A 72089-nucleotide genomic window follows, 5' to 3' on the forward strand; every position below is an offset into this window, starting at 1 on the left:
AGGGTATTTCTGCCCGGGGGAAGTTGTACAATGAAGTTGGACAGCTAGGCTAGGCTAGGCTAGGCTAGGCTAAGCTAGGCTGCGCAGCGTCCCGGACCGCCGCCGCCGATATTATTATCCTAAAGTATCGCCACACTTTATTTCTGTCTACAGTAATGTGACTTCTCACACCCTGTGTGTGTGTGAGAGAGAGAGAGGGAGAGCGCTGCACAGAAGCACACAGGTTGACTGTGAGCGAATTGTTTCCTAGTTTGAGGGGGAGCTCAATACGGGAACGCCAGCAACAGGAAATGGAGGTGAAGGGTTGTTAGCCGACGCCAGTGCCAATAGACGCCGGCGGAAATGGTTCAGCCAGACTACTGAGTGACTTAACATCTGCCTAGAAGTGGACTACTTTCAAAAATATCCTCAATATAATAAAATATCCTTATATTGCATTGTGAGGAGCTTTTTTGTCTTGATATCAGTGGCCTCTATCTCTTCCTTTAGCCCGGTCATTATACCAGCGGAGTATCTGATGACCGGTGGCAGTGCGTATGTGTTGATAGGTCTGACTTTGTTCTTCCCATTCAGCTGACTCTTCAGGACCTCTTCATGGTTTCCATTTCCCTGATGCAAATACAGCTTTACCAAATATGCTGATAGCCAATGGTAATTACTTATGCTTTTGCCTCTCCTAAAATTTGTGTTATTGTATGCTATTTGGTTAGCGCAGAGAGCACATCTTTACACATTTTTTCTACCCATATCTTTTTGGTTATTAGTTCCAACTGCGCAATAAAGGGGAAAAGCAGCACGAACATCATGTCATTAAAAATAATTCTTCCCCAGATTAAAATAAGATCTTTAAGGGTTTGAGCTCCTTAATACTCCTTAAATCTCCTGGGATGCAGTTGTAGCACTGTGATGCCCAGGTCACGCCAAGTTGATCCGTTTGCTCTAATGAGGCGTGCTGCAAAACTTTGAGATCAAACACAGATCACGTGGAGAGTGCAGCGGGGAAGGGGCGCGGCAGACGAAGGCGGAGGAGAGCCAGTCTCAGCTGTTTGCCTGGAGACTCCAAAAGGCCAGGGAGATGTTGATCTGTCTGTGCTGAGAAAAAAAGCATGTGTCACCTCAAAAACACCCCTCCCCCCCCTTCATCACACTGCGACCACATGGGGACCAGGCAGACAGGATCTTCTTCACTGACGTCCTCTGAATTACATAACATGACCCACTTTGTTTCTGCCGCCGCTTATCTTGTATAAGGTCATATTTGCAACAGGTGCTGGAAGCTACTTTCTAAAGGCACAACATCAAACGACAGATAACTTCAACTAACCCTAAGTCTCTTTCAAAAGCAAAATAATCGATTATCTTGAAGAAATTTTTAGCGGATTAAGTGAAGAATAAACATGAATCGGACTAAATTTTTCAAAGCTGATACTTTTGTGAGTTAACCTTTGAAAGATATCTTGCAGACACTGACTTTTACCTCTACTAGTGTTCATTTTAACAATACCGTTTGTATACTTTTCTATAGTATGGATTATTTTACTAATTATGTTTCATAAAGCTGGAGGACATACAGGAGATATAAGATCTCGGTCCTTAATATCAGTCAATCTCCAGCAATGGATCCTATGTTTTCCAAATTGCAATTCCTTGGCATCTTTTCCTATACGTCCACTATGGATGTATTAAAGACACTAGAAACCACATTGAAAGATGGCCCCTTATTCATCCCACTAGGTTGGTTGCTGGGTGCATATGCCATATGCCATGTTTTTGGATCCATGGAGCATGTCTATAGAGTTCTTATTGAGAGGATGCACATCAAAATCTTCCACAGATGTTTGTATGCAGGAATTATTACACTGGGTCATACATATATTTATTTATAAAGATACCTTATGAGTGAAGTTTTGATTTTCCAGTAACCATTTGTGTAGATGTTCGGTAAATGACATTGAGGTTAGCGAACCTGTACGACACTTGGTATTGTGTTCCAGGTCTGCAACACTGAAAACACTGACTGCCCAAGAACAATGTTGGTTTACTAAATATGATTCCTTTGATTCATGTTGGCGCACAAAACCACACACCCCGCAGAAGAATATTAGATAATTTCCCACAAGTCTATGTCCAGAAAATGACATTATCCACTAAGCCACTAGGACACGTGAGGTAGTTCTTAGGAAAAATGTTTTGGCCTATATTCAGTCTACTGCAAAACCACTGCCGGGTAACACAGATACGTCAGCAGCAACAGATTGGTAGGGTGGGGGAGTGTCCAAGTTAGGGGCTGAAGAGAACAGCTTGAAGGCTAATGTGCCAGTCAAGTGGATATCCTCTTGAAAAATATGTCAGGAGCTGCTCTCATCTGGGTGATGTGCTCAGCTGAATTCCTCTTTGGACACACGGACTCTCCTCGGAATCTTTAGACTAACGAAGTGGAATAAAGCTATTATCCTGTTGGACAACTTGGGGAAAATCCCTTCAAAAAGATTGGTCAGCGGTGGAAAAGAAATAAGTACGATTTATACAATCATTTGCTTGTCATAGATATTATTTGGAATTTGGGCCTATTGCTTTGTAAGCCATTTGCATCAATCCAGTTTTAAAGGTTCAGTAAGCGAAATGGTACTTTTAGCTAACTTCCTGTCAGTGACTGCAGTTTGCATGTTTGTTATTAAGCGTGCACACTATATAAATGATCACTGTATGAATATAGAGCGATTTAACATGTATAATAACATAAATCACCTGAAATATAAAACAATTTTACTTATTTTTTTAAGGAACTCTAGGTGATGTATCACAGAATTGCAGTTGCACTTAACCTCTTTTGCTGAATAAAATAACAGTAAAAGGATGCTGTTGGCCTTTGTCTTGCAGATAAATGAACAGATCAGATGTAAACTACCCATAGTTCCTTGTCTGTCCGTCATCTGTGCTCAGCAGAGGTTATAACCTGCTCTGGAGATGACAACAGGAAGTCTACCAATTAGACTGGCAGGCAGCCCTTCACTTGAAACCATTGATGCAGTGCTGGGCTTCTCTTAAGTGTATTGACGTTGCACATTCATATCTAAATGTATATGTTCAAATGCATGAAAATCTACCCGGTAAAGCAGTTTTTCGTTGCTAGAGGCTCTAAATCAGGGGTGGCCAACCCGCGGCTCGCGAGCCGCATGCGGCTCTTTGCCCAGCTTCGTGCGGCTCTTCAGTTCATATCAAATTATGTGATTATAATTTTTTTTTTTTTTTTTTATATACTTTTTTTTTGTGTGGGCCTATGTTTGTGCATGTTCGCAAACGTTTCATGCGGCTCTTACGTTCGTTTTACATGTTGTCTATTATTTTATTTTTTATTTTATTAATGTGTAGGCCCTATGTGTATGCCTGTTCGCAAATGTTTAATTGAGGATGCAACATAACGTTCGCAAACGTTTGGTGCGGACGCAACATAAAACTGCCCGCTCAGCTTGGAGGGAGGTTTTCCGTGAGTAAACTATTTGTGTCAAGTTCGCTCCGAAACAGAGTGGGAGAGTTCATATTTTTTGTTGAACGTTATGGCAGGCCATTCTGCCTTATATGTCAAGTGTCATTTGCGCACTTCAAGGCTTCAAATAATTCGGCGCCACTTCAGCTCTCTCCATGCTAAAAGTAAGTCCCACAAAGCAACATGCATAGTAAGAGAAACACGCTATTTTAAATTGTTATATTTTTGTTTGTGGACTTGGTTGAACTGAGAGTTTGTGTGTGAGGCAGTGCACACAATGTTCATTGTTGAAAATGACTGCCCTGTCGTCTTTAGTACTGTAGGAGTCCAGTCCTGTCATTATCACAGGGGCGGCCTTAACGATCTGGGGGCCCGTTTCAAAATTGATTTCTTTAAATTGGTTGTACAGCATATCACATGCTATTCATTCAGGGGTGCGATGGCCACCCCACTCTAACTCTGTGGCCCACCTTGGCCACCCCCAGTCAAAATTTCCTGGAATCGCCACTGTGTGTACCCGTGTGTACGATGTGGCTCTTTGCAGTAACACAGTAAAACATGTGGCTCTTTGTCTCTGACTGGTTGGCCACCCCTGCTCTAAATCGATGCAGTACTGAGTTAAAAAGAGGTGGTCAGTGTGCAAAGCCCATTGTTTTAGCAACAAAATCACTCGACTTTCTGTTTTAAACAAGACCAGGATATTTCCAGGATGGTACCATAAGAAAACCATAAGGTGTGGACTGGAGCATTTGCATTCATATACCTTATGCATGAATCAGTTCTTAATTTAAGCCACCCTAATTAAGAAAGACTGCAGGGCACTGGCAATGTCTCCTCATTCCGTTGATGAAAAGTCATCAGGGTGGCATTTTTGTTGTTGGTAGAATATAAAAGTAGGTACCACTTTATATTAATGGTACATGAATCATCATGAATTCATCCCTACATTTATCTAGTACTGCATGAACTATCAGTAATTCACTAGGATTTATGGTATCTCATGGTATTATAATCATCATGATCTTTGAGTTATTCCTTGAAATCATGAGGAACTAAGCATTAACTTTCCATGACTTCATTATGTTTGTGGCCCTTCAAATAAAATGGTGACCTGGGCCCTCTTAATCAAACCCTTTAAGATCATTCAAATCAATTTAAGTTCACCACTATCTCAAGATCAACACTTTATTTGAGGGGCCACAAAAATGATGAAGTCATTAAAAACTAATGCTTAGTTTATCATGATTTCAACACTTAGTATTTAACAAAACACATGTGTACTGGTCAGTTTCTAGGCCTGTCACTTTAACAGCAGAATTACCCATGAAGAAGACATGATCATCAGTAATAACTCAAAGATCATGATGATTAACATACATTAGTTGATGCATTAGTTAATGTATTGCTCCTGCATTACATCATGCATGAGATACCATTCATTGTAGTGAATGACTGATAGTTCATGAAATACTACATGGATGACTTAATGCATTTTCATACACAAATTCAGAAATTAATTCATGGTGATTCATAGAGACAGTACCGAACACGTCATAATTGGAGGCCACGCCCATCGTGGGGGAAAACAATACACAGCGCTCCATTCACTTTATATTGAATGACACCCGAATTCGGCAAACAAACTTAATAAAAACTTAATACGACATGCCTTTCACAAATACACGTTACTTTCTTTAAAGCCACGACTCTTGTCTGTCTATACGAGCTGTTTTTGTGAACATTTTTGTTATTTTCAATATCGAGACAAAACTCTTAACTATTGGCGCTTTTCCACCGCAAATGTAGCTCGACTCGACTCAACTCGACTCGACTCAACTTGGTTTGGTAGCAGCACGGGTCGTTTTCCACCGCAAATAGTACCTGCTGAACGTGGGCGGGGTCGTCGTAAGGGGCTGGAAGCCTACTCCGGAGCAAAGTAGCAGAGCAGAAATTGCGAGCAGTGTTGCACTATTAACTGAACCAACCGCCAAGAACACGGATGAAAAATGTTTAAGAAATACCCCCCTTGTATCTGTTTGCTAAAAGAAGTAGAAGAATATTGCTACGGGCCATTAAAAGGGATGGTTGTTGTCCCGATGTGTGACTGCCACACAGTCAGCTGTAGGGATGCGTCACGTACATCCCTATGCACGTAAGCACGGGCATGATAAAGTTGACTGTTTAGTGCTTGTTTCAGGATACGTGTTTTCAAATGCAAGCCGTGTCTCAGCCTGAATATTTTATTGAGGTAATCAGTTCAGTCCGAGGCTTGTAATGTAATCGCTCGCTATCATGTCTGTCCCAGCTGGCTACTATTAGCCTAGCTGCTAGCTGCCCTACATGTCTCCTCTCGTATGATAAGTAACTTCCCCAACAACCAACACTGGGTGAGCTTAGCGAATATATGGAAAATAAATTCAGATCTGTGATGCAAATCAAATGAAAGAGAGCCAGAGAAGGCTGCACGCGGCGTAAATACACTCAAAAGTCCCGGAGAGTTGGGGAGAATAAACAACAGAATGAAGCCGGTAGTCTCTGGCCACTGATTGGCCAGACAATAGTCTCTGGCCAATCAGTGGCCGGCCGTCTGCCGACGTCACCTTTTAGCATCGGCTCAGCTCGCTTGGAACCTAGAGCGAGGCGATACCAAAAAAGCAGCCGCTACGTGGTACCAGGTACCATGAAATTGCGGTGGAAAAGCCAAAAATGCGAGTTGAGTCGAGTCGAGTCGAGCTGATACCATGCGGTGGAAAAGCGCCATAATGTATGCTAATGTAGCCTTCTGCTGTAGGTCGGACGGGAAAAAACACCTCAATATTGAAAATTACTCAAACATTTTTCACAAAAACAGCTCGTATTGACAGACAAGAGTCGTGGCTTTAAAGAAAGTAATGTTTTTTTGTTAAATGGATGTTTTAATAAGTTTTAATTAAGTTTGTTTGCAGAAGACAGGTCTCCTTCAATACAAAGTGAATGGAACGGTGTTCAACGGTTTCCCCCACTATGGGTCCGACCGGACAAAAACAACTCAATATTGAAAATTACACAATAATTTTTCACAAAAACAGCTTGTATAGACAGAGAAGAGTCGTGGATTTCAAGAAAGTTACGTTATTTTGTTAAATGGATGTTTGATTAAGTTTTAATTAAGTTTGTTTGCAGAAGACAGGTCTCCTTCAATACAAAGTGAATGGAACGCTGTTCAATGTTTTTCCCCACGATGGGCGTGGCCTATTTCATGCGAAATGTACCATTAATATAAAGTGTTACCGAAATGTAATTAGGAGACTGCGTTGTTTGATATCACTGTGCCTGAGGATATCCCTTTCTGACAGGATTTCAGTGTAAGTAAATGCCTCTTTCTGTGCAGAGTGATTCCAAAGTTCAGTTAAAGTTCAAATGAAATGTCTGCCAAATAGATAAATAGATCAATCATTTGGGTATCTCCCAGTCTTTTCAGTGTCAAAGTTCCTGTTTGTGTTCCCACTGACTGTGTTTCCTCATTACTTACACTAACACAAAGAAGAAATGTCATTCCAGAAGAACTGTCACTTTTGAAGACACCCACTTGATTTGAATAACTCTGAATACTAGCCTCTTATTACCTTTAGCTGAATTTGATTGTTTTTTTTATTGCGCAGAACAAGGGCTGTAGACTTTTTACCCGCATAACTTAGATTAGATTGCTTTAAAAAGTAGTCTCAGGTTCCAATAGCATACCAACAGCAATTTAGCATTATTGGATTCATATTGAAAATAGTATTATTACCTAGCAGTGACTAAAATTGCGTTATTCCAGACATGCGTCATTGTGTCAGTTTATTACCAGTCTGTTGAATAAGGGATTCCGTCCTTTGCCGAGTGAGATTTGCACGGGGTTGGAGCCCGCTGTTGAGGCAAGCTCCTCGTATTTCTCTATGTCTTCTGAATATGTAGGCAGCATTCCTTAAGCAGACTCAGGCATACCGGCTTCATGCCCATAGATGAGTCCACAGTATAGTGGGAGTGACAGCACTCAATGCGCTGTGAGCTCCATGGGTAGAGTGCTCGTGCAAAACACATCCACAGCTCTCAACAAAGGCTCACCTGGATAAGAAATTAATTCTAAATCCTGACATTGTTTCATAGTAAAGCAGGGATATCATGCAGTATAACTCTGCCTTTTAGTGTCAGAGGGGGCCATGGGGAGAGGGATTTCTTCAATGAAATGAAACCTTGAGCCTATAAAAAAAAATCACCAAAGCTGAGGGGAAAGACAAGGCTAGAGAAACATGTCACCTCCTAATGCATAATTGTGTTAGTGGTTACATGATCAACGTGACAAATCAGATCACAGGCTGGTGGAGTTGTGGCATTCTCTGCACACCACCAAGGGCTGCCGAGGTGACAGTTCTGTGCCGCATCTAAAGCTGCATTAATTAACATTTTGGAGGGAAGCAGAAAGAAGAAAAAGAGCAAAATTAGCATTCATGTGGAGTCACATTTCAGGCCACTTAATGAATGCAAGTCCATTATTAATGTGTCTTTCAGCTGTGTTTGGGTCCCCGCAAACTCCTCAGAAAAAAATATTTAGTTTAGCTTTTTTATAAGCTTTAGCTGCTTAATGCTTCGCTATAATCACATGTGCTAACTTCGTCTGGGTACACTTTACAATAAGGTACACAAAATTGTAGGTTTCAATGGATGAGTAACTGATATATAGTTATTCAGTAACTACTATTTAATAATATAGTAACTTCAACATAGTTATGCGGTACAGTAGGCTAAACTGTAATTTGCTGCTGGTAATACTGCAGTTATCCAGGGAGTGTGCTTATCACAGGTGGAGGTGGTGCTAAGTTGGTAGGTGTGTGGGGGGGGGTGTGTCATAAGTGGCGTCTTCTCTTATGATGTCATTAGGGTAGAGAAATCTGACTGGGGTTTTTGCACACAATTTTTCAGAAAAGTAGAGTCGGAGAAAAAGAGAGAGTGTTGGGTTTGGGACACACTGGGGACCCATAGAAATGTTACAAACATACATGAAGGAGTGTAGTTTGAATAAAAGGAAAATCCTTTTATAATCATCATGTGTTTTTCCTATATTGTTATTACACATTTGTCAGTAACACAGTAAAGTTGTGAAACTCAAAAACAGACAGCTTGTTATAAGATATGTTGTTCTAGAGTGAAGGTCGAGGCCTCCCTCGCCTCGTGTCAGTGTGTTCTGTGGAGCTTACAGCATATCCAGATAAAAGTTTAAGGAGTTGCCGAAACCAAGAATATGAGAAAAACAAGACAGTTTCTTGGAAAGTCAAGGTTAAATTTAGAATTAAATCATGTTCTTCGTGCTGCTGGCTAATTCTTCAACCTGAGCATGACTCTTGGTTACAAGCAAAAAACTATCTACTGAGAGCCAGAATATTGTGTCATTTGGTATTTATTTATTTCCTTGCTCATGGGCACATGACAAACTGATATCGCAGTTTCAGAGGTTATTTTTAGAATGGTTCACTCCAACCACCTTACACTTTTGCTTGCTGCTCCCTCACTGTGAGGGTACACCTAGTCAGTCGACAAAATCCTGACTGTTTGCTGTCTTGGCTCCTATGGTGGAACGAGCTCCCCATTCACATCAAGACAGATGAAAGTCCACACATCTTCCACCGCAGGCTAAAAACACATCTTAAAAAATGCACTTACATGTTGCGCTTACATGTTGCACTTACATAGCACTTATATGTGGCACTTTGTAGTTTGGCTTATTTGAAGATAATGTACTTACGTGATTCTTGCTGTTCTGAGTTTGTACTTTCATGGTTGAATGCACTTATTGGAAGTCGCTTTGGATAAAAGTGTCAGCTATATGAAATGTAATGTAACAACAAAAACATCTGATTTAGATTTGCCCTGCATATTTTTCCACAGTTTTTTTCTCAGCAGAGTGTACTGTAGTTTGCTCTTTATGAAGGGAAGTGTATAAACTTCTAACAGAAGCGGCAACACATTTAGTTTACACAATCCATTCAATCCAAGCAGAAACATGCTTAGTGTTAAGCTTAAGTGTTCCAACATATTCCCATTTTCTTTGTTTTGTAATAATCGTGGTTGTCTTTACACCTCAAAAGCATTACGCCTGACTTGAGATTATACCAACACTTAGCTTTAAAATCACATTTGAAAAAAATGTGGTTTTGTGAGTCAGTGTTTTAATTCTGTGAAAGACTGTGGTGCTCACATGTGCTGCGGTCACATTAAGGCTGACTGTAAAGTCAATGTGTACATTTCCTGAAAATAAAGTGTATACATGTTCTCCACAGCTGCACAAACCACATCCATCTGTTTTTGTCAGGTAATGTTGTCAACAGTATATCATATACAGTATCTTGTTGCATCTCACTTCCTAAGTCATGCTATACTTAGTATATGTAATAATTGAGACACAATGTCCACAGTGTAGACTTAAACACTTCTCATTGCCTTTGTTAACAACGTCACATTATTCCAGTCACCAAGCATTACTCTCTGTCTCCCTCTTTGTTGCATTGATTTATACAATTTGAACTATGGGTGAGCATAGAAGAAACGTCATAATAGTGAGTCATGTTTTGTAATAATCTCTGTTCTAACACCTCACTTTGTATGATTGCACTGTACCTGTACCACTTGACTAAGGCATATTGTAAATTCCACCTTATTACAAGGATAAACTGAGACAAAATAAGTTACTGATTGTCACGGTGCTTACCCCTTGGCCTATACAGTACGTTGCCCACTGGCTTAATTCTAGTTGTTGCAGTCTTCTGGAAACAGGGCCACTGTACCAAAGTCCTTGTCCTTTTACTGCATGTCCTCCCCCCTCTCTCCTCTCTCATTTCACCTCTGTGTGTGATACTATCCAATAAAGTTGAAATAAATATCTACGAAAAAATAATTACAGGATGTTGCGGTAAGTGGCTTTATTAACTCTATGCTGTTGATGTTTGGGTCATGTTTCACAGCTGTGGTTGAGAGTGATCCCTTCTCCTCCAGGGGCCTCTCAATCTGTGAGGAGCAAACTCATTTACTACTGTAGTAGCCGAATGTTCCCCATGGCTTGACCAAGACACAAGATAAGGGACTTCAGACTGGACTCTTTAAATCAGTGTTCCAAGTTTATTGCAGGAGTTTCCATCAGACAATACAGAGGACTTGGTAGTAGCATCGAAGCAGCAGGCTGAGAGCCGCATGGCACCTCTCGATTAGTTACAGAACAGTGTCTAATGCCTCGTTTCCACCGAGTAGAGCGGGTCGGATCAGAGCGGCTCAGAGCGGGACAGCTCACTTTTAAGAATCTCGGTGTTGTTTCCACCGCCGACCCTACCCTTACTGGTAGGGCGGGGTTTAGGCTGGACTGCGATAGCCGCCGCCAGAATGTGGGTTAAACTATCGCGCTGTGGAACAACTGTGGTCAAGCCAGCGGTCTCTCGTTTTTGCTGGGTCAAACCAGCCGCTTCTTTATTTATTCCCCCGGTGTTGTTGTGAGCACACAGGCGGCTCGGTGCAAGTTTCAACTGATAGAGACAGTGAGAGAACAGCGCTGGCTGCGGCAGCTACGCGACATCGTTGCAGTAGGACACAGTGTAGCCAACTGATTCATTTAATGACGAGGAAAAACACCACACAATAAACAGTGCCGTGCTCACAAGCCAGCGGTCTCTCGTTTTTGCTTGGTCAAACCAGCCGTTTCTTTATTTATTCCCCCCGTGTTGTTGTGAGCGTGTAGGCTATTTACTACTATCTATGGCGAAAACACACAGAGACGGCTCGGTGCAAGTTGCAACTATAAAATACAGTGAGCGAACAGTGCTGGCTGCGGCAGCTATGCGACTAGTGGGACACAGTGTAACCAACTGATTAATTTATTGACGAGGAAAAACACCACACAATAAACATTGCTGTGCTCACATTTTCGCCAATACACAAGACTCTCTTCACTCTTGCCGAGATGACTACACATGGCGGAAATGATTATTTCGACCAATCAAATGACGGCTCCGCCGTTTCGGCCCGCTTTCAGGCGGCTAGTACCCCTACGGAGGAGTACTGAGATTGGGAGCGGCTCAGAGCGGTTAGGTGCGCTTAAACCGTACCCTACCCAACTTTTGGCAAATGAAAAGCCAAACTACCCGGACTGAACCGCTCCGATCCGACCCGCTCTACTCGGTGGAAACGAGGCATTATATCTCATGTGTGGGGGGTATCAAGTGTATGATTATCTACAAATAGACAGATGGTCTCAAACACAAATCCTTCTATGGGTGCTCGTTCTCCCCCAGTGACCCCAACCTTTAAGACATACACGGTCAGCAAACTCTTGATGAATAGAGGCTATTCAAATCCACCACACTACCTAAAGCTAAAGGCCTCGCTGTTCATTAGGAAATTGACCTCGCAGGGAATGAAGCCAACAGAGCAGCAGGGAGCAAAGGCAATATTATGGATCAGTTGGCATTGGTGTCACACACACCCTTCTGTGGCTGTTTCACTGATTATTACTTAACAAAGCCACGGGAGTAACAGGAAAAAAACAAGGAAGCAGTTCATGGAGAGGTCTGTCTAGTGGATTATTCTGCATGGATAATAGTTTCTGGAAAGAGATGTAAAAAGTTAAACTCTATTCTCAATGCTGTGAGTGCCTCCAACGAAATGCACAAAAGTCTTGCGCTTACTTGAACTTAAAGCATTTTGCATTAATTATGTGAATGGAGTTCATTCAGTTTTCCTAGTCAACTCCCCAACAACTGAGTTAGGGAGTGACAACAAGCAAACCGCTTTTGAATACAAGTCATCCTTTAGTATATGACCAACATTTCTAATTGGGAATTTTCTTCAAGATTTTGATAAACTGACACTTTGCAGAGAGAGTGGCGTGGACTGTGATTACCGCAATGGGGTGTTGAGTGTGTAAGTGTGTGTGTGTGTCGGGGGCGGGGGGGGGGCTACCTTGCCACTAAAAGCTTCCTACCTTGCCACTAAAAGTATGATAGTTATGCAAATCCAATACCTGTGTTGTATGGTTGCGCCCTCGTGTCAGATATCCTTGAATTTAAATGCTGACAGGCATATTTCAAAAGGTGTTTCTTTTCTGTTTTCTTGTCAATCACAGTAAAATGATAAGCATACCTTTGAAAGCTGATGACATGGTCTGGATCTGTGAAGGAAGCCCAGCACCTCTCTTTGCTGTCACCTACACTTTTTCATCATTACATTAGCCTCTTTGTGTTCTGAATGCATAATATAAGCAGCAGCGTTTCCATTGGAAACCTCAAGCAGGATCTTACTTTAAAAGAATACTGCAGCTAAAGGGATTATTATGTCAGTCAGTGCACATTGTAACTCAGGTCTGGATGCTTTTCAAGTAGGCACATACACATGATCATTTTAGTCATTCACAGCCAAACTCAATGAAAATTAATAGTCGCCCGGCTGCACCAGGGTTAGCGAAGAAGTCAGGTCACTGTGTGGTTACAATCAAATCCTGGTTTACCAAAATCAGGTCTGAATCTGTGAGCTGAGGCTATTATGTGGCTCTGAATGGCAGTGCAGGCCATGTCTGTGAACAATACCTTCATTAGTTCCTAGCCTTGTGCGGTTGGATGTTTACTCGTCCGATATGACCGGCGCAGTTGCGGTCTAATTACAGTCACAATTTAACGCACAATCAAGCCATCTTCTGCTTCTCTGTTCTTTTGCAGTGTGATTGTACAATGAGGTATCCGCCTGAGCTCCATGGAAAAAGAGCCTCCCTTCTGACAGGTCACTCATCATCTCTCTCAGCCTTTATTCTGGACCACACAGACCCCGTTTAGGCCTGTTTCTATAATCTACTATCACGTGTATGGACGGTGGTCAAATTACCAAGGAAAACCATCTGCACTATGATTTGACGATGGTGATCTGGGACACTCAATCAATCAATCAATCAATCAATCAAAATGTATGTATAAAGCACTTTTCATACAAATAAATGTAACATAAAGTGCTTAACCCCCCCCCCCCCCCCCCCCACGACACACCCCAATATTTTTACACACGCAAAAATAATCCCCCCCTCCCACCCATCCAAACCCAAAGCATATCATTGTGACACATTTTATTAAACAGGAAGAAAAGACTGACACTGACATGATATTGATTTGAAAAAATTAATTTTGCAAGGGGACCTTTAAATCCCAGAGTCTGGACGTGGATGGAGATACCAAGGATCAGAAAGCTTTTTTTTTTTGTATCCCTGCCATCTAATGTGTCTTTTCTTAAGGCTAACTTTGGCACACTAGCCAAGCAGCCGTTTTATCCAGCACTGTAAGGTGTTCAGGCACGCTGTGATGAAGGTAATCAATTACAATGGTGATGGTTGGCAACCTGTAGCCATATCCCCCCTCCTCTGTCCTCCCTCCTGCCTGGAGATAGCAGCATCTCCCTTTCCCTTGGACTATCCCCTCTAATTCATCTCTATTAGGGAGCAAATGAGCTGCCGAGAGCTCAGACAAACGAGAAATTTGACTCCAGTCACCCCAGTTTGGGCATCTCCCTTCCACTCCCCACACAGCGGCTACTGATGGATCAATAACACAGACACTAATTGTGTCTTTAAAAAGAAAAAGTAAGCCTTTAGAAGCCACTTAGAAAACATTGATTTAAAATCTAGTTGGGCAAACTTGCTCATTAGGGATGACTTTGGAAATAGCAGTGGGCATTGCTCACGAAATATCCCTGTTGCTCGGCTACAGAGAACCGACAATGCTGCCATGCGGGGCCACTCATTTGTCTTAATCGGACTGAATCCCTTATCGTTCATCTGCCTTTTAATTCTCTCACTTCTCATTTGCTGTGTCATCATGTAACATCCAAAGTGGGCCAGCCGGCTGCCAAGGAGAGGAGGCATGAATACTGCGTCCCTGACAAATGTCCTCAACAGTTACAGAGAAAAAAAGAAAATTTATTTAAAATAGCTACATATTTTGAGGAAAGTGGAGAAAATCCAAACAGCGGTGGCCAGCCGAGGCCTTCGGGCTGCGTCAGAGCGGCTGACCTTTGGTTGTCTGTGCCATCAATCAGCCTGACACTGTGTGTGCTCCACCTCTCCTATGTCTGTACCCTTGATATCTGCCTAACAGAAGGCATTACATTAATCTCAGCGCTGACACTGGTTACAGGAACGGCAGACAGAGCGTGGAACTTTCCAGGGTGCTCCATCTCCGCCTTCTCACTTCTTACCTCAAATCACTCTGCTCCTCATCTTCATAAACAAATACCCTCCTATACATATACATGTACTGCTGTAAGAGTAGAACTTATTCAAGGGGCTTTTTATAGGGATCTTTTGGATCAGTAATGAAATATTTTTCTTGCTAGTGTGATTTTTTTGCAACACTGTGACTCGCCAAAAGGACACAGACATCATTTATTGGAAATCACTGACAAATGAACTTTACCGAACACTCCAAACCATGTTGGTTTTTTCAAGGCATTCGTGGAAAAGGTTAATGTTTCATGATTGACATATATTTTATTTCAATGCTCAGTACCCAAAATAATAGAAGCTATAGAAAAACACCATGAATCCAGACACTTGGAGGGAGCCTGTGTTTTGATCATTTGACTTTTCTGACTTTATCATGGCTGCCTCATAGCTGTATAAAGGCTGTTGTGAAACACAGTTACTCAAATACTGGTTGTCAGACAAGATGTTCCAGACAGCATTAATGTCAATACTTATCCCACCTGAACCACTTTCATAACGGTGATCTCTTGCTGGTTCGTCTGGTGCACAGCTTTTTTCAGTACGGAAAAAAACAACAAGTTGGTACATCTTACAAAGCGTTAATGTAACTAAAAACACTTTTCTGACGCAAAAGAAAAAATGTCACTGTCTTCCAAGACATTCCTTATGTATTGCATTGCAAAAACAAAAAAAAAGTACTGTCATTAAAGCTGCGAACACACCGCACTGGCCGCGCGGCGAGATTACATACAAAGTCAATGTGCTAGCGCGTGGCCGCGCGTCCACCCAATAATCGGCGTCCAGCGGCCGGCGGCGGGCGCTTGCGCGGCGCGTGGCCGCGCCTCATGAGAGGCGCATGAATCGGGAGCGCAGCCATTTGCGGCGCGTAGAAATTGTGTCATCGAGGAGCGTGAATCGAAGGCTTGTGCGGCGAACACGGCCAATCAGCGTTGAGATTGCGGTCTGCAAGACGAGGTGGGCGTGTGGAGTAAGGACATTGGGCTTCCAATACATTCTGCAAATATGTGTATTTTGCATCTGTTTAGTTGTTGGTTGTACTTTAGCCAAGGCAGCGCCGGTTAGCATAGTGAAACTCACCCAGCTGTGTGCTGTTCCTGAGGATAATATGAACCCAAAGTTGACGGCAGTGTCCGTGTGGAATTCCAATATAGTAGCTACAGCGAAGCACCGGTGTTGTCCTCCGTCAGCCGGCACACTTTCACTTTCAGGTAGGCTGATGTCTGCCTTTATTTGTGCTGCTGAGCACACACTGCTGTTGTTAATGTGTTTAGTATGTTGCTGAATTGCTGTTAATGTGTGTGTATTTGCGATCGGGGTGCGTGTTCAGGCTGTTTTAATGATATCTGTGACAAGACTGCCGCTGGTTACACAGTGACTGCCGCTGGTTACACAGTGAACCTACATCTGTATTTTTTAGCACAGCTGGACCATGTTATTGTTGTTGTTGCACCGTAAGTGTGACGGGTCTGATCTCAGCGTCGGCGTCAGGAATATATGGCCCAATATGATCAAGCGGCGAGCCTCCTGCGGTCACGCGGCCAACCGCGTGTGTTCCCGTCTTAAGGCGCCCTCATTATATGGATACTGTCTCCGTGTAGTTCTTGATACTGCCCCAAGGTGGCATAAAAGTTTAGAAAAAAAGCTGCACATTTCAATATTACTGTACTTCTAAAAAAATGTTGTGCCGGTGGCTCGTGACAAACTTTAACTTTTTTTAGTCAGGAAAGTCAGCAACTAGCTAAAAAAAAGGGCAGGTTTAGATATCTAAGGAGCCACATATCTTTGTCAGGAGTTCTACTTAGAATGGAACTGAAAGAAGATTGAATGCCAACCTTGCATTCATCAAGTGGACACTCACACGTCTCCAAAGGAATAATGATGTTTCTCAGTGTCTATTGAATGTTTAAACAGCCATTATAATGAGAAAATGACTAAATTGTGTTTTCAATTTGATTTGATGCCAGGTGGCCAAAATAAAATCTATTACTGCCACTTTAATGTCACTATTCCTATGCACTATTCCCATTTCAGTTATTTCTGTAATGTTATTCAAGCCTGATAGACAATATCCATATCTTTATCTCTGCTTTGGACACAATACTGTCTCCACTAGTTTAATCTGTCCTCAGGTCTCTCCAAAATTGCTCTCACCACCTATTGTCAAACTGCCATCACAGAGTCTGTAAAGGACTTCCTCTTTGCCTTAAAGTACTCCTCCAACTTAGACGTCATTCCATCTTTACTGCCAGGCTCGATACAATTGATCCCTATGTAGTCCTAAACCAAGTAGAAAAACCGGCTGTACATTGTGGCCCAGCACTTTTCCCCGTCTCCCCATATTTTCAAAATCATTTCATGTTTCGGCAAAATCCTAAATGGTGACTACATTAGTTTCTACAGCAAAACATAACTGTGCTTTGCCATATGCAACTTGGCCAACATTCAGTTAGGGTGTGTTAGGAAAAATAACTCTAATTTTTATGATATTATGCCCCCCCTCATTAATTTGCATTTACCCATTGTATAATCATTTAAACAATTTATATATTCTTCACATTTGACTTTAATAAATGTTCTCACCTCATTCTTGGTGCTTTGGAGACGAGGAGGTAGAACAGCAATACATCTTGTTGTAAAACTTTACGATGTTTTTCCCATAAGATAAGCCTAGAGGGCAAGGCGATGTATCTGTTTAATAACAAAGGCCTTCTCCAGTCAAGCTTTGGATACATTCAAGGCTGGGAAGCTTGACCCTACTTTCGCATAGGTTCATGAAGAGGACGGCCAGGATGTACAAGGGGATGATCCCTGAAACCAGATGACAGCAATAAAAACCAATCATTGTCCTTTGTTTAGGGAGGTTAAAAAGCCTTGCTGTCGATAAGGACTTCACTTTTTCACTTTTTGCTGTCTCTGAAACCTGCATAAGCCGTCCTGTGATATCACTTCATTAAAACATCCTCTGAGAACTTGGAAACTTTTCTCCAGTCATTCTTTATTTTTGCCTTCCATATTTCCGAATAAACAAACACGTAATTTAACTTGCTGTTAGGTGCAGTACAATCCGTTATCATGCATAAAGCACTGATACAGTGTGAGTAAGAGCTGGTGGGACCATTGTGACTGTGTCCTAGGTAGTACTGTGTGTGTGTGTGTGTGTGTGTGTGTGTGTGTGTGTGTGTGTGTGTGTGTGTGTGTGTGTGTGTGTGTGTGTGTGTGTGTGTGTGTGTGTGTGTGTGTGTGTGTGTGTGTGTGTGTGTGTGTGTGTGAGAAAAAAATAAAGTGACACCACTGCAACAGGATGTAAGATCTTTGTTGCAGTGGCTCCCTCTGCAGGTGAATACGGACTCTGGCGCCTACTTATCCACCAGCTTACGTTTCCAATATGTTTTAATTATGTCACCATCCATGTTACAGTTACTGTGCTTTTTGCTGTTTTCATTTACTTTTTGGACCTCTAATCAGGTCGAAGTTAGGTGAAAATTACATGATGTCACCGAACTGCATGCACTAATTAACAATTACAACAGTGTAAAGTGTCCTATCTTTAACAGATTCAACGCAGCTTCTTTAACTTTGCATTAAGGTTAAACTTCGTCAAACTTGACAAGCAATACAAAGATTAAGGCTGTTTGTCTTTACACCACAGGAATGCACGTAGGCTGCCAAACAGACAGATAAATGATAATACACTTAACATTCATTCAAACTTCGACAGCTCCGCTTTCAAACATTGTTTGGAGACACAGCCTACCTCCAGAGGGAGAATTATTGGTCCAGTTTGACCTCGATGCTTGAAGCCAAAGAATACCCTCACTTTTCATTCCCACTTGTTAGAATGAAGTGTTTGTTTTGTATCAAAACACGTAGTTTAAATGTACAGTAGGACATCAAAGCTGTACAAACCATATGAGTGACGCAGAACCATGACAGCATTTGAATGAGTTGTATTGTTTGAGTATATTTTTGTCTGGTATTACTTGATTGTCAAGGTTGCCATGTCAAATTGAGTGAGTGAGAAATAGACTACACTAAATTAAACTTAAACTTCTGGTCCAGTAAGTGCAATTAGATAGCAAACACGGATGTATGATCCATAATTGTATTTTATGTACATTAATAGACCAAGACAATTCTGAAAACTATAACAGTGTTACAATGTTATTTGCCATACACCAGACATGATTATAGTTCAACTTCTAACATGAACACTATCAGGGGATTAAGAAGTCGGACTCATGTCATGTTGTTACAGCCACATTTTCACTGATGAAATTGCATTGGATGTCGAGTTATATTAAATGGACAGTCAATAGAAACTATTTTATTATCACATTGGCTGTATCCTAATGAGATCTTTGCCCACATATGACTTGGCAGCTGGGATGCATGGGGCTGCAGGCAGCGTGCTGTGTGTTATCTCAGTGCCTCAAGGTGTCTGGCTCTGCCTTCATGTCACACATCTGTAAGGTCAGCCACAACACCTACGTTAGTTCTGATGTCAAATGCAGCCTGCAAATGCAATTCAGCATTATTAAAACATCACATTTTACAATACTGACAACTGACATGTAGTCTGCAAGAATGTGCCATCCAACACCAAGATGGAGCGATCAGACAGTGACCGATGCTTGCAAATATGACAGAAAGGCAAAAATAAAATCTGATTGTCAGTCATGTATGCATTATGTGACTAAATTGTGCAGTCCACTCATATGTTCATGAGGAAATATTCCTATTTTTTTTGCGTTGGGAGCGTGAAGCAAAAAATCCCCCATGTAAGCCTTTGTTAAACCAGCTTGAGGCATCTAAAGGGAATTTGGTAACGCTTTATTTGATTGCTTGATAACATTGATACAAGTCTTATGAGTTTCTTAAAGTTGTGAATAAAAGCATTACCAACCCATTTATTGAGTCTTACCAATTTACCTAGTATGTCATTGTTAAACCTTTACAAAGCATTTTGTGTTGCTTTATGAAAATAAAAAAACTATGCTTATTAAACAGCTAATTAAACACGGTTTCATTTTAATACATTTATTAGTCTATTTCATAAAAATATAATAAAAATGTAATAAAACATTGTTTGCAGATTTGTTGCTGTTTTTATCCAGAAATACGGTGAAATTGTTTTTAAAGGTTAAAAATAACCAATTGACTAAATTCCTTCATCCAAAAAATATATAGAAAAATGTGTTCATTTGTCTTTTTACTGTTGTGTTGTTTTCTTCAAAAGTTGTGCTATCTTCTATTTTGCTGTATCAAATTTTCGAATTTGGTAGGTCGAAGGTGAACTGACTCCCGCAGTCAACTATGATCTATTATTAACCAAATCTATAGTTGGTAACACTTTACATTAAGTAGACACTCATCAGCATTAATTGATGCTTAATTAGTTAAGCATCAATTAATGGTGATGAGTGTCTACTTAATGTAAAGTGTTACCCTATAGTCTTTAAGAGATTTTACACCACAAAAGTAATAATAAATAATAATAATTGAAAATGTACTTGACTTCTTCACACAACTCTGAAATGTCACTTTAAAAGGCACACTATGCAACAATTTAATGAAAAAATGCACACAAAAATAATTCCTCTCAGTGATCACTTCTGCCCAACTAGAATATTTGGTGGTGTGTTTATCTGCAGAGTCCCAGTTTGGTGTGACTGTCTCTAGACTCTGTTTTATAATGAAAATGTTGCATAGTCAACCTGAATTTGATCAATGTTGGACCTGTAGTGTCAGCATGATGACAGTGAAAGGAATAAGGTGAAGAACACACATGAAAACACTGAAACAGGAGTTTCTTTTGTTTAAAGCAAGAAGCAAACACCTTGTATTTATTGATTCATTGAAATGCATGATATATGCAGAATACAGAGATACAAAATCCCCAATATTCAATCAATCGTTAACATCTGAAATTATTTTATTGATATATTTGACAGCACATACAACAATATAGAACCCATATTGAAACTGCCTTGTTTTACATACAGAGATATATAGAGACGATTTATCATTGTTGGACTGAGTGTGGTGGATCCTCAGCTGTGCTGCCATGAAGAAGGCTTTCTCAGGCTTCTACTGATGAAAACACAGGTACTTCTTGCCGCCCTTAGTGCCTGAGTTGAGATTGCGTTCAATGACAGTGATACCAGCCTTTTTATAATCTGGGAGAGATTTTGGGTTGAGAAGCAGGGAGAGCGACTTAATGGATTTTTGGCCATCCTGTTTGTTGAACCACAGGTACACAGCATCACCTCCAATCTGACCGATATTCACATTCACTGGCTTGAACTGTTGCTTCGTAAGACGCTCCACATCTGACTCATTCTCGGAGATATCCAGATCAGTGATAGCGCAATTGGCGTTGGTGGTCAGACGGTACCATAAGACGACAGGGGCCTCTACTAGCTCGGACACTGCATCAAAACGGATGTAGCCTGCTGTAAAGTAGTAGGCGTCTAAATCGTAGGAATCAGTGAGAGTGACATCACAGAGGTATGTTTGCTGCTCTCCCTTCAACCAGATGAAGATCCAGGGCCCTTCAGCACGGCGGTTCAGATTACAGGCCAGCCTGTCCCAGTCTGGTTTAGTCTTCATGGCTTCAGCTTGTTGAAAAAGCCCAACATCAACATCAATCTCCACTATGGGAGAATCGTACTCTCCGTCTCCGGACCCACTGAAGTACCACAGGTAGGTTCTATCACCTCCTTCTCCAACACTGACGTCTTTATGGATCCTTTTGTACCCTGCGAACGTCAGTCCCTTAACCATGTCATCATTGTATGTAACTTGAATCCTGGCGATTGGTGTTTTGCCCATTTCTTTGTTGTACCAAAGATAGAGGCCTCTCCCGTTGTGGAGATCAGTATTGATTTTCGTGAAACCATCTTCTTGGAAGGTTCGCTCCTCCTCTTTATTGAGGGACACACCAAGGTCTGTGATGTACTTGGCCATTGTTGGTAACTGCAAACAAGAAAAAAGATAATGAGTTTTACTCATAGGACATAAAGTTACAAGCATGACCATTGAGGTGACCTCTAATATAATTGTGACAAATTAAAATATCTGGTAAAATATGGATCACCATAATGACATTGACATCTAAAATAAATAATATTTTAACCCATTGATGACGGCTGCTGCACGATGCCACATTGTATCTCCTGCCTGATGCTGCGTAGCGCAGCATTGTTGCTTTATCTAATATTCATGGCGTGAGCAGCATAGAATGCACTGTCATTGGTTCAAATACACGAGGTGGGTTCTGTTAATTTTTTTAAGACCATGTGCACACCATAAGCTGCTCATTTTTAAGTGATTAATATCTTTATTTCGGTCTTATTTGCACTGCATTTGTATTATCTTCTAATAATTGTCCAACAAAGTCATCGGCTACCCGGCACAGCCTGCACTGCGAGTCCAAGCTGTTTTCAAATTTGCGTACACGAGCTGAGAGCTGGCGTGGGATTTGAGCGTACCCTACGCTCACGTCCATATTGATAAATGCCGAGATTTGCGTGGAAATGTACGTACACCCATTTTTCTGGTCTACGCAAGATTGATAAATGAGGGCCTCTGAGTTGGTCAACTCAGAGCGCAGGGTTGATGAGTAACTCTGGGTTTTCGGTTACAGAACAGTGGATCAGCGTTGGGTCAATCAACTCTGAGCGTGTTCACTCTGGGTGGAGCGTGTGCATAAAAGCCATCGTCAATGGATCGCTGATAACATGATTCACCATGGTAACAGAAGAAACAAATGCGTGATCCTCCCACTTCTCCACTTCTCAAAAAAAAAAAAAAAATAACTTCTCCGCTACTCCCACTGGAGTTAGAAATATTAACGAATGAGTTCATGGTAGCCTATGGAGAAGAATTAACGGGGATATTGTCACATAACTCTGATCTAATCTCCTCGGCAATTCAGAAAAAAACAGAGCAATCATTTCGCTTCCGTATGAGAAGCCATAGTCTATTTTAAAAAGTTACACATATCAGCAGTAAAGTAATAAAGCTGGCGCGGCACAGCATTTCTGACAGTGTTTTATATTCGCTGTATAATGTTGGGAAGCTATAGCCTAATAGCCCACTGTGCAGTAAACAGACTGTCGCTTCTTTTAAATGGGGAGTGAAAGACATTAACGTCTGACACATAAGGTGACAGTTTCCATTGAAGAGCCTGATTGATTTATTACCAGATCCATTTTCTTCAAGTGATCACAGTTTAAATTATTATATCATTTTTATATTCATATTAGGCTATTTAACGAGGCTCTAGTCGTCTGTGACTTTAGGATCGCACAAGTGAACAGTAACAATCGCGTGCAGCCGCAGCGTTACATGAATCCACCTGACATAAATCTGTTCAGTGGCACAGATGTTAAAAAGCATACAATACAATGTAGAGCATGTCACGATGTGTAAGGTGGCCGCCTATATGAACGGACCGAGGGCTGAGAACAAGGCTACTGATCAGATAAATGATCGGTCAAACGTAAAATCATCAGGAAATTATAAAAACATCCCGATGGAGATTTCTATGGAGTGATTTTGCTTCAAACTGTACAGGGACGCGAGTGACAGTGACACTCTTTCTTCAGTCGGAGCTGCAGCGTAAAGTGAAAACAAACTCAGGGTAGGTCTAACCACCTATCCAGCAGGTTAGACCCACGGCGTATGTTGCCGCAGTAACTGACTCTCGGTTGCGCTGAACCTGCTACCTGAAACGGAAAACCCAGAGTTTCCTCTAACTCAGAGCGAACAAACTCTGGGTTGCCTCAAAACCACCTGAAATAGGCCCCTGTTGTATTACAGTCACCTAGGATCTTCAGTGTAGTAAACAGCAGAAAGGAAGCCAGTTAAATGGTGGTGAACCTTTATCATGTTTTGTACTTTAGTCTGTCTTTCAAACTTGTGGAATGTAAAGCAGGAAATCGCTGTTGCACACAGTAAAAATGTAAAAGTTAGGAAAACCCACATTTTCAAGGCAACTCATTCATTTGTATTGTAAGTTCAAATTTTTAATTCTATATAGGGGAAGGTGGGGTGAATTGTGCATTTTGGAAGTTGCAAAACCCCTTGTTTCTAGAAAACCGTGGAAGAAATTGGAAATGTGACCACATATTTAAGAAGAGCCATCCATTTGACTCATCCTGTAAAGAAGGGAGACACAAGGAATAAGATATAAGCACATTTAAGCTCAAAAAACTGTGTTTTGCCTTTCAAAGTAAAATGTCCATGATCAAGGTTTTTTGATTATTGTGTCTGAACAATTATAGACACGTTTGAAAACATTTGACACATGTTTTAGTGCTTTGGTATGCTACACTTTGAGTCTATATAGTTAGCACAATGTCAACCCTAAATTGCTGCATCATGCCTATTATCCAAAATTCTGGGGATGGGGTGATTTGTGCGCAAGGGCCTGGGTGAGTTATAAGTAAGTAAGTAAGTAAAATGTATTTATAAAAGCACATTTATGACAGTTTGCACTGTCCAAAGTGCTGTACATAGTGCATTCAGTAGGTAAACAATGAAGGTACAATAACAATAACCAAAATAAAAGACGTAAAGCCCATACATCCACATAAACACAGATAGTAGTGCAGAGGTAAGATAGTTAATGGGGAGGAAACACCAGGGTGTACATATGGGTTTTGAGCCTTGATTTAAAGGCAGAAATGTACGGGGAATCACATTTGTCAGGTGGCAGTTGGTTCCACAAGCACGGAGCAACTAGTGCAAAGTACATTTCTGAGAGTCGTGCCAGTGGCATGGCTGTATACGCTGGTCACCAAAAGAAAGTGATTGTCTACAGTAGCTCAGAAGAGAGTGATATCTCAATTCCACTTAACGACACCACTGATGAGAGTTCAGATGGCCAGAAAGATGATGATGGTGACTTTGTCATTGTGACACAATGACGCACAAATCGATTTGTGCGTCAAGACAACTTTTTTTCCGAAAGCTATATTTCTTAAACAGTTTATTCCAGATCCAAAGTTTTTATTGCCAGGGATGCACAACATCCTGAAATATATGTACATATTTGAGTTGGAGACATAACTGTCAAGGCCTCACTTTAAAATCACTTTGAGTAAAAAGTTGCACAAATCACCCCACCTTCCCCTACTAAGAATTCCAAAAAGTTAAAGTTGTGTGAACCTATTATATTTTTTTCAGGCAGTTTTATTTGAGTTGGTTCAAATTTAGTTGGTTAAACTTACGATTTTTAGTCTTAGCCTCAAAACTCACACATCTAGTGATAGTCCTACAGTGGCCTAGCAAGTTTGGTAATGCTTTATTTTAAAGGTTCAGTAAGCAGAATGGTCAGTTTAGCTAACTTCCTGTCACTGACTGCAGTTAGCAGTCCCCTCGCTCATCCCAACGTCACAACATTAATGCACTGCGGTTTTCAAGCAGCGCGTTATCTAGCATCATCTCAGATCCATAAGTGTGATAAAACATGATAAAAACCATAAAAACAGACATTGGGAAGGATTTTTACCTGCTCCGCCATTGAAGGCGCATACACATTCACCCATCTGTCGCTCTGCGAGTGCACCGTGAGCGAGACGGGTGCCGGTTTCTAGCGTTCTCTCTTCTGATTGGATACCATTAGTGGGATCCCCGAAAAGTTTATTTGACGATTACATGCAGAGCGAGTGACTGAGAGATCGGCTTTATGGAATGCGCACACTATATAAGTGATCACTGTATGAATAAACAGCGATGTAACACTTATATTAACATAAATAAATTGCTTACTTCCCCTTTAAATTAAAAATAATAAAAGTAGTACTATTTAACTAAATGACAATGCAGTCCTTTATGTGGTACTTAAACCAGGCTTATTAAAAATCAAGCAATACACAGGTCATGGAATAACTTTAACACCTTCATTTCCGATCGGAGTGACAGCTAACTGAACAAATTAGGCAACAACATAAGTTTATCCTTTCTGTTTAGCATGGTCGGGAGGAAATTGATTACTGTCCTTTCTTGTGATGTGTTTTTTTTGTCTCAGTTCATTGTTGATGTATATAGATTTTTTTATACTTTAGTAATTTTTTTATACTCAGTTGCTAGATTCTTAGATAATTTTCAAATAATCTCCACTATTATTTAATACTCTGGACTTTTTTCTGTTCCATATATTGTAACGATGTGTTTTGTAATTTTAATATAAATTTTACTATAGTTTAGAATAAGATGTCACTTCCTGCCTAAGTCCAATATATTGACTTATGGGTAACACTTTACAATAAGGTACACAAAATTGTAGAAGCTACTACATACCTACTACATAGATATGTGTTACCTACTACATAGGGTTTTTTTTTGTGCTACCTATGTGTTAGGTAGCACAAAAAAAAACCCTATGTGCTACCTAACACATAGGGGGTTTTTTTTTGTGCTACCTAACACATAGGTAGCACAAAAAAAAAACCTATGTAGTAGGTAACACATAGGGTTTTTTTTTTTGTTGTGCTACCTAACACATAGGTAGCACAAAAAAAAAACCTATGTAGTAGGTAACACATAGGGTTTTTTTTTTGTGCTACCTAACACATAGGTAGCACAAAAAAAAACCCCTATGTGCTACCTAACACATAGGGTTTTTTTTTGTTGTGCTACCTAACACATAGGTAGCACAAAAAAAAACCTATGTAGTAGGTAACACAGGGTTTTTTTTGTTGTGCTACCTAACACATAGGTAGCACAAAAAAAAACCTATGTAGTAGGTAACACATAGGGTTTTTTTTGTGCTACCTAACACATAGGTAGCACAAAAAAAACCTATGTAGTAGGTAACACATAGGGTTTTTTTTTTGTGCTACCTAACACATAGGTAGCACAAAAAAAAACCCTATGTGCTACCTAACACATAGGGTTTTTTTTTGTGCTACCTAACACATAGGTAGCACAAAAAAAAAACCTATGTAGTAGGTAACACATAGGGTTTTTTTTTTGTGCTACCTAACACATAGGTAGCACAAAAAAAAACCTATGTGCTACCTAACACATAGGGTTTTTTTTTGTGCTACCTAACACATAGGTAGCACAAAAAAAAAACCCCTATGTAGTAGGTAACACATATCTATGTAGTAGGTATGTAGTAGCTACTACAATTTTGTGTACCTTATTGTAAAGTGTTACCGACTTATGGTTATTCACCCTGAAGAAGGCATGTGTTTACATTGGTGCATATTTTATACTTTTTGCCATGCATTAGGCACATTAATAGAGGCTTTTTAACTTTTTTCAACAACAGCGCTTTGGTGTTTTCACTGTTTTGGTGCTTCGCAAGACTTTGAGGAAGGAGTAATGATAATAAAAAAATAATAAAAACTTGAACAAAGACACACAGGTGCACATCTTCCCAGGGACCATTTTGTTCAATGCTTGGTACGGCTTTGAGGAAGGATTAATGATTAATACCGAAAGTATTTGTAGTTCTTTCCTCCAAGTGTTTTCATCAGTTGTGTAAGATAAGTATCAATTCTGTGAAAGTCCATTGTGCTTTTAGCCAAACAAACAAAGGTGTATTTGGCACAACTTTGAGGAAAGAGTTGCCCTAAAGAAAAGGGGCGGGGGGGGGAGTGAAAGTAAAGTAGTGTTTTTATTCATCAAGACCAATGCTACTTTGTTCAAACATGTCAACAAAGCTGGTTCTCACCATTGTTACTGTACTGCTGAGTAAACAGAATATGACATACAGTTAGAAACATGGCTTTTTAGGTGAGAACAACATCTCGACAAATTAAAATATGTTTTGGTTTTGTTAATATACACAACCAAAGGGGGCGCCCTTAGCTCAGTTGGTAGGGCGTCCCCCCATGGGCCTCGGCCAGCAGCAGACCCGGGTTCGATTCCAGCCTGCGGTCGTTCTCTGCATGTCAATCCCCTCTCTGCCCCATTTCAACTCTGTCTCTACACCGTGTTGCAAATTGGATTGAAGTGTCATAAACATTTAATGTTTTGTTTTTCAATTAAACTCATGTATGATATTGTGTCTCAGAACGCCTTGGATCATTGAAATCAATCTCATACACCTGTGATAATTAGTTCGCCATGTGAGCCCAATCAAAGGAAATCTACTCAAGAAGGATGTTCCACATCAGGTCACATGTTTCAAGCAATATGGGAAAGAAAAATTATCTCTCTGCTGCCGAAAAGCGTCAAATAGTGCAATACCTTGGACAAGGTATGAAAACAATAAATATTTCAAAGAAACTGAAGCGTGATCATCGTACTGTGAAGAGTTTTGTGGCTGATTCAGAGCACAGACGGGTTTGTGCAGATTAAGGCATAATGAGGACGATTTCTGCCAGACAAATTCATTGGATTAGGAGAGCAGCTGCTAAAATACCGCTAAAATGGGCGGCAGTGGCGAAGTCGGTAGGGCGATCGCCTCTGGAGTGCAGGGTCGGAGGTTTGATCCCCCGTCTCCCCGCCACATGTCGAAGTGTCCCTGAGCAAGACACTGAACCCCAAATTGCTCCCGATGGTTCAGAGAGCGCCTTGCATGGCAGCTTCTACCATCGGTGTATGAGTGTGTGTATGAATGGGTGAATGTGGTAAGATATGTAAAGCGCTTTGGGGCTGAGAAAATCGGCTAGAAAGCGCTATATAAGTCAAGTCCATTTATATAAGTCAAGTCCATATACAAAGCAGCAGACTGGTATTTGAAGCCGCTGGTGCCGCTGGAGTCCCGCGAACCTCAAGGTGTAGGATCCTCCAGAGGTTTGCAGCTGTGCATAAACCTATTATTCGGCCACCCCTGAACAATGCTCACAAGCAGAAACGGTTGCACTGGGCTCAGAAATACATGAAGACTAATTTTCAAACAGTCTTATTTACTGATGAGTGCTGTGCAACCCTGGATGGTCCCGATGGATGGAGTAGTGGATCTTTGGTGAATGGCCACCATGTCCCAACAAGGCTGCGACGTTAGCAAGGAGGTGGCGGAGTCATGTTTTGGGACGGAATCATGGGTAGAGAGCTGGTAGGCCCCTTTAGGGTCCCCGACGGTGTGAAAATGACCTCGGCAAAGTATGTAGAGTTTCTGACTGACTGCTTTCTTCCGTTGTTCAAAAAGAAGAACCGTGCCTTCCGTAGTAAAATCCTCTTCATGAATGACAATGCACCATCTCATGCAGCAAAGAATACCTCTGTGTCATTGGCTGCTATGGGCATAAAAGGAGAGAACCTCATGGTGTGGCCCCATCTTCCCCTGACCTCAACCCTATTGAGAACCTTTGGAGCATCCTCGAGCAAAAGATATATGAGGTTGGGAGGCAGTTCACATCAAAACAGCAGTTATGGGAGGCTATTCTGGCATCCTGCAAATATATTCAAGCAGAAACTCTCCAAAAACTCACAAGTTCAATGGATGGAAGAATTGTGAAGGTGATATCAAAGAGGGGGTCCTATGTTGACATGTAACTTGGCCTGTTAAGATGTTTTTGATTGAAATAGCTTTTGATTTCACTAAATATGACCTCCACATTCTGCAAATTCAACAAATGACAATTTTTAGTTCTTTACAACCTATAAAATGTTTTGAAACACTGTTGTGCATAATCATTTGGAACGGTGCATTTAAATTTTTTTATTTAAAAAAAAAATACTGTTATCATTGGGAGGTTTGTTCAATAAAATTTGAATCATACTTTAACGGTTGATGACTTGAAAAGTATACTGACTGTCATTTGCATCGACTATTTAGGAAAATCGGAGAAAAATATAGTTTGCATAATAATTTGGAACGCACTGTACACTATCAACAAAAAGCATAAAAATGCCAAAAAAATATCTTAAAAAAAAATACACAACCAAGGCTACTTTTTGAGTCTGGGTCTGCAGCATTCCCTCACACAGCTGCATGTCATTCTTAACTCGCAGCTTTCTTGCTTTCAGGTGTGAATTTTTTTATTTAATTATTTGGTGCTGACAATCTGTTTCGCTTGAGTGCAGTATGCAGCACGGGATTGGTCCACTTGGTGCGGGAAAAAACCTGGCATGGCATGTAGGGGAGAGTGGCCTAAGTTGTGCCACTTTTTACTCAAAGTGATTTTAAAGTGAGGCCTTGACAGTTATGTCTCCAACTCAAACATGTACATATATTTCAGGATGGTGTGCATCCCTGGCAATAAAAACTTTGGATCTGGAATAAACTGTTTAAGAAAAATAACTTTCGTAAAAAAAAAAGTTGTCTTGTGGCACAACTTGCCCCCGGTGTGGTGTAAGTTGTGCCACAAGAGAGAATACCATGGGGTAAATTGTGCCATTGATATATATCTCATAAACTGTAATGCATGACAAATCCATTAGACAATCACTTATTTTTGATTTCTATGGTTATAAATGTGCTTTTATAAATACAATTTACTTACTTACTTACTTATAACTCACCCCAGGCCCTCTGGCACAAATCACCCCAACCCCAGAATTTTGGATAATAAGCATGATGCAGCAGTTTAGGGCTGACATCGTGCTAACTACAGTATATACATATACAGGTCCTTCTCATATAATTAGCATATTGCGATAAAGTTCAATATTTTCTGTAATGTACTGATAAACATTAGACTTTCATATATTTTAGATTCATTACACACAACTGAAGTAGTTCAAGCCTTTTATTGTTTTAATATTGATGATTTTGTCAAAACAGTAAAGAAAAACCAAAAATCCCTATCTCAAAAAATTAGCATATTTCATCCGACCAATAAAAGAAAAGTGTTTTTAATACAAAAAAGTCAACCTTCAAATAATTATGTTCAGTTATGCACTCAATACTTGGTCGGGAATCCTTTCGCAGAAATGACTGCTTCAATGCGGCGTGGCATGGAGGCAATCAGCCTGTGGCACTGCTGAGGTGTTATGGAGGCCCAGGATGCTTCGATAGCGGCCTTAAGCTCATCCACAGTGTTGGGTCTGGTGTCTCTCAACTTCCTCTTCACAATATCCCACAGATTCTCTATGGGGTTCAGGTCAGGAGAGTTGGCAGGCCAATTGAGCACAGTAATACCATGGTCAGTAAACCATTTACCAGTGCTTTTGGCACTGTGAGCAGGTGCCAGGTCTTGTTGAAAAATTAAATCTTCATCTCCATAAAGCTTTTCAGCAGATGGAAGCATGAAGTGCTCCAAAATCTCCTGATAGCTAGCTGCATTGACCATGCCTTTGATAAAACACAGTGGACCAACACCAGCAGCTGACATGGCACCCCAGACCATCACTGACTGTGGGTACTTGACACTGGACTTCAGGCATTTTGGCATTTCCTTCTCCCCAGTCTTCCTCCAGACTCTGGCACCTTGATTTCCGAATGACATGCACAATTTGCTTTCATCCGAAAAAAGTACTTTGGACCACTGAGCAACCGTCCAGTGTTGCTTCTCTGTAGCCCAGGTCAGGCGCTTCTGCCGCTGTTTCTGGTTCAAAAGTGGCTTGACCTGGGGAATGCGGCACCTGTAGCCCATTTCCTGCACACGCCTGTGCACGGTGGCTCTGGATGTTTCTACTCCAGACTCAGTCCACTGCTTCTGCAGGTCCCCCAAGGTCTGGAATCGGCCCTTCTCCACAATCCTCCTCAGGGTCCGGTCACCTCTTCTGGTTGTGCAGCGTTTTCTGCCACACTTTTTCCTTCCCACAGACTTCCCACTGAGGTGCCTTGATACAGCACTCTGGGAACAGCCTATTCGCTCAGAAATTTCTTTCTGTGTCTTACCCTCTTGCTTGAGGGTGTCAATGATGGCCTTCTGGACAGCAGTCAGGTCGGCAGTCTTACCCATGATTGCGGTTTTGATTAATGAACCAGGCTGGGAGTTTTTAAAAGCCTCAGGAATCTTTTGCAGGTGTTTAGAGTTAATTAGTTGATTCAGATGATTAGGTTAAGAGCTCCTTTAGAGTACCTTTTCATGATATGCTAATTTTTTGAGATAGGAATTTGGGGTTTTCATGAGCAGTATGCCAAAATCATCAGTATTAAAACAACAAAAGACCTGAAATATTTCAGTTGGTGTGCAATGAATCTAAAATATATGAAAGTTCAATTATTATCATTACATTATGGAAAATAATCAACTTCATCACAATATGCTAATTATATGAGAAGGACCTGTATATTATATTTGTTTTTATTATAAATATGAGGCCCCAGCCCAGGGCGTGGTCTGTGTTTAGGTATGATGAATCCACAGGTGCACTCTAAATACCGACATATTCACGTGTGCTTTTTGAGCGGTAACAACGTGCTGTATGTTTGGTATGTGACTCTTAGCTCAGAGGAAGATTTGCACATTGTGTCTCGTTGGGTTCCTGGAATTGTACAAATAGCACAGGTGTAACTTAAACACTCAAACTGTCATCGCCTCAGAGTAATTACCCTTTCATCTGTATAAGAATGTAAAACGCCAAAGATCCACGCGTCATAATCGGAGGCCACGCCCATCGTGGGGGAAAACAATGCACAGTGCTCCATTCACTTTATATTGAACGACACAGTATTCTTCAAACAAACTTAATAAAAACTTAATATGACATGCCTTTCACAAATAAACGTTACTTTCTTTAAAGCCACGACTCTTGTCTGTCTCTACGAGCTGTTTTTGTGAAAAATTATTGAGTAATTTTCAATATCGAGACAAAACTCTTAACCCTTGTGCCCTCCTCGCCCATTTTTGTAAATTTTTGCAGACTTTTTTTTTTGATTTGGTGATAATTTTGGCGTTAAAGCTTTTGGCATGATTCTTTGCAGGAACTTTTCTTTTGAGTCAAATTTTCAAAATCCAATGTATTTAACTCATACATGTGTTTCATACTCTGTCAGTAAATTTACTATACACTCACCACCTTTGTGCCAAAAATGTCCACGCTCACGAAAGGTGCTATTAAATCATCATACATCAATATTTCTTTCTGATTTTTTTTGCATAAATCTCTTAAACAACTTCTCACCGACTCAAAACTACCAAACATTCAATAATTTTCAGGATTTTAACCCTTTAAATGCCAGTTTAAGCATTTGCATTATTTCAATATTTCATACCAAAAAACACAAAAAATGTATTATTTTCCATATAATAATAATTGATAGGTTTTATATAGCGCTTTATTGCCTAGGCACTCAAAGACGCTTTACAGGGTTCCTGGTTCAATTCATTCACACACAGTCATACCGGTGGTGGTAAACTACGAGAGTAGCCACAGCTGCCCTGGGGCAGACTGACAGAAGCGTGGCTGCCATTCAGCGCCAACGGCCCCTCCAACCACCACCTCAAACATACAGCAATCATACACATTCACACAAGGCAAGGTGGGTGAAGTGTCTTGCCCAAGGTCACAACAACCATGACACAGGTGGCCGGGCGGGGATCGAACCGCCAACCCTTGGATCGTTGGCCGACCCGCTTAACCACCTGAGCCACAGTCGCCCCAAAATAAATAGTAGGGGGATGAGGCATTAATGGTGTTTAGAGTATCTGATATATCAAAGATTAGCAACCAATTTGATTTGATTGCATTTGTATTTTCTATGTAGTGCCAGATACTCCTTCGAGGCAGAAAGTGCCCCATCCACTTCCATTCAAACCACCTTTTTTAATCTCATTGCATTTCTACTATAAAACCATGCATTTTATAATGTTAGCATTTCATTTAGAAGAGAAGCAGTCATATTTGATATGTTTACTGTATTCCACTAGATTTAACTATTTTCCCATTGTAGGTCGATGCTAGCCTGGCATTCCCAGACCTGCCACTAGGCGCTGGCAAATTAAATTTGCTGCGCGTGTTGGTCTGGACACGCTCCGTTAAAGCTTATCAAGAAAGCCAGAAATCTGGCGGGCGCGCCAGAGCCCCTTATATGGTACTCTGGGGAGGACGTAACCGGATGACGACAGTGACGTGCATGCGACGTCGAAGCCGTGATAGTAAACATCAGAGATGGCTGCGGATATGTTGTGTGAGTTTGAGACTGCTTTGGCCTCGACCCTTAACGATTTGGAAGACGGCACTCAAATCTTTCATTAGCAAGTGGATTCATTAGGAATGTTCTGTTTTGACGACTGACAACGGCAAACGTTTAATTTAACAGTTTAACAGCTGTTCGCTAAACGAAAGGGGCTTACGTCGCCTTGTGCATCGCTCTGATTGGTTGTAGTGCTATCCAACTGCGTGCAGTGGCATTTGAAATGCACGAGTAGGAGCCGCCCCTTGAGTTGGAAATTACTATTGATCGTCGCCAGACCCTCTATCGTTCAAGATATCAGGGTCTGGATTTCCAGGCTAGGTCGATGCATGAAATTCTTGTATTTTTTACCGTTCTTGGAGCCGTGTGACTGCCAGGGGAGCCCAATAGCTTTTCTGTCTGTGTGTGTGTGTGTGTGTGTGTGTGTGTGTGTGTGTGTGTGTGTGTGTGTGTGTGTGTGTGTGTGTGTGTGTGTGTGTGTGTGTGTGTGTGTGTGTGTGTGTGTGTGTGTGTGTGTGTGCATGTGTGAGAGTCAGTGTGAACCTGTAAGCATGCACTGATCATTTCAGGGGTGAAAAGAGCATCTTTTGAATGATGTGTTTCATGCGAGGTGCTTGAGTAAAACTTGGCCTTCTGCCTTTAAGGTACTCAAAAACAAAAAGGAAAACAACAGTTAGTGTGTTTATGCACCTGGCTGCTTTCACAGCCAAAGTTAAACATGCAGCTTGGCTGAGGTGTCATTCCAATAGTGGGCATAGAAGGAGAAAGACCTGGAGAAAGAGAAGGAGCAAAAATGAAGAGGCGTTTTAGTGATAGAGAGGTTTTAGAGATGGTCCTGGAGCAATCTTCAGACAGCGAGCTGCAGGACTCTGAAAAAGACTTCGCAGGGGAATCTGATATTGAATTTTCACTCAATACCTCCACTACTGTGAGTGCCATTTCCTCGGACAGTGAAGACGAGACAGAGGATCCTGTCCATCCTAACGTTGAGTGGACAGCGAAGAACGGGCAAGTCTGGTCTCCATCTCATGCCAATACCTTATGCTACATTCCCGCACCCACCAGCTTGATTCCAGGCCCTACACGTATGCAATATCAAGGATCCACGATATAGCATTGTCATTTGACCTTTTCATCACTCCTGAAATGATCCAGCTGATTGTGGGAATGACCAACTTACAAGGGAGGTGTACAGTGTCAGGATGGAGTGATGCAGATGACCAAGAGATTCGAGCATACATGGGACTTCTCATCCTAGCAGGTGTGTATCGGTCGAGAGGGGAATCCACCCGCAGCCTGAATTGAACATGAGTGGGAGGCGCTGTGTCCACATGTCCCACATGTTTCTGAATGGAGACAGCTTATCCTCCTTGTGTCTAGCAGGATGGGTGAGTCGATTGTCAAAGCGGAGGCTGGCACTTAGCATTTCAAATCGTTTGTGGGACATGGTGGCCCTGAAAACTGGTCTCCCACTCTGGTCATCCCACAGGCTGCGGGTGGATTCCCCTCTCGACCGACACTGTACGTCTCCCTTGTAAGTTGGTCATTTCCACAATCAGCTGGATCATTTCAGGAGTGATGAAAAGGTCAAATGATGATGCTATAAAGTTATTCCTACTAATCCTTCATTATGTTAAACCCAAATGCAATTATTGAGCAGTACTATAGTGTTTAAATATAGAATAGCATTTATACAGTATAAAAAGTATTTAAATCTGAGTCACGTTTAAAGTTTAATTGCTTAATCAGGTCACGTTAGGTACGCACTGAGAGAACTAGTGGTAAAATAAACATATGCATTTTCTGGCAGCACTAAGTCTTGGGGGCTGACAACCTTTTTCGCTTGAGTGCAGTATGCAGCACAGAATTGGTCTACTTGGGGCGGGGGAAAAAACTGGAATGACATGTTGACATGTACCTGCTTTGCACGTTTATCTACATAACTTAAAACAAATATTTACTGCATAACGCATGACCTGTCTTGACTGTCTTAGCACAGGTGCCATGCATGTGCACGGATATATATAACACCTTCGAGAGAAGGTCACTCGTAATAAATAAAATGGATCTGCGTGAGGCAAAAGGGAATTTATGTGAGTATTTAATTGCAAGTTTGGGTGTCTGTATGAACTAAGCAAATCCTGACAGTATAATGCGTGCTAATAGTGCATATTTCCTATTGTTAGTTCCTTGATGTGTTCCCTGTTGTTGATTGAAACCCACTCAACAATTTTCTAGATCTGCTTTTCAGCTTGGGGTGCAGTTTGGATTGCATTACTCTATGTTGAAGTTAGGTGGACATGGCAAATACACATTTTACAAAATGGTGTATTACAGTTTTTTTACGATTGCTAAACCACAGTGGGCACAACTGGAACGACATATTATAATTAAAAAGGTTTTAATAAGATTCAAATGAAATATAGAACCGGTTAGATTAGAACACAGTCTGGGGGTCAGAACACAGGACCCTTTGAGCCAGCTAGTGTCTGGGGGTCAAAGGATAGGAAAATCAGAACCAGTGAGAACAGCCTGGGACTCAGAACACAGGAGAAGACCCAACTGGATTATAACATCAGCCTGTCATACTCTACAACTAGGCCTACTCTACATTCCAGCCCTGAAGGTTACAGGGAAAGATGAGAATGTGCTCTTTCCATGTGGTTGCCCCAGGTCGTCTTCCAGGTGTATTTCCTTGGCATGATGGCTTTTCTACAATGTATATGACATTAAAATAAAACATATGTCATGTAATATTACATTAAAATATGTTTAAGACTAAACTTAACTTGTGCCTCATGGTGGGGGAAAGTGAGACAGTGGCTCACTTTCCCCCACAGCATGTGGCTCACTTTCCCCCACCACCACAATTTGAGAAAAAACTACCTCTCTTAGCATTTCAGGCTAATCTTCAATTATCAGCATCACATGGTTTCATATATTGGTAGTTCATCAACACGTATTATAGAAGTTTTTCTATGTGAATACTTTTGCTTTGGCACAACAGTTGATTACAGTTTTTTTCAATTGCTAAACCACAGTGGGCACAACTGGAGCGACAAGTGCAAAACTCTAACAACAGTATGCAGAGCAGCGGTTAATTTGGGCCAAACTCTAGCTCGTTTTTCATTGATAAAACACAATTTTCAAAACTCTACACACCTATCTCATGGCTTAACCACAACCTGCACAACACTGTGGATTTCCAGCACTTTTTTTCAAACGCTAACACACTACTTCCACAACTGTAAACCACACAATCAAAACAGAATGAATGCCTAGTGCATTTCAAACACTGCAGATTGCGATTTCAACTGAAACACTACTGTAAGATGTATTGTTTTAGACTTGTTAGTGAACATATACAGTATAAAGGGAAAGCTCAAAAATATATTTTTTTTTGGAAATGGACCAATGAAGACAGGTTGTTGGAGGGAGAAGAGTGGCAGTGAGAGTGTGGATGTGTGGAGGAAGACAGAGCTGTAATGTCTGATGAAATACAGTAAGGGCTACACTGATAGACCCTGTTGTGAATCATGGTCTCTCATTGAGAGAGGCAGGGTTGAGAGTGCAACCCAATCTGCAAAAATCTAAAGTTGCATCTGTAATGAATTTTCCAGCAAACAAACAGCTTAGAGTTGCATCCTTACAGTAAATGACAACATTACAGGATAGATTTCTGTATTACAATTATAGAATTTTTACACAGATAAATACTACATTTGGAAATGTTTTCAATAAAATATACACAATTTGTATCTATTGAAGCAAACTTCTGATTTTCATTTCTTTTTGTTTTCCTAAAAAAACTGGTATGTTATAAAATAAACAATTTCATGTGAAAGAATTTCACCCTTTCATCAAATAAAATATTACGTAATTTGTGTCAAATTATTCAAACTGTAAAGATTAAAGGGACTCTTACTTTTGTTGCATTTTTACACTTTTTTTGGATTAGGTTAAAATGGTATTACAGTTTTTCACAATTGCTTAAACACATTTTTTGGAACATCAGACACAATGTGCACAATCTGAAACTAATTTACCAACTGCTTAACCAATTCTGCTGAACTCCAAACACATTTCCTGCCTTAGACTCATATTCTCATTCGAAAACACACATTTTTCACAACAGTACACACAATTCTCTATATCTTGCACACTCTTCCTGAATTCTCTCTCATGGTATTCACACAGAACACACTGCCAATCAAATTTCTAAACTCAAAAGGCTTTTGTGCAGTTAGCTATAGAAGGGTCAGAGATGAGCTCCTGTTTGCTGTGATTTACAGTAGACTGCACATTTTGGTACAAATACAGTTTTTGCCGAATACTGTAAACACTAAAAGTGACTGCTATGACCACAACCTCTAACTTTTGTAACTATGCCCTAAACCAAAGCACCAACCCTACACACACGATATATGCTTTTGCACTGTGTTTGAAATTCTCCAACACACTTCTTGAAAAAAAATTTAACTAATTGAATACCAATCAGTCTAAACCTTAGCACTACAAATAGACCCCGGGTGAGCTCAGCTCCTTTCTGAAACAGTAAGAGTCAGGGGAAGAGGAGGAGAGAGAGTGACAGGAGTACGAGGACAAATAAGGCAACAGACAGAGACACATACAACAGGAACACTATAGTGGACTATGTTATAGATCATGGCCTATCAATGAGGGAGCCTGGACAGAGAGTGCAGCCCAACCTGAGTCGCTCCATAATTAGGAGATTTAGACTGGATATCAGGTGATCATTTCCCTGTTGCTTCTCAAAGGATTGAGTGTGATGTTGATGAGGCGATGTGGCCAGACACAAACAGGAGGCGGTATCCATAAAAGGATTCATAATCCAACCACCCAATTCCTTACAACGCTGTTTTTTTTACCATTGTTCCCTAATTTTACTGTAATTGTTTCTTAGTTCATCCTGACACACTGAATTGCTTGAACTGCAGTCCTACCTATTCATTGTGTTTGTTTGAAATGGCAAAATAAACTATTCTGCAACATGTGTGTTAGCATTTGGCAAAAACCGTAAAGTATTTGTTGTTACTGTAGGTGAAAGTGTATGAACATGCAAAGGCATAATTCTACTGATAAAGCATTCATATAGTGGTTTGCATTTATACTACAGTGTTTTCCATTCTGCACACCAGTGTTCAATGAGTGCTAGAAATGTCTAGTCATATGATGTGTGTGTTTGTCATTTGAAAAGAAAACACCATTTAGTGAAGAGTTAACATTGTTTTGAGGGTAAAGTGTGCTTTTGCAAGAGAAGTGAAGGATTTTGCATTTTGTGTTTGAGTTTTGAGATTTGTGTTTAGGATTTTGAAAAAGTGAGGTAGTCTATCAGGAAATGTGTTTAAGCAATTGTGAAAAACTGTAATAATATAATTACACTCTAAAATATAAGACAGACCCACCAGGAGTAAAAACAAACAATGATTTCAATCTCATAATATTATGAAAAATATATATAAATTTCAACCAATCAAATCGTTCGGACCGATTGGCCGACAGACCTGTCTGTTTGCGGTCTGCTTCTGTATTGCGCATTCTCAACTAGAGGGTTTGTTTTGATTCCACGGCAGACAGTAGCGAGTAGCGACCATTGTAGAAAAGGCTCCAACGTTCATAAGATACAGTGTTGTTATTTCTTACAGTGTGTTAAAATGTGTTTTGTTCAGTGTGGATAGCAGTCAGTTAGGGCCGTGACGTCAGTCGGCCAGAGAGCCTGTTTAGGCTTTCCTTTCTCTTCTCCCTCGGTCAGATGTGTGAGCGTTGCCGCAGTAAGCGATCATTCCACATGGAAACGTGTTTATCTGAGTTTAAATGTGAATCACCCGTGTGTGAGTATGTACATGCAGTCCCGATCGCTGTTATAATATAGTTTGCATGTTATTAACGGCTGCGATTCGCGGGTCGCAACAGCTGTTGTAACGTCTCCTCATGAGCGGAGTTTAAACCTTTGTTCTTTTCCCGCGATCTATATGCGACTGTGCCTGTGAAAGAAGTAAAATAAAGAGCGGATAAAACCCTACTCCTCCTCTCCTAGTCTCATGCTTATAGTCTGACGCCTTTGGCCATAAGTGGTGTTCTGGCCGACAACTCTGAAGTGAAACCAGTGATACAAGCATGGAATGAGGGTGTGGGGGCATTGGAGGGAGGCGGGATGGTATGATAGTGCTGTAATTCTCAATTGCAGGATCGGTAAGAGTCCCTTTAAAAGTTTGTAATTTATGTATTGGGGTTTGATGCTAATGTTTGTACTCTGAGCATATTCTGAGTGACAGTGTGTGTTATCTCAGTGAGGACATAGTGTTTGCTGCACTGAGCCTATTTTGCAGGTGAAGTGAACTGTTCAGCTCCAGTGACTGTTGGTAGTGCAGACTGTAGTTAGAGTTTTGCACATTGAGCTACAGTTGTGCCCACTGTGGGTTAGCAATCGAAAAAAACTGTAAGTTGTGTTAACGAAATCTATTTCTCTATGATTGTATAACATATTAATGCTATCATTCTATTCACCTATTCACCTCACATTGAACTCTGTTGTACAAACACTGTGGTAAACATGTTTTTCTTAAGAAGTAAAACTGCCTCGTCACACATCAAGATGTGAAACACACAGCACATTCTGTTCAAGGACTTATTGCACTATCAGTGCAATTGTATCATCTCCCTTGCAAGACCTGGACACACAAACAAGTGTGTATACGCCTATTTTTTGGACATATAACCTCTGCTATTTCTGTTCAAACGTTGTCTTAACCATGTAAGCTACACTTGTGATACATGTTGTTTGACCCTTGCATTTGCTGTTTGCAAGTAAATCACCTGCTTTCAAGAAGGCCTGACTCAGTTTCAATTATTCAAACACTTGGGTAGTTTGATGAAATAATTCTAGTATCAAGTTGACAGCAAGAAAATGTACTTTTACATGCTAAATACCTATTTTGGTGAAAAAAACATGCTTACCACAGCACCACGAGGTCCTCTCTTTCAGGGCCATGGGGAAATGAGAGGGGCTTGAAAACATATATCTCACATGACCACAAATGTTTTCCGTTGCCTAGATACAGGGGGTGGCTCACATTACCCGATGCCTCAGATTCCCCCGTTCTCCCCTATATATATATATATATATATATATATATATATATATATATACAGTCATATGAAAAAGTTTGGGAACCCCTCTCAGCCGGCATTATAATTGACTCTGCTTTCACAAAAAAAATATAAAAGTGGTATGTCTTTAATTTACTAGGAACAGCTAAGTACTGGGATGTTTTCCAAACAAAGATTTTTTGAAAAGCAGTATTTGGTTGTATGAAATAAAATAAAATGTGAACAACTGGCTGTGCAAAAATATAGGAACCCTTGTGGTTTTGTTGATTTTAATGCCTGTAACAGCATGTAAAATTGAGGACTTTAAACACAAAGTTGGTTGGATTATGTTGTTAAGCCTTGAACCTCATAGAAATGTCTGTTTAATCATGAGAAAATGTATTTTAGGTGCCTAAATGCAAGTTGCACTTCTCTTTGACTCTCTGCTGAAGTGAGACAGAATGGGATCATCAAAACAGCTCCCAAAAGATCTGAAAAACAAAGATTGTTCATTGTCATGGTTTAGGGGAAGGCTACAAGAAGCTTTCCCAAAGGTTTCAATTGTCAATTTCGACTGTAGGGAACGTTGTCAGGAAATGGAAGGACACAGGCATAGTGGCAGTTAAACCCAGGCATGGCAGACCAAGAAAAAAACAGGAGCGGCATAGGTGGAGGATTGTGAGAATGGTTGCACACAACCCACAGATCACCTCCAAAGACCTGCAAGAACATCTGGCTGCAGATTGTGTATCTGTACATCGTTCAACAATTCAGTGCAATTTGCACCAAAACATCTGCTTTTTATAAAGACCAAATAACTTAATTTTTGTCTCATCAGTCCAAAGAATTTTCTTCCAATATGAATCTGGCTTGTCTAAATGAGCTTTCGCATACTCCATGCAACTGTATCTGTGGCGTGGGCGCAGAAAGGGCTTCCTTCTCATCACCCGGCCATACAGATGTTTTGGACAAATTGCACTGAATTGTAGAACCATGTACAGATACACAATCTGCGGCCAGATGTTCTTGCAGGTCTTTGGAGGTGATCTTTGGGTTGTGTGCAACCATTCTCACAATCCGCCGCATATGCCGCTCTTGTACTTTTCTTGGTCTGCTAGACCTGGGTTTAACTGCAACTGTGCCTGTGTCCTTCCATTCCCTGACAACGTTCCTTACAGTAGAAATTGACAATTGAAACCTTTGGGAAAGCTTCTTGTAGCCTTCCCCTAAACCATGACAATGAATAATCTTTGTTTCTAAGATCTTTTGGGAGCTGTTTTGATGATCGCATTCTGTCTCACTTCTAAAGAGAGTCAAAGAGAAGTGGAACTTGCATTTAGGCACCTAAAATACCTTTTATCATGATTAAACAGACCTTTATATGAGGTTCAAGGCTTAACAACATAATCCAACCAATTTTGTGTTTAAAGTCCTCAGTTTTACATGCTGTTACATGCATTAAAATCAGCAAGACCACAGGGGTTCCCATATTTTTGCACAGCCAGTTTTTCACATTTTATTTAATTTCATAAAACTAAATACTGCTTTTCAAAAAATCTTTGTTTGGAAAACATCCCAGTACTTAGCTGTTCCTGGTAAATTAAAGACATACCACTTTTATCTTTTTTGTGTGAAAGCAGAGTCAATTATAATGCCGGCTGAGAGGGGTTCCCAAACTTTTTCATATGACTGTATATATATATATATAAATATATATAAATATATATTCTTTTGGAAATGGACCCAGGAAGACAGGTTGTTGGAGGTAGAAGAGTGGCAGTGAGAGTGTGGATGTGTGGAGGAAGACCTAGAAGACATAGAGCTGTAATGTCTGATGAAATACAGTAAGGGCAACACTGATAGACCCTGTTGTGAATCATGGTCTCTCATTGAGAGACAAAAAATCTAAAGTTGCATCTGTAATACGAATTTTCCAGCAAACAAACAGCTTAGAGTTGCATCCTTACAGTAAATGACAACATTACAGGAATTGATTTCTGTATTACAATTTTAGAATGTTTACACAGATAAATACTACATTTGGAAATGTTTTCAATAAAGTATACAAAATGTGTATCTATTGAAGCAAACTTCTGATTTTCATTTATTTTTGTTTTCCTAAAAAAACTGGTATGTTGTAAAATAAACAATTTCATGTGAAAGAATGTTATCCTTTCATCAAAGAAAATATTACGTAATTTGTGTGAAATAACTCAAATTATTCAAACTGAAAAGATTAAAAGTTTGTAATTTATGTATTGGGGTTTGATGCTAGTGTTTGTACTCTGAGCATATTCTGAGTGACAGTGTGTGTTATCTCAGTGAGGACAATTCATAGTGTTTGCTGCACTAAGCCTGTTTTGCAGGTGAAGTGAACTGTTCAGCTCCAGTGACTGTTGGTAGTGCAGACGGTAGTTAGAGTTTTGCACATTGAGCTACAGTTGTGCCCACTGTGGGTTAGCAATCGAAAAAAACTGTATTCAATCATTTGGCTTTGACCAAAGAAACGCCTGCCAATATTTTTTGTATCGTATATTGTCTTTTAATGTTATGCAAGCAACACAGCTAGTCGCACAACTATAGCCTTTCGCCAGTTTTTTAAGACTCTAAAATGCTTCTTCAATTTGGTCAACTAGGCTTCAGGTAAAGTATCCTGAACCAAATAACCTCAGAATCAATAATAAAGATCAAAGATATTCAGAGAAAAGTTCCCTGTTGGAGGTTGTATGCCTCTGTGTTTTTTTTTTTTTACAGTTGCAGTCAGTGTATTGCTGTTCACACTGTACCTGAGCCATTCTGCTGCTGACAGTGTAAAGCAAAATCTGGCTGATTGTCTGGAGGACCAAGACTATGATACCCTGCTAAAGACTGTCCAGAATGGCCTCCCACATATAGACACATCTCATCATGTTGTTATTGTTGGAGCTGGCATGGCTGGACTTACAGCTGCAAAGTTACTGCAAGATGCAGGACACAAGGTAATTTTTTACTGGTTGGTAATTGTGTAGAATACATATCTCTTTTGTATAGGAATTAATTAATTAATTATATTATAGGTATACTAATTTTAGTTGCAACAATATTACAAGTAGGGGAGAACGGGGTAATCCGAGACACTTTTTACATTTGCTCCCCTCTAAGCAAGCAAAAATTATTTATCACTCAAATTTACACATTTCCCATTAATTCAGGATGTTTCCTAGAAATGGGCATTTGCAGAATTTATTAAAGACAAAGGGCAGTGAAAATATGATTGTTTTAAAAAAAGTTGCCCCAGCTGTGGGGTAAACTGAGACAGACCAGAAAAATCAAGGGGGTAAACTGATCCACTTACTTTTTCCACTCTGAAACTACTATAACAACACACATTTTAAAGAGGACCTATGATGCTTTTTGACTTTTATGACCTATAAACGTTGTTATGATGATTCATAGTCATGCTTAACCATACTAAATTATCAAATAATGACTTACATGCATTTCGACGTATTCCCTGCTGACCGTCTGGGGTGTCTGTGCAGAGCACTAAACACTATTCTAGCCAGTCGAGAAGTCACGTCTTCAAAGTGGTCTACCCTTTCATAATTTGTGACGTCGCATAAAAATTTGTGACGTGACCACGCGGATGTTTCCATGTATGGTAATGCTGTCACTTCCCTGTTTGCGTCTGCCTCGCGCCCTTATAGGTCCATGCTCGCGCTTCCCGCCACTGAAAGTGTTCCGGAAGGAAGGTAACCAATCACAACGGAGTGGGGTTTGCAGGAGGGGGGAGGGTAGCGGAGATGGCCGATGCACAGGCGGAGGGAGCGGAGATTGCCGAAGCACACACACTCAAGTGTTGACAGGATGTGCTGGATCGCCAAAATAAGAGAAAGAGCTTCCCGAAAATCTACATAGTTTTTTGTGATGTGATTCGTGTCAGGTTGCTCTATAGCAGTGTAAAACAAGAAATTAAGACCAGAAAAGTAGTATAATAGGTCCTCTTTAACAGTTAGAATCCTGACAGCTAGCTTGAAAACCAAATATTACAAAACTAATGTCTTACTAGTAACAGATCATGGGGTTTGGTCAATTAAGCAAAAATAAATTCTAAATACTTGAAAGTAACTCTGATCCAATACAACATATAATTCATATTCAATAATTAACATTCAAATGACAGATAGAACCAGTTAGATTAAAACACAGTCTGGGACTCAGAACACAGGACTAGACCCAGCTGTCTTATTCTTTATCTTTTGAGTATTTTTTCTGCATTTGTTTTATTGGGATCATTTATTGAATAAAGACATATTTCTACAGAGTCTATTGATGTTAAAGGTCACTCTCCTGTCCCCCACATACATACGTGCCAAACCATGCCCTTGCTGACTGACACCCCTTCAACCATCAACCCCCACCTCCAGCCCACATTGTCTTTTGTCTTTTCAAACTAGTCTCCTTGCTACCTAAAATATAATGGATTCATTACAGTTTTTTTCGATTGCTAACCCACAGTGGACACAACTGTAGCTCAATGTGCAAAACTCTAACTACAGTCTGCACTACCAACAGTCACTGGAGCTGACCAGTTCACTTCACCTGCAAAATAGGCTCAGTGCAGCAAACACTATGAATTGTCCTCATTGAGATAACACACACTGTCACTCAGAATATGCTCAGTGTACAAACACTAGCATCAAACCCCAATACATAAATTACAAACTTTTAATCTTTACAGTTTGAATAATTTGAGTTATTTCACACAAATTACGTAATATTTTCTTTGATGAAAGGGTGAAATTCTTTCACATGAAATTGTTTATTTTATAACATACCAGTTTTTTTTAGGAAAACAAAAAGAAATGAAAATCAGAAGTTTGCTTCAATAGATACACATTTTGTATATTTTATTAAAAACATTTCCAAGTGTAGTATTTATCTGTGTAAATATTCTATAATTGTAATACAGAAATATATCCTGTAATGTTGTCATTTACTATAAGGATGCAACTCTAAGCTGTCTGTTTGTTACAGATGCAACTTTAGATTTTTGCAGATTGGGTTGCACTCTCAACCCTGCCTCTCTCAATGAGAGACCATGATTCACAACAGGGTCTATCAGTGTAGCCCCTACTGTATTTCATCAGACATTACAGCTCTATGTCTTCCTCCACACATCCACACTCTCACTGCCACTCTTCTCCCTCCAACAACCTGTCTTCATTGGTCCATTTCCAAAAAAAAATATATTTTTGAGCTTTCCCTTTATACTGTATATGTTCACTAACAAGTCTAAAACAATACATCTTACAGTAGTGTTTCAGTTGAAATTGCAACCTGCAGTGTTTGAAATGCACTAGGCATTCATTCTGTTTTGATTGTGTGGTTTACAGTTGTGGCAGTAGTGTGTTAGTGTTTGAAAAAAAGGGCTGGAAATCCACAGTGTTGTGCAGGCTGTGGTTAAGCCATGAGATAGGTGTGTAGAGTTTTGTAAATTGTGTTTAAGCAATGAAAAACGAGCTAGAGTTTGGCCCGAATGAACCGCTGCTCTGCATACTGTTGTTAGAGTTTTGCACATGTCGCTCCAGTTGTGCCCACTGTGGTTTAGCAATCGAAAAAAACTGTAAAAGAGGGCACAGACACTGTCTCACTTTACCCCACAGCATTTGTCTCACTTTACTCCACTGCCACAATTTGAGAAAAAACTACCTCTCTCAGAAATTCAGGCTAATCTTCAGTTATCATCATCCAACCTGGTATCACGCCGAGGCGCGAGATACACACGCATGGACCGGCGTGTCACTCACGCGCCCTGCCTGAGCAGGGCGTGTGAGTTACACGCGCACCTCCCGCGCACCTCCCGCCGTCAAAATGAATGGAGGAATAGTCTAAATGAACGGAGGAATAGCACCAACAGGGGCCGACATGTTGTCCCAGGAATAGCACCACATGTTCCCCCAGCATTTCAATACTATCTAGCTGCAGCCCCCTCGGTGGTTAGGGTTAGGGCAAGGGGACAGGGATAGGGCAAGGGGACAGGGAGAGGTTATAATATAGACAAAAACAACCGCGGCCGCCATTTTGACTATTTTGACTGCGCGCGTAACTCACACGCCCTGCTCAGGCAGGGCGCGTGAGTGACACGCCGGTCCATGCGTGTGTATCTCGCGCCTCGGCGTGAGATCAGGTTGCATCATCACATGGTTTCATATGTTGGTAGTTCATCAACATGTGTGATAGAAGTTTTTCTACCTGAATCAATTTGATTAGGCACAACAATCGATTAATGCTGGGCTTACACTACACGACTTTTTCACGCGATTTGACAGTCACAGACAATCTTCCAATGTCGGACTGAAATCACGGGAGTCGTGCTGGAGTTGTGGCGCGCGCACGTAATCTCAGTCGTTTGGTGTATGGTGAACTTCCGACCCGATTTCAGCCAGTCTTCTTCCCGTCTTGATTATCAAACATGTTTGATATTATCGCTAGTCTTAGGGGGTTGGCTCAAGCGAAATGACGTAAACACTGTCACACTCTTGCATGCACCAAGCACGACACAGGAGGAGCGGCATTAGTCGCGACCTGTGTCCGCCTGGTGAGGCACTTATTTCGGATACTTTTTCATAGAAGCCTCGGTGGAGAACCAGGCTGACAGCCGCGCAACCTGAACACTCTACTGTCAAATACAGGGTTAGGAGCAGTGGCGTCATTAGGCCTATTTTAGGGGGGCTTCAGCCCCCCTAAAATATTCTTAAGCCCCCCTAAATAATTTTAAGTTTATTTATTAAAAAAAAAAAATTTAATAAATAATAAATATTAAATAAATAAACCAGCTATTATTAACTTAAATGTGATCATGAATCTTAGTTTCCCTTCACTTCATAGTGGAAGCGGTAGAGAGTCAGAGTCAGTGCGTCGTTATCCAGTCCATTCCACTTGTTCATATAGAGCACGCCTACACTGAAATCCAGTCCACGTTTTCCCTCCAACCTAGGTTGCACTCGGTACCTGGGTACCTGCAGTGTGTGTACCGGGAGCGGAGCTGTGGATTTTTTTCTTTTGTTGTTGTTTTTTAGTTTGTGTGTTTGATATTAACATCATATTATGCAAATGTAAGTTATCATACAAAATAAGGGATAAAATGTTTTGGTCTAGATATTTAATAGCCTAAAAATGTAATCAGTTCATCTGGGAGGTAATCCGAAATTATCTGATCATGTCACGTTCACATCCATGTACAGTGTGTATTGAGTTTATTTAAAAACAATTGGAAATGGGGCTGCCTCAGTTGCCCATGCACTGTGTATAGTATATAGCCTTCAGCCTCGTCTGTGGAAAAAAAGATAGCTGGAAAAGAGTTCTTATGCTTCGTTCCTCTCACTGCATTTAAATGCATTCATTATATTACAGAGAAATATGTTCCGTAAAAGAAAAAGAGCTCCAAGCCCATCCCAGAGGACCCTGCATAATATTTAATTTTATATTAATATTTTATGGAAAATCCATGTGTCCTTCTTCAATAGCTTCTAATTCATCTGACCCAGTGTCTCCAAATGATTTGTTCACACAAAATTCCTCAGATTTAGCCTCTTAATTTTCCTCTCAAAGTGCACCAGATTCATGCATTTCACTCTAAAAAAGTTTAAAAAATCTCCCGGGAGGGCAAACCCCCGGACCCTCCTAGGAGGGTAAGGATCTCAGCTGGCTATTATTTTCGCACAGCTGCACAGTGGAGGCACTAGCAGAAAACACTGGGTGTGTGAATGATATTTAACAAAGATATATAGTTTCAGCAGCGCTACAATTGGAGAGGGGCCCCCTAATCATATTTCGCTTAGGGCCCCCTGAAGGCTTGGGCCGGCTCTGGTGAAATTAAACGTTCGCTCACATTCTGTGCATCTCCTTGGGGCTAAGCCCCCCTGTCCTTAAAACCTAGTGACGCCCCTGGTTAGGAGTTAAAGTTATTGGGGTATGAGATCAGCAAATAAAGCTGGACAAATAACTAAAGTAAGTCCCTCGCTCGGAATATTGAATTAACTTGTTTTTAATTAAATAATCACAATCGCGTTTGTGGTTATGATATTAATCTCAAAAGGAATCTAGTTGTAGTCTTGCAATATGAGACCCCTGTCTTTTCAAAATCACACTCTGACTGAAAACTAATGACTAGTTGTCTTCGGGTGTGAGTTGATTGTCTTTAGATGTAAGAGGGTTTCAGTCTTCAGTCTTTTCAAAGTCTTTTAAAAGTCCTCTATTGTAAGCCCAGCATTTGTTGACAGCAAGAAAATGTACTTATTTTTTTTTAAAGATATTTTTTGGGCATTGTTATGCTTTATTGATAGTGCAGAGAGACAGAGGTGAAATGGGGCAGAGAGGGGAGTGACATGCAGAGAACGACCGCGGGTGGGAATCGAACCCGGGTCTGCTGCTGGGCCCGGCCCGGGAGGGGGACGCCTACCAACTGAGCTAAAGGCGCCCCCCAGAAAATGTACTTTTACATGCAAAAAATATTTTTTTGTGAAAAAAACATGCTTACAACATCACCATGAGGTCTTCTCTTTCATGGCCAAGGGGAAATGAGAGGGACTTGAAAACATATATCTCACACAGGGCCGACGGACTGCGGGGAAAAGTGATACAGTCGTGGGGGGGCCCAAGGCAGAAAAAATAAATAAAAATAAAATAAATTTAACAAGCTAAATGTGGGGCCCCGATCTTCGAAGGCCCTGAACAATGCCATTCCAAAAAAAGAAATAATTGACTGGCTCATGATAGGTCCCTGACCCTTGCGAGGAGATCAGGGGCCTGCACATGACTAAGGCATGTGTGCGGGAGAGTAAGCAGGAGCAAGCCAACATTGAATTGAACTGGTGGCGAAAATAAACGCAGCAATGTTTCTAAGGGGATATTTAGCTGTACAGAAATAAGTGCTGGTAAAGCTAGAACAGTTTAAGACTCCACATCACTGTGGCAACACAACCTATCTATCCACTCAGACAGCGCAAAGAAAAGTCTGATGAATACATGAGAGTGATGGCCCCTGCAAGTTTCAGTAAGTTTAAAGAAGTGCCACACTGTTACTGTCATTTACAATGCATTTAGACATTTTAAGGGGAAAACACATTGTATTTATTATTTCAACTATTGAGTTATTTGTAGAACAGCATGCTAGTGTAGGCCAACAAGATTTCTTTTCTGAATTTTCAATGCTGTTTTATTTTTATGTTTTAAATTGGGAAAGACATGTTCCAAAACGACCTGTATTTAAAAAGAAATCAAGCAAGTAGGCTAATAATAACCAATAATGAATTATAGGCTATCGCATCACAGTAGGCCTATTGTCCACAATAATCAAAGCCCCCCATCCATAAAGGAACTTTAAAAAGTTGAATTTGCACTTGATGTGCCTACACAAGTGTATGGTCTATTATTTGTATTTAGTGTGTCTGCATAGTATTGCACCAAAACGGTAGAAGTTTTCTTTAATTGTGTTTTGTACTGTCTGTAAAATTTTACCTGCACATAGCAAACAAAATTGCACAACTGTAAGGTCTGTTGTAAAACACCCCCAAATTTTTTGCCACGCCTCCTGTGACCCTGGCCAGTGACCACTTTGACTAAGACATTTTCTGGGGTTAACACTGGTAAAAGTAATGATTTGGTCATTCATCAGATTAAATATTGTGGAGTTGTCTGGCTCAGAGAGCCATGTGTATTGTAAGACCGCTTTTCAGGGGGCCCATCAGGACTTTTTGTATAGGGGCCCAGAATTTGGTGCTACGCCCCTGATCTCACATGACCAAAAATGTGTTCCGTGTCCTAGATACAGGGGGTGTCTCACATTACCCAATGTCTCACATTCCCCCGTCCTCCCCTATACAGTAGTAAGTAGATAAATGGGTATACGAGTAGTACGAGCCGCAGCAAGAAAAGCAAGAGCGGTCTACTAATTAACAATTGTAGTAAATCAAAGTATATGTACATGATTTCTATCTTTTAACATATTTACCTTTTATGCCAAGGTGACCATATTAGAGTCCAGTGGTCGTGTTGGAGGACGAGTGGAGACCTACAGGAATAATAAAGAGGGCTGGTATGCTGAACTGGGAGCCATGAGGATCCCAGATTTTCATCGGTGAGTATATATATTATTCAATATTGTTTACATGTAAGCGTGGATATTTAAATCACTAAAATCTAAAAACTGATTTAGGGATGTGACATGTGCCATCATTCAGTGTCTTGCATGCACATTACTGTCTATGGGATCTTTTTCTTGGCTCACACACACAGTAAAGAGTCACTGCAGGCACAAGCTAACTATTCCACAATCACCTCACCACCAGAATCGTGCTCTGGTTTGCTGAACAACTGAAAGTCAAATTGAGCAACTTCATCATGGATGACCCTCAAACCTTCTACCTGGTTAATGGTTTGAAAAAGAAGACGTTCATGGTACAAGAGAACCCTGATGTCCTGGAATATAATGTGTCAAGAAGTGAGAAAGGGAAGTCAGCTGACAAACTGATAGAACATGCTTTGAAGGAGGTACGTAGCACAGGTTGTTAAGTTGTGTTTAAAGATGTGTTTAAAAAGTTGGTGATTAGAAGATTAGACGCTAAACAAAGCCAGACAGTTGAGAGAATTGTCCAGACTGCATATTAGTAACTTTTAGTAAATTAACAAGTGTACACATAGCAGCATGTAAGATTAAAGCTCCCATATTATACACTTTTCGGTACTATTATACACCATATTATATGGTCTTAGTGGTCCCTAATACGTTTTTCTTTAATTGTTTGCTGAAAAAAACTTTCAGATCATTTATTGTACTATGCTGATGTTCAGCTAATCTCACAATGGCCCATTTTTTTTAAAAGAGCTGCAGCTCCCCTCGTAAATATACAATCTTTGAGCTCCCCCTGTCCGGAAGCGAAGCGAAGCCAGTTACGCCTCGCCCTCTGTCTGTCAGGGCCGTGGACCAATAAGAAATAGGGGTGTGGGCTGCACAGTGGAAGCTTCTGGCTTTCCAGTTTTTGAGGTCAGAAACGAGGAGAATTCTGACTGGAATATATTGGGGGGAGGGGTGGGGGTTTCAGAAAGGGGGAGAGTGAGAAAAGGAGAGATTGTTATTTTTTCAAATATTTTGGCAGTCTCTAGGCACACCGTGGACCCATGGATATGTTAGAACACATTTAAAAAGTGCATTTAGCATAATATGTGACCTTTAATCATCTTTATCAGGCAATCGCTAAAGTAATTATGATTCACCCACTAGTGATAGTGATCGGGACCAAAATGTTGTATTGAACACAGCAACCAGCTTTGCTGTAGGGCAGCTCCAACTGACTTAATTACTTTGTTTGTGAGCCCCACCCTCCAACAGCCCTCCAAATTGGTCTTTTGTGTTCATGGTTCATGATAGAAAGGTATCAAAGCTCAGTTTGTGAATATCCATAACAGCATTGGCTCAGTAGATGATTCAATTGAAGACCTTGCAAGTGACTGGTTCTTTTTGTTTTTTGTAGGTGAGACAGTACGTTTTGGCTAATGGCTGCAAGGCTGCGCTGATACAATATGACCGTTACTCTGTCAAGGTAAAACCCTGTGATTTCATGGGATGTAATAAAATGACAGTATTTTGTTGAGTAAATGTATTAAGTGGATCTGTACTGATGTTCAAGTTCATTGCAAATAGCATGAATTGGGTTTGCCGTATCTGGGGGGATGTAGCTTAGTGGGTAGGGTGGTCAGTGGTTCGATCCCCCGTCTCCCCACCACATGTCCAAGTGTCCCTGGGCAAGTCACTGAACCCTAAACTGCTCCCGATAGTTAGTTTGCACCCTGCGTGGTGGCTGCTGCTATCGGTGTATGAATGTGTGCTCCCGTTCTAAGTCGCTTTGGATCAAAGCGTCTGCTAAATTACATGTAATTTAATGTAATATCTAAATCAATCCAATTATTATTTAAGTGTGAAAGTGGAAAAGATTTGTTAGCGAATTTGTGTCAATTAATCTTTTTTCTGTGGCTCAATGACAGAAATATCTTATTTTTAACAGGAGTATCTGAAAGAAAGAGGAAATCTGAGTTCAGAGGCATTGAGGATGATTGGAGACCTGCTGAATGAACAAAGCCTGATGTACAAAGCGCTGTCTGAGATGGTCTATGATCAAAAGGACATTAATGACAACGTTAGGTGAGACCCTACATCCCACACTTTCATCTCTAAAGAGTTAAAAAAAAACATTTTGTATGCAAAGTTAAACCAGAAAAATTTATTGAAATGAAACAGATGTCATGAAATGTCTGGGAAACTGAAGTTGTTCAGTTCTTTGTAGATTACTCAATAACATACATTTTTGTATTCATGGTTCTGTTTTCAAGCTGTTCCCTAATTTCTATAGGATGCCTTGGTCATTTTAATCATAAAGGCAGTTGCACACCGGGCGCCACGCGAATAAACGGCACGAAAAAGCGAATAATTTGGAATGTGAATTTTGACGTCTCACTATCAGAAGCGATGTCTATCAGAAAAATCGAACTCAGTTCGAAAAAATAAAAGCCGCAAATACGCAAAGCGAAATTACGGTGCTTATGTCGAAGCTTGTATTGACTCTGTATACGTTCGCAATTATTAATAACGTGCAAATTAATCGCACAAATAAAACACGCCCGGTGTGCAAAGGCCAAAAGTGTCAGAACTGGCAACAGACTTTTAAACACATTGCAAATTCACAGTGTAATGGGGATATTTCTTTTTCTTTTTAAGTTACTATGAAGTGACTGGTGGGTCAGACCTTCTCCCGGAAGCTTTTCAGAATGTCCTCCATGTCCCTATTCGGCTCAACTCCAAGGTCAAACGCATCAGCCAGTCAGATAAGGGTGTAGTTGTATCGTATCAGAGAAGCCCTCAGTCTTCTTTGATCGACCTTCCCGCTGACGTCGTCCTGGTAACAACCACAGCCAGAGCAGCTCTTTACATGGATTTTGATCCACCATTCTCCCACAAAAAGATGTACGCCATGAGGGGGGCCCATTACGATAGTGCCACTAAAATCATCCTCACCTTTAGAGAGAAATTCTGGGAGCGGGACGGCATCCGAGGAGGGAAGAGCATCACAGACGGACCCTCTCGATACATCTACTACCCCAGCCACAGTTTCCCAGCGAATAAGACCATTGGCGTCCTCCTGGCGTCTTACACCTGGTCTGATGACTCCCTCCTCTTCTTAGGTGCAAGTGATGAAGACCTGAAAGAGCTGGCTCTGAGAGATTTGGCAAAGATCCACGGTGAGCATGTCAAGTCACTTTGCACAGGGGTTGTAGTGAAGAGGTGGAGCGAGGATCCTCACAGCTTTGGCGCCTTTGCTCACTTCACCCCTTATCAACATTTAGAGTATTCTAGGGAGCTCTTCAGAAGTGAAGGCAGGGTGCATTTTGCTGGTGAACACACAGCCTTTCCTCACGCTTGGATCGAGACAGCTATGAAATCTGCAATCAGGGCTTCTACTAACATCAACAAGGTGGTGCATGAAGAGTCAGCTAGATCGCAACAAAGAGACGAGCTCTAGAGTCTTAAATTTAACACTTTAGCTTCGCTTGTTGGTTTTTCTTGTACTCAATGGGATGCTTTTTCAGCCATGCAACTTTAGTTGTGATCAAAATGGTGGATTTTTGCTGGTGAATGAAGTTGATAGGCAAAAGTATATTCAGATATCCTTTACTCATGCATCACCTTTAGGGATAACTGTCGCCAAAACAATATGTGTACCACTAATGTTCCTCAAACCTGGATTCTTATAATGTGGTCATTTCTCTCTGTTTGATCAATTGAAAGTTCAATGACATAAACCAGTACTACATTTTCACTCTACTTTGAAAAATGTTGGACTTTTAGACGCTAAGAACATTTTTTAAAGATATGAGCTGCCCAAATAGCATGAGCTATAAAGAAAATTGCTTTCTTGTGCTGATATAAGAATATCCATCATGACTGCCCCTAAAAAACAAGTTATACATTCATTTCATTCATTCATTTTCCTTTATTTAACCTCGAAAGATCAATTGAGGGGTGACCCTCTTTTACAATGACGTCGAGTTTGTACATATACACAATATACAATGAGAATACATAACAAGTTTACACACACACACACACACACACACAGACAACAACAATTTAAAACATTCAGATCAATTGAATGAGAGACATAATAGCCTAATTAAAACAGTTACAAGTGTAGAGGGGCTGATTCAAAATAATAATTTTAAATTGGTTAACAGTTATGAGTGTATTTATTTTAATTGTATGTTGTAGGCTGTTCCAGGAGTCAGGGGCACTATGGCTAAAAGCGGTTTTACCAAGCTCAGACCGGGCATAGGGGACATATAACATGAGCATGTCAGTTGAGCGGGTTTGATAAAGCCCATCTGAAATAAGCAGCATTTCTGTCAAATATAGTGGTAGCTTTCCAGTCAGAGCTTTATATATAAAAATATGCCAATGTGCATCACGTCTCTCCTTAAGGGAGGACCACCCAACCTTTTCATATAAAACACAATGGTGTGTATCATAAGCATCTCCTGTAATGAATCTCAAAGCAGAGTGAAATACAGAGTCTAGGAGTTTAAGGCATGAACGAGATGCATGCCGATAAACCACATCACCGTAATCAAGGACAGACATAAAAACTGCCTCAATAATCCTTTTCCTACTGAACAACGGGAAGGTGGCTTTATTCCTATAAAAATAGCCAATCTTTTGTCGGAGACGACAGACAAGATTTTTTATGTGAAATGTAAAAGAGAGTTTTTCATCTATCCAGATGCCAAGATATTTATATTCAGTGACTCTTTCAATATGAGATCCATTATTTGTGTGAATAATAAGATCATTAAAATGTGTAATTCTTGCTCTGGAAAAGCACATATATTTTGTTTTTTCTATATTAAGGACAAGCCTGAGATCCACTAGACAGTTCTGCAGGGTGTTAAAAGAGCTCTGTAGGTTCTGAACAGATTGTTGCACTGAATCAGAAATGCAATACAGTACAGTGTCGTCAGCATACAAATGGGCATGGCAGTTTTGTAGTGATGAAACAATGTTATTGATGTAAATTGTGAATAGGACTGGACCTAAAATTGAGCCCTGCGGAACACCATTTGTAACTGTTAAAAACTCAGTTTGGTAGCTTCCCAGCTTAACTGACTGCTGTCTATCAGAGAGATAGTCCCTAAACCAGCTACATGTAGAATAATCAAAACCAATTTCATGCAGCCTCTCTAAAAGCAAATGGTGATCTAAAGTATCAAAAGCTTTTGACAGATCAACAAAAAGTGCTGCACAGTGCATTTTTTTATCGATAGCTGTAACAATGTTGTCTAAGACCAAAGTGACAGCAGATATAGTACTGTGGCCTGCCCTAAAACCAGATTGAAATGGACTCAAAATGGAAGCACTGGATAAAAAGGATTTCAACTGAGTATTAATGACTGATTCTAGAATTTTTGCCAGGCATGGGAGTTTGGAAATTGGCCTGTAATTGTTAAGATCACTTTTGTCACCCCCTTTATGTAATGGAATGACGTGAGCTTTTTTCCAGACTTTAGGAACAATACCAGAAGAGATGGAAAGATTAAAAATATGGGTTATTTGTTTTGATATGATAAGTGCAGAGAGATTTATTGAAAATGGGTCCAAATTGTCCTCTCCCATGTACTTCCTGGGGTTGATGGCAAGAAGCGCATCTACAACAATACTTGTTGGGACTTGAACAAGGCTGAAAAGAGGAGTTTTAGAGACAGGTGGTATGCTATTTTTATTTCTCGTGGTGGTAGGCGTAGAAGGCGTAGATACTCCATTGTGAAAGAGTTTACCAGCAGCTATAAAGTGTTTATTGAAAGCTAAACCAATTTCTTTCTGATCATTTAAAATACGATCATTTATTTTTAACTGACTGGGAATAGTGCTAGAATTGTTTTTGTTATAATTCACAGCCTTCCAAAATAGTGCAGGGTTGGAGTAGCAGTTTGAAATTAGTTCGAGGTAGTAGTCTGATTTAGCTTTCCTAACCATGGATATGCACCTATTTCTGATTTGTCTGAAAGCAGTCCACTTGGAGTTTTCACCAGAGCGTCTAGCTAGGGACCATGCTTTATTTCTCTCTGCAAATATATCGGACAATTCATTTGTGAACCAGGGGTTTGATCTATTTTTTACTCTGTGCTTTTTAAGGGGTGCATGCTTGTTCAAAATGGAGGAGAAAGTATTGGTGAAAAATTCTAAGGCCAATTCCACATCAGATATTTCACTTGTGAGATGAATGTCACTTTGATAGAGTTCATTTAAAAATGCTTGCTCGTTAAAACCTTTAAAATTACGCTTAATGATGATTTTGGGTTGAGATTTTTTAAGATGAATACTTCTGATACAGGCCACCGGGCAGTGATCACTGATTCCAAGCTCAAAGACACCAGCAGAAACTATTTTATTGCTTTGATTTGATAATATTAAATCGATCAAAGTTGATTTTGCTGGGTTTTTTAGATTTGGTCTTGTGGGCTCAGTTATTAATTGTGTAAGATTTAGGTTGCTACATATTTCTTTAAAAGGTTCAGAGGCACCAGAAAGCCAGTCAATGTTAAAATCACCCATCATAATGACCTCTCTATTTACATATGGAGAGATTAAATGTGCTAGCTCACTCAAGGAGCTATTTACTGCTGAAGGGGGCCTGTACACACCAATTACAACAAAACAATCATTGGATGATAAAGACAATTCCAAAGCAATAAATTCAAAGCAGCTTCGAACAGAGACAGCATGTAGTAATGATACAGAATAATGTGATTTAACATAGACAGCCACTCCCCCACCCCGTGTGGTCCTGTCTATTCTGAATAAACTATAATCATTTATTGCCACCATAGAGTCATGTGTACTGCTCTTCAACCATGATTCAGTCAGAACCAAGACATCTGGGTCAGCCTGAGATACTAAGATGTTAACATGGTCTAGTTTATTGTGCTGAAGCAAACTTCTTATGTTTAAGTGAAGAAAACCCAAACCCTTTCTTGTTTTGAGGATGTTTGGTGAGTTTAGCTTTGATATGCTCATGTCCAGGTTATCAACAGCGGGGTGGTCCAACACAATTGACCTATTACACATAATAGGTACATTTTTCAAGTTACTTGTAATCCCAAGTGGTCTGTGGCGTGACCTGTAAAATCTGTGAGGAGGGATTAATGATGATCTGACAGACTGACATACTGGGATTGGGTGAGTTTTTATAGTAATGGAAGTTCCAGGCCTGGAGGGGGCGCTAGAAGCATGGGGACTAGTGGTCATGGAGGCTGTGTCACGTGAGCTAACTACCTCTTGACTGACCAGGTGTCGAGATAGTCAATCATGCTGGACAGAGTTTGCAAGAGGAGTGACGCTAGGAACCGATTTTATTGTTAAGAGCATATTGCTGGCCAGAAGATGTTTCCCTTGTTTGTTTAAATGCAAACCATCGCTGGCAAAGAAAGACGGTCTGTTCCAGAAAACGTTAAAATTGTCGACAAAGGGAATGCCCATGGAGAGACAATACTGTTTGAGCCAAACATGAAGTTGGCGTGCGCGGCTGAATTTGATGTCACCAAATCGAGGGGAAGGCATGGGACCAGAGACGATACATTGTTTCCCAGCGGTCAAGACGGAATCGATTAGGGCTTTAAAATCAGTTTTAAGACTTTCTGACTTTTCTGACTTAAGGTCATTTGAGCCGATATGTGTCACGACCATAGATGCAGCGGGATTACTGTGGATAATGTGTGGTAGCACTGAGTTGATGTGGGATACCTGGGCACCGGGATAGCAGAAGGTCTCCGCCCTCGGCAGGAGAACTTGTCGGACCATGGATGAGCCAATGAGGAGGCACTGGAGCTCCGCTGCTCGGCCCTGCTGCGCTGCAGAGCAACCAGGTGAAGGCCGGGCTGGATCATTAGCCTGCAGTGTTGATGCCCGCGGTCCAGAGCGGCAAAGTTGCGTAGGTTGAGCCGGGCGTCTGGTGGATCCTTCTGATCGTCTGATGATGGCATCCTGCAGCATCCTGCGTCGGTTCTCTCCCGTGTTGGAACGACGAGACGTCTGGGAAACACCGGCCACAGGTGGAGAGGAGACAGCGGCGGCGTAGGAAGCGGCGGCGGGCAGCGAAGTGACAGCGGAGGAAGAGGAGGCGGCGGGTATCGGAACAGCGGAGGGGTAGGACGTGGTGGCGCGTGCCAGGGCAGTGGTGGTATCCCTGACCACAGGTGAACCGTGGCCAACTAGACGTGGCTGGAACCGGGGTGGAGAGCTAGAGCCATTTGCCATTGATGGAAACTCCTGTAGGCTCATAACTTCGAATCTGTTGCCAAGCTCCAAGCGCTGCGGTGTTGGGGGAGTCCGCGGACGACCACAATGTTTACCCTTGCGGGCTGTTAACCAATTTATCGGTTTAACAGGGGTCGAGCTCAGCGGGAATTGTCCATCCCCTTTGTTGACAGTCGCTGCCAGCTTAGGTTTTGCACCAAGTAGACTCCACTGATCGTTGGGTATGGCTAACACGGGCCCGGGCACAGTGACAGGAGAAGAGGATCCCACAATGGCGGAGCCGGGCCACGGGAGAGTAGGATCATCGCCTGCCATGCAGAGGGAGCCGCAGCCAGAGGATCTTAGGGCTACAAGGTGCTTCATTTGAGTGGAAGCAACAGAGGATAGCTCCATGATGATGTCGTTTTTACCCCTGAGTTCAGCTTGCAGACCAGAGATCCTCTCCTTCAGTCGACCTAAGGTAAGATTGCATTCACACGTTTGTAGCATAGTGGTAGCTGGTGCTAGCTTGCTGTATGGAGCTGCTGCGTTCAGTGCAGGGTTGGTGATATCCCGTGTAGATGGTAGAGCCTTGGCCCAGCCTGGCCTGGTGGGGATGGTGAAGCCTGTGCTGTTGCTCAGGTGAGCGTGTGCTGCGTGTGCTGCGTGTGCTGCGTGTGCTGCGTGAGCTGCAGAATACTGCAGAATGTAAAGTGTATCAAACCCTCTATGAGCTTTGTCGACCTCAAGTGTTGCATTATATGCATTACAGTACCCAACCTTTTTTAATTGACCTGACTTTTTTAAATTAATCGACAATATTACTCATGTCTTTTTTCATGTTTGTGTGTAGTTTCAGGCGTGAGGGCAATTACTGTTATCATCGTGTATTTGTATCGGAAGGGTCATATATTTGTTAGACAGTGTTTGAGTTGTTGGGGAACTAAATACAAGTAAACTCATTATAAAAGAGTTTGGCCTGGAGTGGGATTTAAACTCCCTCCTGTGTGTGTGAACAGCACAGACGATAAACAGTGCAAGTGTTTTGAGAAACGACGGGAAAAGGTGGATAATCAGATGTTATGGGAAAGGAAGGATGGGATAGTTAAAAGAAAAAGTTGGGGGAAAACATTTACAACCTGTGTTGTCAACAGTTTGTGTGTTAATTCTGGATATTATAAAAACTGAGAAGAGGCTGTCTTTTCTTCAGGCATGTCTGTGAACGCTGGTGGCTCTTGTTAACAAGAAATAAAGATCAAATAAGAATCAGATTATTGTGTCAACTACTATTTATTTTCTTACAAACTCTCATCTGCACTAGACAAACTGATATTTCAGTGTCTACAACAGAGGTATCACAGGATTTAACTTAAATGCACAAATTGGTCATTTGGGAACTTCTGGGGCTCACGCCTTGAAGGCCTATACAAAGTCTTGATTGAATTACTTGCTGTTGGGTTCAGGAGATGGTGTGTATTTCCTATTGAAACATTGTTAAGTCAGACACTAGATTACTGACAGTCATTCCCATCAGCTGACCCTTGAGCTCTGAGTGGCATTTGGAAGTTAATGTGGAAAGAAAATCATTGAGTCAAAGACAACATGTGTGTAAAGTTTGAAGAAAATACATTAAAGCGTTCATGAGATATTGAGCTCTCAATGGTCAAGTTCACAGTGATTTTGAAATGTGACGTGCCAACACAACCAGTCTTGTTCTTCTTGATGCAGGTTGCCATCTAGTGTTTGGATCATACTTTTCCTCTGGTGTATTTGATGCTTCTCAGGAGAGAGAAGGTTCACAGCAAAGATTTGAAGTTTTACAGAAGCGGTTTTATACAAAAATAGCGAAGTGTATGCTTATGAATTTAAACAATATAGTTAATTCAAATTTTAATCTTTACTCCTATTAACATATACACTCACCGGCCACTTTATTAGGTACAGAGGTTAATTTTCTTGTTAAAGGCACTACGAGTAAGATGGCACGTTGGCGTCCCCTTTGGACAAAAGCGGTAGTATTTTTACGACGCCCGCTGTCGCAAATGCTCGTGCCAGGCGCGTGAGCGTGGACTGAGAAGGGCGCAATATAGTGCATGTTCGTGTGTTGAAAGTGTGAGGACTCTTTTCGGCTCCGTGAGAGTGGTTTTGACACTGCATCAACTAATGCCAGTCAGTACACACACCTGCTTGCAATGAGTTGATTCAGCAGCGTCACCTAACTACTCTCTCTCTCACGGAGCTGTGTCCTCACAGAAAGCGAATGAATGAGAGACGGCAGTTAGTAGACTATGGATCACGATGAGGTAATGTGTTTGTGTTGTTGATGTAAATAATGACTATTTCAGATAATGGTTATCTGATGATGGTGAAGCAAAGCAAACTTTGTGTTAGTACCAACCGCTCATTCATTTAGCAGTCTAGTTTCGCTCTCGTGAAATTGTATACACGTTGCTTGGCAACGTCCTCCCGCCCGCCTATCACTCACTCTCCCTTTTCGCTTTTCTTCATTGCATTCTCTTTTTTTTCTTTGATGGTTCAGCCCCGTTATCAGTCATTTATGACGACAAATAACTGTCTCAAACAAGGCTCCCGCTCCCCTTCCCTCACCTGGAGGGATAGGCTTCTCAAATCGCGTTGCAGCGCCACACTGAAATCTGCAACCAATACGGATATGTGACCATAGAGCCTGCACGAGCGAACCGAAAATCGGACTGGGTGTGCGACCAGACCAAAAGCAGTAATAAAAACTATATAAAAACGTCTTTCTTTGCACTGATGGTCTCGTTTGCTGTTAAAGGTAATTTATGATTATCAGAGGAAACATGAGGTTGTTTAAAAGATATTTAAATGTTACTCGTATCCGCTTTAACACATATAACTAATCAGCCAATCACATTTCAGCAACTCCATGCATTTTGGCATGTAGACCTGGAGGGGACAACTTATTGAGTTTAAAACCGAGCAACAGAATGGGGAAGAAAGGGGTTTTAAGTGACTTTGAATATGGCAATGTTGAGGGTGCCAGGAGGGCTGGTATGAGTATTTCAGAAACTGCCTATCTACGTGGGATTTTCACTCTAAACCATCTCTAGGGTTTACAGAGAATGGTCCGAAAAAGAAAAAATATCCAGTGAGCGGCATTTGTGTGGTCTTAAAATGCCTTGTTGAAGTCAGAGGTCAGTGGAGGATGGGCATACTGGTTCAAGATGATAGAAAGGCAACAGTAACTCAAATAACCACTCGTCACAACCAGTGTATGCAGAATACCATCTCTGAACGCACAACACGACCAACCTTGAAGCAGATGGGCTACAGCAACAGAAGACCCCACCGGGTGCCACTTCTGTCAGCTAAAAACAGGAAACTGAGGCTACAATTCTCACAGGATCACCAATATTGGACAATAGAAGATTGGAAAAGCATGCCTGGTCTGATGAGTCTTGATTTCAGTTGCCACATTCAGATGGCAGGTTCAGAATTTGGCGTAAAGAACATGAAAGTATGGATCCATCCTGCCTTTCACCATCAACCATGCCACATTCAAAGTAACTTAAATCCCCTTTCTTCCCCATTCTGATGCTCGGTTTGACTTCAGTACATTGTCTTGACCATGTCTAAATGCCTTAATGCATTAAATTGCTGCCATGTGATTGGCTGATTAGCTTTTTGTTTTTATAAGCCATTGAACAGGTGTACCTAAAAAAGTGGCCGGTGAGTGTAGGGGAGAACGGGGTAATTGATATGTAAATATCCAGAATTGGGATCAGAGGTCACTTACATAGTCTTCCTTGGAGTTAGACTGCTGCATTTGAGGTGAGACGACTGTTTGTGTTTTTCATGTCAAATTGTAAATATTTAGCTCCTCAGTATTTTTCTTCTAGGCTTTTACACAATGGGTTTAAAACAAAACACTTGTTACCCATACAAAGTGTGAAGGGTAAACTATAGTTTAGATTGTGGTTAGCAAGCTAATTAGTTGTCAGATGGTTGTTGGCCTTGATGCTAGCAAGAAATTCAAGTTGGGGTTGGTCGTCACATTTTTTGGGGGGTTGGTTGTCACATGTTATCTCAAGGCTGCAGCCAGAAAAGGAACCCAATAACGAAAGAAATTGTCAAGCTGTATCCTCACTGACACCCCAGAGAAGGAAAGAATAGAGCAGGAAAAGGCAGCTAGCATGCAAAAGAAAATAGGGCAACACAATCAAAACAACCCAGTGCATCCCAAACTAGACCAGCTGCCAAGGCTACATTAAGTTATGTAGGCCTATTTGTCAACTTGACAATGCAATTAAACTTTCAAATTTAGTTCTACTTACTTGCCTTCTTTTTAAGATTATTCCCATTAAGATTACATTGTGACAAACAACCCCATAGTGTTTGACAACCGACCCCTTGATGGGGTTGGTTGTCACAATGTGTAAGGGTGTCTTTGATGATTAATTTCTTCTTTATTACAATACGATAAAAAAAGTGAGGGGTACACATTTCAAGCCAACACCTTAAGCTTCAATTTAATATAGGAATGACTATTGAAAGATGTTTATGTGATAAGCAATTCTCACTAGAGTAAAAAGTGTGCCTACTTACCCCGTTCTCCCGTACTTTAAAATGTACTTGACTTCTTCACACAACTCTGAAATGTCACTTTAAAGGCACACTATGCAACAATTTAATTAAAAAATTCATACAAAAATAATTCCTCTCAGTGATCACTTCTGACTGTCTCTAGACGGTGTTTTTTAATGAAAATGTTGCATGGTCAACCTGAACATGATCAATGTTGGACCTGATGTGTCAGCATGATGATAGTGAAAGGAATAAGATGAAGAACACACATGAAAACACTGAAAGCGGAGTTTCTTTTGTTTAAAGCAAGAAGCAAACACACTTCACATGCAACCTTGTCTTTATTGATTCATTGAAATGCAGGATATATGCAGAATACAGAGACACAAAACTCCAGTATTCAATCAATCTTTGACATCTGAAAGTATTTGATTGATATATTTGACAGCACATACAACAATATAGAACCCATATTGAAACTGCCTTGTTTTACATACAGAGATATATAGAGACAAGAGGTTCAAGAAACCTTCATCAAAACGATTTATTATTGTTGGACTGAGTGTGGTGGAGCCTCAGCTGTGCTGCCATGAAGAAGGCTTTCTCAGGCTTCTACTGATGAAAACACATGTACTTCTTGCCGCCCTTAGTGCCAGAGTTGAGATTGCGTTCAATGACAGTGATACCAGCCTTTTTATAATCTGGGAGAGATGTTGGGTTGTGAAGCAGAGAGCCACTTAATGGGTTTGTGGCCTGCCTCTTTCTTGAACCACAGGTACACAGTGCCACCTACGGTCTGATCAAGATTCACATTCACTGGCTTGAACTGTTTCTTCGTAAGATGCTCCACATCTGACTCATTCTCGGAGATATCCAGATCAATGAGTGCACAATCGGCATCGGTGGTCAGACTGTACCAGTAGACGACAGAGGCTTCTACTGTCAAAGGGCTGTAGCCAGCTGTAAAGTAGGTGTTTGAATCGTAGGGATCAGTGACAATGAAATTCCAGATGTCTGTTGGCTCCTCTCTTGCCAACGATATGGAGATCCAGGGCCCTTCAGCGAGGCGTTTCAGATTCCAGGGAGCCTGTCCCAGTTTTGTTTAATCTTCATTGCTTCAGCAGTGTAAAAACCTCAACATCAATCCCCACTATGGGATAATTTTTCTCTCCTGAACCTCTGGAGTACCACAGGTAGGTACTATCACCTCCATCTCCAGCATTGAGGTCTTTATGGATCCTTTCGTACCCTGCAAACGTCAGTCCTTTATCCATGGCTTCGTTGTATGTAACTTGAATCATGGTGATTGGTGTTTTTCCCATTTATTTTTTGTACCAAAGATACTGTAGATGCCTCTCCCGTTGATTTTCGTGAAACCATTCACTCCTCCTTTTTATTGAGGGACACACCAAGGGCTGAGATGTGCTTGGCCATTTTTAACAATACAAAAGATAATGAGCTAACAGAGCAGGACATAAAGTTACAAGCATGACCATTCAGGTGAGCTCTAATATGTTGGTGACAAATGAAAATATCTGGTCAAATATGGATCACCATAATGACATCTAAAATAAATAATATTTTAATATGCATGCATACTGCACCAATTTACATTGATAACAATGGATTAAGATCTGATATAGGAAACTCAACGTTCTACAGAAAATAATAAATGATTTCACATTTACGTGTGTGCTGACAGTGAATGTGAGGCAGGAAGAAGTCAACTGATGTGCTGAATTCTGATGTGAGAGTCAGCTGCCTTTACATAGAGAACAGAGTTGTAAAATCCCTACATGTGAGGAGTGATATTCCAAAGAAATTTAGATGCAGGTATCGTTCCAGTGAAATGTTATTAATAAACAGTCCTGCCTGATTTAGGTCAAACAAACAACACTGTCATGGGAAACACACACACACACACACACTAACCTGCACATTTGGCTTAAATCTGCAGAGTGTTGTGTGCTTTGTGAACATTTCCAGCTATCGGGCCTAATCTCATGTTTCTAGTTCACTCTAGCTCACAGTTATAAGAGCAGCGGCATAAAAATGGAAGGGGGCTTGAACCCTCAAAAAATAGGTCTGGATCTATTTGACCTCAATGTTGGATATGAGCATGTTTATCAAGTATGTGTGCTTTATTCAAATAACACAGTGTGGTTCCTATGGTTTACAGTATAAAGACATAAACAGTGTGGATCCTTATTTGCTTTCAGGTGTCCATACTGGAGAGGTTCATACTGTGAATCTACTGAGTAGCTCTTATGTCTGTCTGTCCGTCTGGGAAGAGGGATCCCTCTTCTGTTGCTCTTCCTGAGGGTTCTTCCATGTTTTGGGCAGTTCCTCTCTAGGCTACCTGAATTCAGGGTTTAAGGACACCGGAAGTCATAAGCTGGGATGTGTCATATTGGGTTTCACAAATTAATCTGATTAGATTTTTTTTTAACACGCCGTTGTAGAAATGACCCTGCCTTTATCCACTTGTAGGATTGGTATTTTTATTGTAAATATATTATTGTAAATAGGGGAGAGTGGCCTAAGTTGTGCATTTTGGAAGTTGTGCCACCCCTTGTTTCTAGAAAACCGTGGAAGAAATTGGAAATGTGACCACATATTTAAGAAGAGCCATCCATTTGACTCATCCTGTAAAGAAGGGAGACACAAGGAATAAGATATAAGCACATTTAAGCTCAAAAAACTGTGTTTTGCCTTTCAAAGTAAAATTTCCATGATCAAGGTTTTTTGATTATTGTGTCTGAACAATTATAGACTAGTTTGAAAACATTTGACACATGTTTTAGTGCTTTGGTATGCTACATTTTGAGTCTATACAGTTAGCACGATGTCAGCCCTAAATTACTGCATCATGCTTATTATCCAAATTTCTGGGATTGGGGTGATTTGTGCCAAAGGGCCTGGGTGAGTTATAAGTAAGTAAGTAAGTAAAATGTATTTATAGAAGCACATTTATGACAGTTTGCACTGTCCAAAGTGCTGTACATAGTGCATTCAGTAGGTAAACAATGAAGGTAAAATAACAATAACCAAAATAAAAGACGTAAAGCCCATACATCCACATAAACACAGATAGTAGTGCAGAGGTAAGATAGTTAATGGGGAGGAAACACCAGGGTGTACATATGGGTTTTGAGCCTTGATTTAAAGGCAGAAATGTAGGGGAATCACATTTGTCAGGTGGCAGTTGGTTCCACAAGCACGGAGCAACTAGTGCAAAGTACATTTCTGAGAGTTGTGCCAGTGGCATGGCTGTATACTAGGGGTGTAACGGTACACTAAAGTCACGGTTCAGATAAGACAGTAGATAAGATTCCCATAAGCCCAACTAGAACAATAGGTTTTTCTTTGGAGCTATGAGTGTAACGACAAAAAAAATGTTTCTGAGGAAATGTTTTCTGCGGGTGAGCTGCAGGGCGTATGTACATAGTGTTTGAAGTATGTTGTGCAATGCTTAGTATGATGTGCAAGGCTAAGGAAGGGGGGCGGGGGCACCACAATTCAGAATCCCCCAAAGCATTACAATTCAGGATGGTTTGAATAGTGTGTAAGTTACACATACAGTATTACAGGAGAGAGAGAGAGAGAGAGAGAGAGAGAGAGAGAGAGAGAGAGAGAGAAACCCCTTTTACACAGCCAGTGAAAGCCGGGAATATGCCGGCCTTTCGGCCCTCCGCCCTGTTGTATAAATGCGACAGTTGCGGAACGAGGGAAGAAAGGTGCGAGTGATCGTTCCGGGAATTTTACTACCTCGGGGGGTAGTAAGATTCCCGACACGATCAGTTCCGCCTCTCTGTTTAAATGCTCCAGCTTGTTGATGCGGAACTGGGGGGCGTTTGACGTTCCATAGTCTACGTTCTAAACATGCGACCATGTTAGCAGTTGAAGGACGTGTGTTTAACATTAACCACGGCGGCCTGATGTCCCGTAAAAATCACCAAATAAAAGGAACGACGTATAATCTAGCTGATCATAAGGTCCGTTGCTCAATCCAAACCCCCGCGCTTCATTTTGCAGAGTGTATGAGTCTATTTCTGCCCAGGAGAAGTTGTACAATGGGAAAGCTAGGCTAGGCTAAGTAAGGGATAAAGTATAGCGAACGGGTCACTTGCTAGAAATAAAGTCCGACAAGCTGAAGCAGGAGCCCGACGCGCAGCGGAGGGCTCTTGCTCTAGGTTCTTATGTAACTAAAACGTAGTTCAGTACGCCAGTAAATAGGAACGACCAAGGAACGGTGGAATAGTCTGCTCGCCCCGCTAGACTGTCTGCTTCAGCTGACTGAAGGCCCTGGCTCAGCTGTTAGCCACAGAGCTACTGTTTTGCTAACACAACTCAAGACTCGCACACTCTACAAATAATAATTCTAATCGGCCAATATGTTTAACAAGAGTTCCATCTAGCTAACAAAGCATTATCCCCCAACATAAATAACACAATTCATGGAGAAAATTACTGCGGAACGTTTACATTGCGGGCTGCAGCCTGAAGTTACTGTCTTAATATGCGGCCAAACGTACTCACATCGTCTTGACTGGATTCCGCCGCCGCTATTATTATCCTAAGTCTGAGCGTATATCCACACTTTATTTCTGCCTACAGTAACGTGACTTCACACACTGTGTGTAGGATATGTTTATGTCTATGTTTATGTCTGTCTCACAAAGAGACTCGCTCACAACCAACCTGTCACACAAACACACACACACAGACAGACAGAGGTGAAGCAGTGAGCAGCGGAGTGATTTTTGTCAGTTTGGTTAACAGTCCCAGAGATGTTGGACTCAGCGCGTAGCGAGATCAACTGGCACATCATGGGGACAGTAAAATACGGCCCTCTTACTGCAAGCTCCAGCACTTCTGCTCTCAATTCACCGGCCAGTATTGTTGTTGTAAAGCAGCTGACCGGCGCGGCGCTAAATGTTTACGTCACACCTGACGCTGTTTACAAGCACCTCTTTCATTCCGGAGCGCTGTGTAAAAGGGGCTACTGATGCGCCAGCAGGCCGGCGTTGCTTGGTTCTGTGTAAATAACACAGAAGCAAACAAAGCCGGCATTTTGGAGTGATGTTGTTCCGTCAATATGCCGCAATCTCTGTGTAAAAGGGGCGAGAGAGAGAGAGAGAGAGAGAGAGAGAGAGAGAGAATATATAATAGTTTATTGTAAGGGAATTTGGTGACAAACTTAACCTCAGTCTTTTCATGTTTAGTTATTTATACATTTTAATCAACTGAAATTGTGAGTCCGGCACATTGCCTCTGTAAGGAGACCTCTCTCTCTCTCTCACACACACACAACTTAGTCGTGCGCTGGAATGGTGCAAAATATGATAATAGTGGGAAACAGGTGAGTGTGTCGTTTTGGCGCTGACCTGCTATAGGCTAATCACTACACTACCATTCAAAAACTGTGAAAACAGATATAGTCAAAAACTTGAGGTGACACACACGTAGATCTGCAGTGACAATCCGCGAGTCGCGGCCGATAATCAGTGTGCGTTAATCAATACAATCGGCCATATAAAACACGCAATCTTTCTCCTTATCAATCTTCCCGTTTTCGGTTTTGTGCCCCCGAGAGCTTTCTTTTCTGCCTCTCCAACTTTAGGTCCCTCTCATCAGATGACAACACGATTCAAATGAAAGCTCTCGCGCTCCAGCGCGTGCTCGAGGGGGCGCACACTGGAGCGCCTATAGTGTGGGGAGAGGAGGAGGCGAAGGAGCGGGGGCGCCTTATCACTGACGTGCTTCTGTTATTGATCATATCATTTACACAAACGCTGTTAAATACAGAAAAATGCCGACTCCAAATAATTTTCCCCCGATCGCTTTGGCGCCCCTCTAGTGCGGCGCCCCTATGCGCCGCATATAGTGCATACCCACTTTTTGCGCCACTGTCTTAAGTGCTCTTATAAATATAACAATTATCAAATAAAAGTGCAACTGCAGCATTAATTAAATTACAGCTTATGTATTTTCAGTATAAAAAAGAACCAGAAGGCGCTGTCTATGAAATTTTGATATGTAAATATCCAGAATTGGGATCAGAGGTCACTTACATAGTCTTCCCTGGAGTTAGACTGCTGCATTTGAGGTGAGACGACTGTTTGTGTTTTTCATGTCAAATTGTAAATATTTAGCTCCTCAGTATTTTTCTTCTAGGCTTTTACACAATGGGTTTAAAACAAAACACTTGTTACCCATACAAAGTGTGAAGGGTAAACTATAGTTTAGATTGTGGTTAGCAAGCTAATTAGTTGTCAGATGGTTGTTGGCCTTGATGCTAGCAAGAAATTCAAGTTGGGGTTGGTCGTCACATTTTTTGGGGGGTTGGTTGTCACATGTTATCTCAAGGCTGCAGCCAGAAAAGGAACCCAATAACGAAAGAAATTGTCAAGCTGTATCCTCACTGACACCCCAGAGAAGGAAAGAATAGAGCAGGAAAAGGCAGCTAGCATGCAAAAGAAAAAAGGGCAACACAATCAAAACAACCCAGTGCATCCCAAACTAGACCAGCTGCCAAGGCTACATTAAGTTATGTAGGCCTATTTGTCAACTTGACAATGCAATTAAACTTTCAAATTTAGTTCTACTTACTTGCCTTCTTTTTAAGATTATTCCCATTAAGATTACATTGTGACAAACAACCCCATAGTGTTTGACAACCGACCCCTTGATGGGGTTGGTTGTCACAATGTGTAAGGGTGTCTTTGATGATTAATTTCTTCTTTATTACAATACGATAAAAAAAGTGAGGGGTACACATTTCAAGCCAACACCTTAAGCTTCAATTTAATATAGGAATGACTATTGAAAGATGTTTATGTGATAAGCAATTCTCACTAGAGTAAAAAGTGTGCCTACTTACCCCGTTCTCCCGTACTTTAAAATGTACTTGACTTCTTCACACAACTCTGAAATGTCACTTTAAAGGCACACTATGCAACAATTTAATTAAAAAATTCATACAAAAATAATTCCTCTCAGTGATCACTTCTGACTGTCTCTAGACGGTGTTTTTTAATGAAAATGTTGCATGGTCAACCTGAACATGATCAATGTTGGACCTGATGTGTCAGCATGATGATAGTGAAAGGAATAAGATGAAGAACACACATGAAAACACTGAAAGCGGAGTTTCTTTTGTTTAAAGCAAGAAGCAAACACACTTCACATGCAACCTTGTCTTTATTGATTCATTGAAATGCAGGATATATGCAGAATACAGAGACACAAAACTCCAATATTCAATCAATCTTTGACATCTGAAAGTATTTGATTGATATATTTGACAGCACATACAACAATATAGAACCCATATTGAAACTGCCTTGTTTTACATACAGAGATATATAGAGACAAGAGGTTCAAGAAACCTTCATCAAAACGATTTATTATTGTTGGACTGAGTGTGGTGGAGCCTCAGCTGTGCTGTCATGAAGAAGGCTTTCTCAGGCTTCTACTGATGAAAACACATGTACTTCTTGCCGCCCTTAGTGCCAGAGTTGAGATTGCGTTCAATGACAGTGATACCAGCCTTTTTATAATCTGGGAGAGATGTTGGGTTGTGAAGCAGAGAGCCACTTAATGGGTTTGTGGCCTGCCTCTTTCTTGAACCACAGGTACACAGTGCCACCTACGGTCTGATCAAGATTCACATTCACTGGCTTGAACTGTGTCTTCGTAAGATGCTCCACATCTGACTCATTCTCGGAGATATCCAGATCAATGAGTGCACAATCGGCATCGGTGGTCAGACTGTACCAGTAGACGACAGGGGCTTCTACTGTCAAAGGGCTGTAGCCTGCTGTAAAGTAGGTGTTTGAATCGTAGGGATCAGTGACAATGAAATCCCAGATGTCTGTTGGCTCCTCTCTTGCCAACGATATGGAGATCCAGGGCCCTTCAACGAGGCGTTTCAGATTCCAGGGCAGCCTGTCCCAGTTTTGTTTAATCTTCATTGCTTCAGCAGTGTAAAAACCTCAACATTAATCCCCACTATGGGATAATCTTTCTCTCCTGAACCTCTGGAGTACCACAGGTAGGTACTATCACCTCCATCTCCAGCATTGAGGTCTTTATGGATCCTTTCGTACCCTGCAAACGTCAGTCCTTTATCCATGGCTTCGTTGTATGTAACTTGAATCATGGTGATTGGTGTTTTTCCCATTTATTTTTTGTACCAAAGATACTGTAGATGCCTCTCCCGTTGATTTTCGTGAAACCATTCACTCCTCCTTTTTATTGAGGGACACACCAAGGGCTGAGATGTGCTTGGCCATTTTTAACAATACAAAAGATAATGAGCTAACAGAGCAGGACATAAAGTTACAAGCATGAC

At 41.0% G+C, this 72089-nt stretch overlaps 1 protein-coding gene across 1 annotated transcript; it reads left to right on the forward strand.

Moving 5' to 3' along the window:
* Positions 1 to 34531: 34531 nt before the first annotated feature.
* On the forward strand, positions 34532 to 54404 carry LOC307257902 (L-amino-acid oxidase-like; the record flags this gene model as incomplete). Its single annotated transcript, XM_080037264.1, has 7 exons — positions 34532 to 34823; positions 43603 to 43826; positions 50856 to 50968; positions 51180 to 51381; positions 52362 to 52430; positions 52893 to 53029; positions 53603 to 54404. The coding sequence occupies 7 exons, from the start codon at positions 34532 to 34534 to the stop codon at positions 54402 to 54404; spliced, it is 1839 nt and encodes a 612-aa protein (XP_079893390.1).
* Positions 54405 to 72089: the final 17685 nt, after the last annotated feature.

This window comes from Ammodytes marinus (genome assembly GCF_949987685.1).
Source record: "Ammodytes marinus genome assembly, chromosome: 11".
In the NCBI taxonomy this organism is placed as follows: Eukaryota; Metazoa; Chordata; class Actinopteri; order Uranoscopiformes; family Ammodytidae; genus Ammodytes; species Ammodytes marinus.